Source organism: Oncorhynchus keta, chromosome 8, assembly GCF_023373465.1.
Source record: "Oncorhynchus keta strain PuntledgeMale-10-30-2019 chromosome 8, Oket_V2, whole genome shotgun sequence".
NCBI classification, from domain to species: Eukaryota; Metazoa; Chordata; class Actinopteri; order Salmoniformes; family Salmonidae; genus Oncorhynchus; species Oncorhynchus keta.
Genome location: NC_068428.1, coordinates 10,560,814 through 10,632,902, shown reverse-complemented (window position 1 = coordinate 10,632,902; position 72,089 = coordinate 10,560,814). Strand labels below are relative to the sequence as shown.

The 72,089-nt window shown below is 41.6% G+C and overlaps 1 protein-coding gene across 1 annotated transcript; it reads right to left on the bottom strand.

Moving 5' to 3' along the window:
* Positions 1-18,911: 18,911 nt before the first annotated feature.
* Positions 18,912-63,756, bottom strand: vtg3 (vitellogenin 3, phosvitinless). Its single transcript, XM_035774609.1, has 28 exons — positions 63,684-63,756; positions 63,573-63,593; positions 63,320-63,471; positions 62,838-63,089; positions 62,562-62,723; positions 62,254-62,402; positions 61,499-61,649; positions 61,194-61,351; positions 59,752-59,917; positions 59,235-59,366; positions 58,786-59,004; positions 58,164-58,381; positions 57,973-58,070; positions 57,726-57,850; positions 57,534-57,635; positions 57,294-57,413; positions 56,945-57,134; positions 56,753-56,840; positions 56,355-56,540; positions 56,118-56,253; positions 55,859-56,027; positions 55,411-55,520; positions 55,220-55,315; positions 54,779-54,991; positions 46,821-46,966; positions 28,167-28,305; positions 19,382-19,490; positions 18,912-19,148 (listed from the first exon to the last, which is right to left on the bottom strand). Exons 1-27 carry the CDS (start codon positions 63,721-63,723, stop codon positions 19,383-19,385), a joined length of 3,846 nt encoding a protein of 1,281 aa, XP_035630502.1. The 5' UTR covers positions 63,724-63,756; the 3' UTR covers positions 18,912-19,148; position 19,382.
* Positions 63,757-72,089: the final 8,333 nt, after the last annotated feature.

Here is a 72,089-nt window from a genome sequence, read left to right as displayed (position 1 = left end):
TTCTCTCTCTCGGAGGACCTGAGCCCTAGGACCGTGCCCCAGGACTACCTGACATGATGGCTCCTTGCTGTCCCCAGTCCACCTGACTGTGCTGCTGCTCCAGTTTCAACTGTTCTGCCTTATTATTATTCGACCATGCTGGTCATTTATGAACATTTGAACATCTTGGTCATGTTCTGTTATAATCTCTACCCGGCACAGCCAGAAGAGGACTGGCCACCCCACATAGCCCGGTTCCTCTCTAGGTTTCTTCCTAGGTTTTGGCCTTTCTAGGGAGTTTTTCCTAGCCACCGTGCTTTTACACCTGCATTGTTTGCTGTTTGGGGTTTTAGGCTGGGTTTCTGTACAGCACTTTGAGATATCAGCTGATGTACGAAGGGCTATATAAATAAATTTGATTTGATTTGATACAGTACCAGTCAAAAGTTTGGACTCTTACTCATTCCAGGGTTTTTCTTAATTGTTTGTATTTTCTACATTGTAGAATAATAGTTGAGATGCCAAAACTATGAAATAAGACATGGAATCATGTAGTAAACAAAAAGGTGTTAAAAATCAAAATATATATTTTTTGAGACTCCTCAAAGTAGCCATCCTATGCCTCGATGACAGCTTTGCACACTCTTGGCACTCTCTCAACCAGCTACATGAGGTAGTCACCTGGACTGCATTTCAATTAGTGTGTGCCTTCTTAAAGGTTCACTTGTGGAATTTCTATCCTTCTTAATGCATTTGAGCCAATCAGATCTGTTGTAACAAGGCAGGGGTGGTAAACAGAAAATAGATCTATTGGTTATTGCCTCTCTACCTACCTGATCTACTGCATGTTGGTTCCAACCTTAAAAGTAACAACAAAGAAAGTTAGCAGGTCTGTTAGGGAATGCCTTTGTTACACCATCTGGATAAGGGCATTTATTTGCTGCACCAGAACTAAATGGGAAGATGGAAAACTCCATTAAATTCATGTTATTATAGTCCTTTTTAATTTACAAAACTCATGATGTGACTATGAGACATGGCTGTAATCTAGGGGAATTTGTATTGAGCTGAGCCTGCTATCTAGCTAAATTTCATCTAGCTAGCAATTGCTGTGAAGTTACCGAAATTATTTGAAATAACAATTGAGGTAGCTACAGTATGTAATGTAACACAACACTTAACTACTACAAACCAATTTAAATTTCAATAAATAAAGGTTACATGAATAGGATTTTCGCTGTTCAGTGGCAGAAATTATTTGATTTGCTGGCTCATCACATAAACAGCAACACTAAAAAAGTACTTCCGGGTCCCCCACGTAATAGTAGAAAAGTGTCAATAAACATGATATATGAAAAATTATTGTCTGAACTTTAACAGTGATGCATACAGTATGTGTTCATATTTAAGTGACATTTGCATTAAATGTGGGTTTTAAAACATGTTCCATGGTCAAATAACTGCCCCCAATGTGAATAACTGGATATGGAATACATATTGTCGTAGAGCAATAACTATTCTGGCTGCAACAGTAAAAGTATTGTATACTCAGTAGGGCCTGAAGAATGTATATATGATTTCATTTCATGGGTGTGCATCTACATTAATGTGCATGCAACCATGATTATATATAATCCTGAATGAATTGTGAATAATGATGAGTGAGAAAGTTAGAGAGCATAAATATCATACCCCCCCCCAAAAAAAAAATACTAACGTCCCCTGTTATTGTCATGGTGAGAGGTTGGCATGTCTTGGGACACAAAACAAACCACCAAATGCATCCAACTAAATTGCAGAGTCACCCACTTGATGTAGTCATTGCGTGCTATGAATAGGGGACCAAATACTTAACTTTTTACTACTTTGACACACATATACGTAAATTTGTTCCAATGCTTTTGGTCCCTTAAAATGTGTCGACTCTGTTAAAAAAGTCAAATCAAATCAAAGTGTATTTGTCACGTGTGCTGAATACAACAGGTTCACCTTACAGTGAAATGCTTACTTACAGGCTCTAACCAATTGTGCAAAAAATGTATTAGGTGAACAATAGGTAAGTAAAGAAATAAAAATATAGTGAAAAACTTTAGCGAGGCTATATACAGTAGTGAGGCTACACACAGACACCGGTTAGTCAGGCTGATTTGAGCTCGTATGTACATGTAGATATGGTTAAAGTGACTATGCATATATGGTGAACAGATCGTAGCAGTAGTGTAAAGAGGGGTTGGCGGGTGGTGGGTGGAGGGACACAATGCAGATAGCCCGGTTAGCCAATGTGTGGGAGCACTGATTGGTTGGCCCAATTGAGGTAGTATGTACATATGTACCTGAATGTATAGTTGGGGTGCATATATGATAAACAGAGAGTAACAGCAGCATAAAAGGGAGTAGCAGCAGCGTAAAAGAGGGTTGGGGGGAGAACACAATACAAATAGTCCGGGTAGCCATTTGAGTACCTGTTCAGGAGTCTTATTGATTGGGGGTAAAAACTGTTGAAGCCTTTGTGTCCTAGACTTGGCACTCTAGTACAGCTTGCCATGCGGTAGTAGAGAGAACAGTCTATGACTGGGGTGGCTGGAGTCTTTGACAATTTTTAGGGCCTTCCTCTGACACCGCCTGGTGCAGAGGTCCTGGATGGCAGGCATCTTAGCCCCAGTGATATACTGGGCCGTACGCACTACCGTCTGTAGTGCCTTGAGGTCGGAGGCCGAGCAATTGCCGTACCAGGTAGTGATGCAACACGTCAGGATGCTCTCGATGTTGCAGCTGTAGAACCTTTTGAGGATCTGAGGACGCATGCCAAATCTTTTTATTTTCCTGAGGGGGTTTAGGCTTTGTCGTGCCCTCTTTACGATTGTCTGGGTGTTTTTGGACTATTCTCAACCTGGTCCACTATGGCTCTATTGATGAGTTGAGACGTACTCAGTCCTCCTTTAACTGTAGTCCACAATCATCTCCTTAGTCTTGGTTGAAGGATAAGTTGTTATTCTGGCAACACCCGGCTTGGTCTCTGACCTCCTCACTATAAGCTGTCTCGTAGTTGTTGGTAATCAGGTCTACCACGGTTGTTGTCTGCAAACGTGATGGTGTTGGAGTCGTGCCTGGCCATGCAGTCGTGGGTGAACATGGAGTACAGGAGGGGACTGAGCACGCACCCCTGGGGGGCTCCAGTGTTGAGGATCAGCGTGGAAGATGTGTTGCTACCTACCCTCACCACTTGGCGGCGGCCCGTCAGGAACCAAGATAAAGTTGCAGAGGGAGGTGTTTAGTCCCAGGATCCTTAGCTTAGTGATGAGCTTTGAGGGTACTATGGTGTGGAACGCTGAGCTGTAGTAAATGAATAGTTCTCTCACGTAAGTGTTCCTTTTGTCCAGGTGGGAAAGGGCAGCGTGGAGTAGAGATTGCAATAGAGATTGCGTCATCTGTGGATCTGTTTGGGCGGTATGCAAATTGGAGTGGGTCTAGGGTTTCTGGGATAATGGTGTTGATGTGAGCATTTATCAGCATTTCAAAGCACTTCATTGCTATGGATCTGGAGTCATTTAGGCAGGTTGCCTTTGTGTTCTTGGGCACAGGAATTATGGTGGTCTGTTTGAAACATTTTGGTATTACAAACTTAATCAGGGTCATGTTAAAAATGTCAGTGAAGACACCTGCCAGTTGGTCAGCACATGCCCGGAGCACACGTCCGTCTGACCCCGCAACCTTTTGTATGTTGACCTGTTTAAAGGTCTTACTCTGCCCTTTAGCTCAGCGCGAATGTTGCCTGTAATCCATGGTTTCTGGTTGGAGTATGTACAGTGCCTTGCGAAAGTATTCGGCCCCCTTGAACTTTGCGACCTTTTGCCACATTTCAGGCTTCAAACATAAAGATATAAAACTGTATTTTTTGTGAAGAATCAACAACAAGTGGGACACAATCATGAAGTGGAAGGACATTTATTGGATATTTCAAACTTTTTTAAAACAAATCAAAAACTGAAAAATTGGGCGTGCAAAATTATTCAGCCCCCTTAAGTTAATACTTTGTAGCGCCACCTTTTGCTGCGATTACAGCTGTAAGTCGCTTGGGGTATGTCTCTATCAGTTTTGCACATCGAGAGACTGAATTTTTTTCCCATTCCTCCTTGCAAAACAGCTCGAGCTCAGTGAGGTTGGATGGTTGGACCTGCCTGGTGTGTTCCTTGTTCTTCATGATGCTCTCTGCGCTTTTAACGGACCTCTGAGACTATCACAGTGCAGGTGCATTTATACGGAGACTTGATTACACACAGATGGATTGTTTTTATCATCATTAGTCATTTAGGTCAACATTGGATCATTCAGAGATCCTCACTGAACTTCTGGAGAGAGTTTGCTGCACTGAAAGTAAAGGGGCTGAATAATTTTGCACGCCCAATTTTTCAGTTTTTGATTTGTTAAAAAAGTTTGAAATATCCAATGTGTGACTGATGTGGTGTATTTCTCAATGTCATCGGAAGAATCCCGGAAGATGTTCCAGTCTGTGATCGCAAAATAGTCTTGTAGTTTAGCATCTGCTTCATCTGACGACTTTTTCATAGACCCAGTCACTGGTGCTTCTTCCTTTAATTTTTGCTTGTAAGCAGGAATCAGGAGGATAGAGTTGTGGTCAGATTTACCAAATAGAGGGTGAGGTGAGAGCTTTGTATGCGTCTCTGTATATGGAGTACAGGTGATCTAGAATTTGTTTCCCTCTGGTTGCACATTTAACATGTTGATAGAAATTTGGTAGAACTGATTTAAGTTTCCCTGCATTAAAGTCTCTGGCCACTAGGAGCGCCGCCTCTGGGTGAGTGGTTTCCTGTTTGCTTATTTCCTTATACAGCTGACTGAGTGCAGTCTTAATGCCAGCATCTGTCTGTGGTGGTAAATAAACATCAATGAGAAGTATAGCTGAAAACTCTCTAGGCAAGTAGTGTGGCCTGCAGTTTATCACAATACTCTACTTCAGGCAAGCAAAATCTAGAGACTTCCTCAGATTTCGTGCACCAGCTGTTTACAAATATCCACAGACCCCCCTTCATCTTATTGGAGTATGCTGTTCTATCTTGCCGGTGTAGCGTTTATCCCGCTAGCTGAATATCCATGTCATCAGTCAGCCACGATTCCGTGAAACATAGGATATTACAGTATTTAATGTCCCGTTGGTAGGATATTCGTGATCATACTTCGTCTAATTTATTGTCCAATGATTGCACGCTGGCGAGTAATATTGACAGTAACGGCAGCTTTCCCACTCGCCTTTTGCGGGTCCTCACGTGGCATCCGGCTCCGTGTCCCCTGTACCTGCGTTTCTTCCACTTGCAAATAACGGGGATGTTGGCCTTGTCGGGTGTTTGGAGAATGTCCTCTGCGTCTTGGTTGTTGAGGAAAAAAATCTTTATCTATTCCGAGGTTGAGTGATCGCTTTCCTGATATCCAAAAAACCCACATAATAGCACAATTGGTTGGGCTCCCGAAAAACTGCTGCCATTTCCTCCGGCGCCATTTTAAAACAAAAGTGCTGTCATTTCTAAATGGTTCATATATATCATACGGTTCATATTTTTTTATTTTATTTTTTATTTCACCTTTATTTAACCAGGTAGGCAAGTTGAGAACAAGTTCTCATTCACAATTGCGACCTGGCCAAGATAAAGCAAAGCAGTTCGACACATACAAAGACACAGAGTTACACATGGAGTAAAACAAACATACCGTCAATAATATATATCATATGGATGAAAATACCCTCAAATTAAAGCTGACAGTCTGCACTTTAACCTTAGCCATTGTGTATCACTACTTGAGTACAGAGGCAAAAAATAGATACAACATTGTCACTGTCCAAATACTTTTGGGGCTCGCTGTATATCATAAGGACTAATTTCATCCTAACACAGTGGTCTGAAACGCCTAGTTTACATACCACATCAAGCATCCAGGTCAGATCATGCTGGCTTGCCATGTGATGTGTAAATCTTATTGGATTCCAGCCATAGTCAGGATATCCAACAATTGCCACTTTTAATCACCCGCAACCTGCATTCAGAATGACTGCCAGGGTAGGGAGGATTGTTGAGAATACCTAAATCATAACTACTGGAACAGCCATCTCAGTTACAGGTGCAATAAGTCTAACTACTAAAAGATTAGATTAGTTTAGAAAAATGTTATGTATGTTTGTGTAGGATAAAATGAATTAACCAATCAAAGTATGTACATGCAAAACACAGGTATTGAAACAAACAATTCTGAAAATCAAGCTGCAAGAGCATATGCTGGGAAATATGATAATGATCGTCGTGGATTTGAATTGTTTTGAACAAACATAATTTTACACAACAAGCCTGTTCAAATTCAGATGACTTCGAGTTTGTTGAGTAAACACTTTTTAACCTCTTGAGTGTAGGGGGCAGTATTTTGATGTTTGGATGAAAAAACATACTCAAATGAAACTGCCTATTTCTCAGGCCCAGAATCTAGAATATGCATATAATTGTCAGATTAGGATAGAAAACAGTCTAAGGTTTCCGAAACCGTCAAAATAGTGTCTGTGAGTATAACAGAACTGATATTACAGGCAAAAAACCTGTGGAAAATACAACAAGGAAGTGCTGTTTTTCCTGAAAGCTCTCCGTTCCATTGCATACCTTCCCTCCATTTAAAGGGATATCAACCAGATTCCTTTTCCTGTGGCTTCCACATGGTGTGAACAGTCTTTAGACATAGTTTCAGGCTTTTATTTTGAAAAATGAGCAAGAAAGATAACATTGCGTCATTGGATGGCTGGGTGCCAGCAGCGTTTTGCAGTGGACCAGACATTTTCTCTCTCTCTCCTGTTGAAGAAGATACAGTCCGGTTGAAATATTATCGATTATATATTGTAAAAACAACCTGAGGATTGATTATAAAAACGTTTGACATGTTCCTTCGAACTTTACGGATACTATTTGGAATTTTCGTCTGCCCCATCATGACCGCTCGAGCCTGTGGATTTCTGAACATAACGCGTCAACCAAATGGAGGAATTTTGGATATAAAAATAATCTTGATGGAACAAAAGGAACATTTATTGTGTAACTGGGAGTCTCGTGAGTGCAAACATCCAAAGATCAAAGGTAAGTGATTCATTTTATTGCTTTTTTTTATTCCTTTCGTGACCAATCTACTTTGCTGCTAGTTGTTTGTAATGCTTTGTCTGCTGAGAGAGAAGTCCTTACATAAACGCTTGGTATGCTTTCGCCGAAAAGCTTTTTTGAAATCTGACATGCCAGGTGGATTATCAACAAGCTAAGCTGTGTTTTGCTATACTTGTCACGAACATCGTAGCGAGGAGACCAAAAGCACAGCGTGATGTGAATCCATTATTTTAATGTTAGACGAAAATAACACGAAGTACACGAAACAAACAAAACAGAATATCAAATTGACCGTGACTGCTATAAACACTGAGCGCAAACATGCAACATCACATCGACAATAACCCACGAAATAACCAAAGAAGATGGCTGCCTAAATATGGTTCCAATCAGAGACAACGATAAACAGCTGCCTCTAATTGAGAACCAATCTAGGCAACCACAGACATACATAAACACCTAGATGGCAAACAACCCCATAAACCTACAAAACCCATAGACAGTAGAAAAACACATACATCACCCATGTCACACCCTGACCTAACCCAAATATATAAAGAAAACGAAGAATACTCAGGTCAGGGCGTGACAATGCTGCACTTGTGATTTCATGAAAATTAAATATTTTTTTGTCATTTAATTTGAATTTGGCACTCTGCAATTCAGCGGATGTTGACAAAAATTATCCCGCTAACGGAATGGGTGCATCTTAACACATACAATAATTTGAGTTTATTTTTGAAGTCCAATCAACTCACAGAATAATATTAATTTAAGTAATTGGTAAAGTTGTCTTTTTTTCAGTGCACTTGAAAACACTCATTATTTACTGACTGCCTCGGACCACTCATAGAACAGCTAAGTGTGCCGTTAGTCTTTTTTGCCACTTTAATCCACAGAAGATATGCACTAAACATAGAATCAAGATGTTTATCTGTATCTCAGTGACTGCCAATAACTTCAGAGCAAAGTTGAGGACTTATACAAAGTTGCTAGTTTTTGCATTGTTACTAACAGATTCAAATGAATATCGAGATCTCTGCATTAAAAGATAAATACAGTTTAGGCTACATAGGCGTTTGTATTTCAATTGCATAATATAGCTAAATCAACTTAGATATATTATGATAATGTCTTAGGCTTTTTGCCTCAATAGGTCTATTTCATGATGTGTAACAACATGTGCGCAATGATGTGACAAATCTGTAATTTAATGCATTATTATAGGGTAAGGATAAGAGTAAGCTGTCTCAGTATTTTCTGGGTGCTGATCCCTTGTCAGTATTGTAGAATAATTCTAATGGTAAGATTTGAATGGAGAAAGCTGCTCTGAGAGCAGCGGTACCTTTCCTTCGATTCTATCAGTATCGACACATGCTCAGAAGACTCACTTAGTGATCATTCTGTCTACGTGGTGTTTTGGGAAACACGATACCTTTTCAGCTGTTATAGAAATGATGCATCGTTAAAACACTTGGCAGCTTAATTCCATTGCTATCAAGAAACCGGTCCCTGGCCAGTGCACTCCCTTTATATTATGTGCGCTAACCTTATAGCTTCTGTTAATAACCTTTGAGTTGCTCACCCTGTTCTGTTATGTAGACCTCAGTTATACCTTGTTCTATGTAGAGGCTTTAGTCTATTTAATGCACTTTATGGTTTGAATTCTCTTTGTCAACAACTTCAATTTGGGAAAACAGAACCCCTAGTATTTGCACCCTACTCAGTTATCTCTCGTTTCCTGCTTTGTCTGTCTGTCCCTTACATTGAATCAGCACTCGGGAATACAACTGTGCTAGATTAATTTGATCAGACACAGTGAATTGTTTAAAAATAGTTCATTTAATAATAATTTTACACTTATCTGATTCCCCAATCTACAAGTGTATGTTAAATATCCTGAAAGAAACCCAATAGACAAATGAATAATGCAAATGTGTCTATGGTGTGTTTGTGGGGTGTAAGAGCAAACAAGACCAAAGGCTAACATTTAGGAACTTGGATAACATTTACTTATTACCAAATCCTGACATAGTCACTATCAGTCTCTCAAACAGAACATGTCAACAAGGCCTTGGCTTGAACACATAATTCTTTCATAGACTGACATGACATATCTTGCAGAGGGTCATGATGAACGCTCAGCATATTTAAATGAAAAGCAGCATGGTTATTCTCCTGCTAAAGTTTTGTTAACCCCTAAAAGACTACAGAATTCTGACAGGGCTTTGTTGGAGCAGGTTGAGAGCTTCAAATTCCTTGGGGTCCACATCAACAACAAACTAGATTGGTCCAAACACACCAAGACAGTCGTGAAGAGGACACGACAAAGCCTATTCCCCCTCAGGAAACTAAAAAGAGTGTTGGAGGCTATTTTGTAAATGACATCACCGAAGACGAGGATCAGTAGGATGGTCAGTTTTACGAGGGTATGTTTGGCAGCATGAGTAAAGGATGCTTTGTTGCGAAATAGGAAGCCAATTTTAGATTTAATTTTGGATTGGAGATGCTTAATGTGAGTCTGGAAGGAGAATAAACAGTCTAGCCAGACACCTAGGTATTTGTAGTTGTCCACATGTTTTATTTATTTTTCATTTCACTTTTATTTAACCAGGTAAGCTAGTTGAGAACAAGTTCTCATTTGCAACTGCAACCTGGCCAAGATAAAGCATAGCATTTCGACACATACAACAACAGAGTTACACATGGAATGAACAAAACATACAGTCAATAATACAGTAGAAAAAAAGAAAACATATATACAGTGAGTGCAAATAAGGTCAAATAAGGGAGTTAAGGCAATAAATAGGCCATGGTGGCGAAGTAATATGGCAATTAAACACTGGAATGGTAGATGTGCAAAAGATGGATGTGCAAGTAGAGATAATGTGGTGCAAAAGGAGCAAAATAAATAAATACAGTATGGGAATGAGGTAGATAGATGAGCTGTATACAGATGGACTATGAACAGGTGCAGTGATCTGTGAGCTGCTCTGACAGCTGGTTCTTAAAGCTAGTGAGGGAGATGCGAATCTACAGCTTCAGTGATTTTTGCAGTTTGTTCCAGTCAGTGGAAGCAGAGAACTGGAAGGAAAGGCGACCAAAGGAGGAATTGGCTTTGGGGGCGACCAGTGAGATATACCTGCTGGTGCGTGTGCTACGAGTGGGTGCTGCTATGGTGACCAGCGAGCTGAGATAGGGCGGGGCTTTACCTAGCAGAGACTTGTAGATCACCTGTAGCCTGTGGGTTTGGTGACGAGTTTGAAGCGAGGGCCAGCCAACAAGAGCGTACAGGTCGCAGTGGTGGTTATTCTACACATATTCTAAGTCAGAACCGTCCAGGGCAGTGATGCTGGACGGTCGGGCAGGTACGGGCAGTGATCGGTTGAAAATAATGCATTTAAGAGCTGTTGGAGGCCGCGCGCGTCATTCAATAATCCACCGTTTTCCTCCTTCAAAATGCATACAAAATGAATCCCAAACGTTACAAATAAACGTATCCAATCAAGTCAAACAACTCCTATGACATGGAGATAGAGCTTGGCCGGGGCTAATGAGACACTTCCTTATGGGCAGAACCTTTTATTTTAAGAACTGACATTTTCAGGTATCCATTTTCAGACAATGCAGAGTTGCCTTGACCAACTGTTGATTTTGAACACGAGTTTATCAAAGCACTTCATGTTCCGAACAGATGTTTTTAAATTAGTGAGCGCGGCGTCTCCACTTTCAATTCAGAAGTGTGCGACTTGTTCACTTTTCCTGTTGCTAGAAGCCTTTGATTGTTGACAGCATGGCTCAAGGATTTTTTTGACCATATTACATTTTATACATTTTCAATCCATGAGTGTGTAGGCCAATATCAAATCGTCCCCTAAACCCTACACCAGGGGTGGGCAATTCCAGTCATCGAGGGCCTGATTTTCCCCAGCCCCAGCTAACCTGACTCCAATAAACATCTAATCATGATCTTCTGTTTAGAATGCAATTTGATTAATCAGTCATGTTTGCTAGGGATAGAGAAAAAGTGTAACACCAATTAGGCCCTCGAGGACTGGAGTTGCCCACCCTTCCCTACAACCTATGAAGATCTGCGAGGTTTTGATTGGTATAAGCAATGTTGAGCTATTACCAGATTGATTAGACCTGTCAAATCATCTCAGATCTCCACAAGTGCATAGGGCATAGGGTTTAGGGAAAGATTTGGGATTGGACCACAGTGTACCTGTGTGTGTGTGTGTGTGTGTGTGTGTGTGTGTGTGTGTGTGTGTGTGTGTGTGTGTGTGTGTGTGTGTGTGTGTGTGTGTGTGTGTGTGTGTGTGTGTGTGTGTGTGTGTGTGTGTGTGTGAGAGAGATTGTAAAATGCTGACTTTGAGACAGTTTTGGACATGCTTTCATGTGTTAAATGTTGCACTGGTTTTGTTTCATGCATTTATCAAAGCACATGTTCAGAACACATTTTTGTATAATTAAGAGAGCTCTGCTTCTCCAACCTTAACTCCCAGAAGTGTGCAGTTGTTCACTCCCTCTGTTGCTAGAAGCCTTTGATTGTTGTACCATTTTATGTATTTTCAATCCATGGGTGTGTGTGTATGTCTGCGTGTGAGATTGTGAAATTAATTGGGGTTGGGGTGCTGCGGAAAGGTTCTGTTTGACGCTCAAACAGCAGTAATAAAGGCCATATGCACTAATTTTGTGGGGGAAAAAATCTTTAAAAATCTACATTTTTTATTAATTGTAGCACCCTCAACATCTATTCTTCCCAAACTATGTTTTTGCTGATTCTTTATTCCTAAATTCAGATACCATACCTAAAGAGTAGTGCATACGGCCCAGAACATCGCTGGGGCTAAGCTGCCTGCCATCCATGACCTCTACACCAGGCGGTGTCAGATGAAGGCCCTAAAAATTGTCAAAGATCCCAGCCACGTCAGTCATAGACTGTTCTCTCTACTACCGCATGGCAAGCGGTACTGGAGTGCCAAGTCTAGGACAAAAAGGCTTCAACAGTTTTTACCCCCAAGCAATAAGACTCCTGAACAGGTACTCAAATGGCAACTCAAATGGCTATTTGTATTGTGTGCTCCCCCCAACCCTCTTTTACGCTGCTGCTACTCCCTTTTATGCTGCTGTTACTCTCTGTTTATCATATATGCACAGTCACTTTAACTATATATTCAGGTACATACTATCTTAATTGGCCCGACCAACCAGTGCTCCCGCACATTGGCTAACCAGGCTATCTGCATTGTGTCCCGCCACCCACCACCCGCCAATCCCCGCTTTTACACTACTGCTACTCTCTGTTCATCATATATGCATAGTCACTTTAACCATATCTACATGTACATACTACCTCAATCAGCCCGACTAACCAGTGTCTGTATGTAGCCGCGCTACTTTTATAGCCTCGCTACTGTTATTTTTCACTGTATTTTTACTATTTTTATTTCTTTACATACCTATTGTTCACCTAATACCTTGTTTTGCACTATTGGTTAGAGCCTGTAAGTAAGCATTTCACTGTAAGGTCGACACCCGCTGTATTCGGCGCACGTGACAAATAAACTTTGATTTGAGCAGGCCACACAACTGATGGAATGTTAGCATGCTCTAAATTTGTTTGAACCATCCCTTTAACACTGTCTTCTGGTGGAGTGTTGGGTGCTTAATGGGGTCTCTTGGTCACATTGGGAGGATAATTTATATGGTGTAGAAAATCATGTTTGTCATCACTTGAAGATGGACCATTGGCAATGCTTGACATGTCATGCAACAATTTGCAGTGAGCAGTGAGCAAAATAACCATAACATGTCAAATAGACAGGAAGGTACAGGTCTGGGCGGGACTAATTTATTCATCCCTCTCCTGCCATCAGCTTTTCATACCGCACACTCCCACACCCTGACGTTCTGTCAAACTCCCCCCTACTACTGCAAGAACTGGTCCTGAACCGAACTGCAGTCCTGCAATGTTATTTTAGACTGTATGCGAAGCAGCTCAATTGTCAGCCATGGTCCCAGCAATGTTGCACCATATAGGCAATATAAAAAATGACCTACGAAATAGGTTAATTTACCGGAGTTTCTCACATTCAAGTGGCACATTATATCACCTAAACTATAGCATGATCATATTTAGGAAGTAAATTTCCTTGGAAAGATAACTGCCCCGTGCTTCTCCGCCCATGCATAGGCTAAAGTCTGCTCTATTTAATTGAGACCAAACACACACCTGATCTTGCACATATGTATGGCTACTGAACATGAAGCTGCAAGAAAGATGAGTGGACACTTGCACTTTCTCTTATATATAGCTGACCTTTGAGTACAACGGTTTTCAGGCTGGAACAAATAAATGGGTAATCAATATTTTTTGAAAATGAAAAGGTGCAACACTCGCCTTCTTTTCAAAAGCTAGGTTTCCATCCAATTGGCGACAAATTTTCATGAGAATATTTGAAAATCTTCATAAATAAAATATGTGCATTTCCCCACTATCAAATTAACTTGTTACGGATAAAAGTCTGTGCATGATGACATTTATTTTGTGGTTAAATTTCCATGTATCAAATAAAAACTGTTTTGTGTTAAATAGCGAATGTCCCCATTCTGGTATTGGCACTTGCGCTCTAGCCAATAGTTTGCAGATATAGTGCCGGTATAGCCTATATGAGTAGATTATTATGGACAAAATAGCAAGGTATTTCGATATTTATTGAAAATGACGTTGCACGTTGCACTTTCACCACCCTGTTGAATTTCATCATAATTGATTTAATCAGTAGCCTAATAAACTGAATATCTTCCAGAGTCATTATGGGAGGACCACACAACATGTCATCGTGCGACTCCACGTTTACTTCGAAGGGATGTTTATTATATCAATATTTGCGGATTAAAGTGTTTCCACTGCCATTTCTGTTGTAATACATTTTACCGCCACAAACAAATCCCTCCTGCCCAACTAGGAAGAGACGAAGGCTACAGAACTTGAAGCAGCGAATTCTGAGAGTCTGTGAATAATGCGACAAAGATGTGTTTTTAATACAATAGGTAGGCCTAGGCTGACGCATACAAAGCAGAAAGACAAACATTTAAATAATCTCAGGGACAACAAAACATTTTCATCCTAAAGCTGTCTGACCACCCGTTCACATGAAAAAATAAAACTGCACTGCAATGTTCTTATAACACAATAATGGCTGGATAATTTTTTTAATATAATCTTATAAACATTTTGGATATCCTTGGTTGGTTGTTTTTAACATACTTCCATGTACTCAACAAAGTACATCATACCTAATAAAAAAATGTTCGCATGAACATAGACTGTTGCATGGAATGTACGTCACCATTATCAGCCAATGAGACAATTCTAATGGACGTTCTTCAGCTAGCTAACGTTAGCTAACTATAACCCTGCTTTTAAAGCTAAGGTGCTGAAAAGCTAAAGTCGGAGAAAACACTACCAAATCAAGTTTAATCAACTGCCCAAGGACCAGGTAAAATGAACTTCATGGTTTCAGGCTGTACGCCAGGTTGATGATGGAAATCTGTGGGCTCCAGTTACTCAATACATTTGTGTTTAAGAACAAATTCTTATTTTAAATGATGGGCTAGGAACAGTGGGTTAACTGCCTTGTTCAGGGGCAGAATGACCGATTTCTACCTTGTCAGCTCTGGGGTTTGATCTTGCAACCATCCAGTTACTAGTCCAACAATCTAACCATTAGGATACTTGCCTCCCCAGATGATAAGCTACAGGACTGTTTTGCTAGCACAGACTGGAATATGTTCCGGGACTCATCCGATGGCATTGAGGAGTATACCACATCAGTTACCGACTTCATCAATAAGTGCATCGATGACGTAGTTCCCACAGTGACCATACTTACATACCCCAACCAGAAGCCATGGATTACAGGAAGCATCCGCACTGAACTGAGCTAAAGGGTAGAGCTGCCGCTTTCAAGGAGCTGGACTCTAACCCGGACGCTTATAAGAAATCCTGTTGTGCCCTCAGATGAACCATCAAACGGGCAAAGCGTAAATACAGGACGAAGAATGAATCGTACTTCGCAGCCAGTACTGCAGCTGCAATGAATGAGTAGTTGAATCGTACGACACCGGCTCGTCAGACGCTCATCGGATGTGTCAGGGCTTGCAAACTATTACAGACTACAAAGGGAAGCCCAGCCGCGAGCTGGTCAGTGACAAAAGCCTACCAAACGAGCCAAATGACTTCTATGCGTGCTTTGAGGCAAGCAACACTGAAACATGCATGATGGCACCAGCTGTTCCGGATGACTGTGTGATCACACTCGTCTATGGCATTGTGAGCAAGACCTTTGAACAGGTCAACATTTGCAAGGCTGCAGGGCCAGACGAATTACCAGGACGTGTACTGCGAGCATGCGCTTACCAACTGGCAAGTGTCTTTTTCAACTGACATTTTCAACCTCTTCCTGTCCGAGTCTGTAATTCCGACATGTTTTAACTTCTTAACGCTACCCATCCCTTAAGCAGGATATTTGTCATCAGCAACCGCTGAATAGCATAGTGCCTCAGTCAAATAATATTACAAAAAATATTCATATTCATGAAATCACAAGTGCAATTTTGCAAAACACAGTTTAGCCTTTTGTTAATCCACCTGTCGTCTCAGATTTCGAAATTATGCTATAGAGCGAAAGCAATCCAAGCGTTTGTGTAAGTTTATCGATCGCATGACAAAACATTAAGTACACTTAGCATCAGGTAGCTTGGTCACGAAAATCAGAAAAGCAATCAAATGAATCGTTTACCTTTGATGATCTTTGGATGTGTTCACTCACGAGACTCCCAGTTACACAACAAATGTTCCTTTTGTTACATAAAGATTATTTTTAGATCCAAAATACCTCTGTTTGTTTGGCGCATTATGTTCAGAAATCCACAGGAAAGAGCAGTCATGACAACGCAGACAATTTCCAAATAATACAGGTAATGTCCACGTTTTTTATAATCAATCCTCAGGTTGTTTTTAAAATATATAATCGATAATATATCAACCGCAAATGTCTTTCACAGTAGGAGATGGAAAAGCAATACCTATCCAAACTCTGTTGCGCGAGCAAAACTCATGTGACCACTTGACGCGATGTTATCGTTCTGGCTCATTTTTTAAAATAAAAGCCTGAAACTATTACTGAAGACTGACACCTTGAGGAAGCGATAGGAAAAATAATCTTGTTGATATCCCTTTAAATGGAGCAATGCGAGGCTATGGAACATGGAGTTTTCAAAACAGAAGCCACTTCCTGGTTTGATTTTTCTCTGGGATTCGCCTGCAATATCAGCTCTGTTATACTCACAGACAATATTTTGACAGTTTTGGAAACTTTAGAGTGTTTTCTATCCTAATTATATGCATATTCTAGCATCTGGTCCTGAGAAATAGGCCGTTTACTTTGGGACCGTTATTTTTCCAAACTTAAAAATCGTGTCCCCTAGCTTCTGGGGCGGCAGAGTAGCCTAGTGGTTAGAGCGTTGGACTAGTAACCAGAAGGTTGCAAGTTCAAACCCCCCGAGCTGACAAGGTACAAATCTGTTAAGGTTAAGCAGACCACCACAGTGCCTGTGCCCAAGAACACTAAGGTAACCTGCCTAAATGAAAACTGACCCGCAGCACTCCCATCTTTAGCCATGAAGTGCTTTGAAAGGCTGGTAATGGATCACATCAATACCATTATCCCAGAAATCCTAGACCCACTCCAATTTGCACACCGCTCAAACAGATCCACAGATGATGAAATGTCTATTGCACTGCCCTTTCTCATCTGGACAAAAGAAACATCTATGTGAGAATGCTATTCATTGACTAAAGCTCAGCGTTCAATACCATAGTGCCCTCAAAGCTCATCAATAAGCTAAGGACCCTGGGACTAAACAGCTTCTACCCCCAAGCCATAAGACTTCTGAGCTACCGAGATTATTTGCATTGCCACTCTCTCCCCATCTTCACACCTCTGTTGTTATCATAGTCACTTTAATAACTCTACCTACATGTACACATTACTTCAACTAACCGGTGCCCCGCACATTGACATTGAACCGGTTGCCCCCTGTATATATTCTCACTATTGTTATTTTTCTGCTGCTCTTTAATTACTTGTTACTTTAATTTCTTATTGTCATCCATATTTTTTTAACTGCATTGTTGGTTAGGGACTCGTAAGTAGGCATTTCACTGTCAGGTCTACACCTGTGTTATTCGGCACACGTGACTAATGAAATTTGATTTGATTTGAAAATTGCCAAAGATTCCAGCCACCCTAGTCATATAATGTTCTCTCTGCTACAGCATGGCAACCGGTACCAAAGCAGCAAGTCTAGGTCCAAAAGGCTTCTGAACAGCTTCTACCCTCAAGCCATAAAACTGCTTAACAGCTAATCAAATGGATACCCGGACTAATCATGTAGTAACCAAATAAAGTGTTAAACAAATATAAATGTATTTTATATTTGAAATTCTTCAAAGTATCAACACTCTGCCTTGATGATAGCTTTGCACAGTTCTGGCATTCTCTCAACCAAATTAATCATGAATTAGTCACCTGGAAGGCATGTCAAATAACAGGTGTGCCTTGTTAATTTGTGGAATTTCTTTCCTTCTTAATGCGTTTGTCAGTCAGTTGTGTTGTGACAAGATAGGGGTAGTATGGGGTAGTATACAGAATATAGCCTTATTTGGTAAAATACCAAGTTGATATTATGGCAAGAACAGCTCAAATAAGCAAAGAGAAATGACAGTACTATTTTAAGACATGAAGGTCAGTCAATTCGGAAAATGTCATTAACTTTGAAAGTTTCAAGTGCAGTCGCAAAAACCATCATGTGCTATGATGAAACTGGTTCTCATGAGGACTGCCACAGGAAAGGAAGACCCAGAGTTGCCTCTGCTGCAGAGGATAAGTTCATTAGAGCTACCAGCCTCAGAAATGGCAGCCCAAATAAATGATTCACAGAGTTCAAGTAACAGACACATCTCAAAATCAACTATTCAGAGGAGACTCAGGTCTTCATGGTTGAATTGCTTCAAAGAAACCCCTACTAAAGGAAACCAATAAAAATAAGAGACATTACAACGGTGGAAATCTGTTCTATGGTCTGACGTGTCCAAATTAGAGATTTTTGATTCGAACCGCCGTGTCTTTGTGAAATGCAGCGTAGGTGAACGGATGTTCTCCGCATGTGTGGTTCCCACCTTGAGGCATGGAGGAGGAAGTGTAATGGTGTGGGGGTGCTTTGTTGGTGACACTGTCTGTGATTTATTTAGAATTTAGGGCACACTTAACCAGCACGGCTACAAGAGCATTCTCCGGCGATACGCCATCCCATCTGGTTTCTGCCTGAGATGGTTTGGGATGAGTTGGCCCGCAGAGTGAAGGAAAAGCAGCCAACAATTGTTCAGCATATGTGGGAACTTCAACTTCAAGACTTTTGGAAAAGCACTCCAGGTGAAGCTAGTTGGGAGAATGCCAAGAGTGTGCAAAGCTGTCATCAAGGCAAAGGGTGGCTACTTTGAAGAATCTAAAATCTAAAATATATTTAGATTTATTTAACACTTCTTTGGTTACTACACGATTCCATTTAATTTCATAAAATTGAATCAAATATTCTAGTTATATTTTGGGATCTCATTTTGATTAAAATTCACAATATCTGTGAATAATATAATATAATGTTTACATATTCATGAAACCGACATTCTTTCAAATAATGAATGTTCAAAGAATTTGAATGATGCAGATTACCATTTTATTTCACATCAATAGGCAAAAAGGTCGACTTTTGAAAATATTGATTTCAGATATGATATCCAAATTAAAGTTTAACACAAAAACACTTATTGTACAAATAAGACTTATGGTCTGCCTTCTACAGATCTTCACTTTTTAGAAATGTATGCCATTTGCCTCATTGCTGATGAAAAGATTCACTGCATGGTCATGGATTTCTGTTCCTTTAGTTGTCCTTCTGCAGTACACAATGGCAATGGTAAGACTAGTAAAACAATCAACATGATTCATAACCTTTATGCTAAAAAACAAAGGCCCCTGATGTTTTGAGCACAACACCAATGAAGTAAGACGGGGGAATAATGGGGCGTCAAGAACAATCCATATCAAGTATATAAATGTCACTTGTACATTTATAAATTGAGCTCAGTACACATTTTTTTCAACCGAAAAACAATTATTGTAATTTACCTTATAGCTCTTTATGCATCTCCAATGTTGAGTTTCCCATGAACTGTTGACCGTCCTCAAAATCGGTCACTTGGATTGGAATAGCGATCGCCTGATGATATACTGTCAACTGATGTAATGACAAAAACATACAGTTAGAAAAGCACCAAAAACAGCTAGAAACACTTTATAATATAGGCCATGAGCATGCATAAAGAATATTAATAAATAGTAAGCATGTATTTTGTATTACAATTAGGGCAGCACAATATTGGCAACAAATCGAATTGCAATTTTACTTGGGATTATATACAGAACAAAAATATTAACACAACAATTCCAAAGACTTTACTGAGTTACAGGTTAAATGAGGAAATCAGTCAATTGAAATAGATTAGCGTCTAATGAATCTATTGGTTTCGCATGACTGGGAATACAGATATGCATCTGTTGATCACAGATACCTTAAAAACAATGGGCCTCACAATGGGCCTCTGGATCTCGTCACGGTATTTGTGTGCATTCAAATTGCTATTGACAAAAATTAATTGTGTTCATTGTCTGTAGTTTATGCCTGCCCTTACCATAATCCCACTGCCACCATGGGGCACTCTGTTCACAAAGGAAATTTGGCAGACATCAGCAAACCGCTCACCCACACGATGTCATAGACATTATCTGCGGTTGTGAGGCCGGTTGGATGTACTGCCAAATTCTCTAAAACAGCGTTGGAGGCGGTATATGGTAGAGAATTTAACATTAAATTCTCTAGCAACAGCTCTGGGGACATTCCTGCAGTCAGCATGCCAATTGCACGCTCCATAAACTACGGACAACAAACACAATTGGATTTTATCGATAGCAATTTTAATCCACCAAAATACCGTGACTAGATCCTGAGGCCCATTGTGAGGGCAATTTTTTAAGGTATCTGTGACCAAAACTTTAAATATCTGTGGCATTTTGTTGTGTGATATAACTTCACATTTTAGAGTGGCCTTTATTTGTACCCAGCACAATGTTAATATGTGAAATGATCATGCTGTTTAATTAGCTTCTTGACATGCCACACTTGTCAGGTGGATTTATTATTATGGCAAAGGAGAAATGCTCACTAACAGGGATGTAAACAAATTTGAGAGAAATGGGCTTTTTGTGCTTATAGAACATTCTCGGATCTTTTATTTTACTTTACATGTTGCGTTGATATTTTTGTTCAGTGTAGATCAAAACACTTCAGTAAACTTTTGGAATCATAGAAATGGATGATCATTGTAATGATCATGGTGAAGCCCAAAAATTGCCCTCCCTGGAAGCCTGTGTTTCAGACATAAGGAAGTGGGTGGCGACAAATCTTCTACTTTGAAACTCGGACAAAACAGAGATGCTAATTCTAGGTCCCAAGAAACAAAAGAGATCTTCTGTTGAATCTGACAATTAATCTTGATGGTTCTACAGTTCTCTCAAATAAAACTGTGAAGGACCTCAGCGTTACTCTGGACCCTAATGTCTCTTTTGACTAACATATCAAGACTGTTTCAAGGACAGATTTTTCCATCTATGTAACATTGCAAAAATTAAAATATTTTTGTCCAAAAATTATGCTGAAACATGTATCCAAGGTTTTGTCAATTCTAGGTTAGACTACTGCAATGCTCTACTTTCCAGCTACCCGGATAAAGAACTAAATTAACTTCAGGTTAGGGCTGATTTCAAGGTTTTACTGCTAACCCACAAGCATTACATGGGCTTGCTCCTACCTATCTTTCTGATTTTGGTCCTGCCGTACATACCTACATGTACGCTACAGTCACAAGACGCAGACCTCCTTACTGTCCCTAGAATTTATAAACAAACAGCTGGAGGCAGGGATATCTACTGTAGAGATCCTTTGCTGTCTCTGCCTGGCCGGTTCCCCTCTCTCCACTGGGATTCTCTGCCTCAAACCCTGTTACAGGGGCTGAGTCACTGGCTTACTGGTGCTCTTCCATGCCATCCCAAGGAGGGATGCGTCACTTGAGTGGGTTGAGTCACTGACGTGATCTTCCTGTATGGGTTGCCATCCCCCCTTGGGGTCGGGCTGTGGGGGAGATCTTTGTGGGCTATACTCGGCCTTGTCTCAGGATAGTAAGTTGGTGGTTGAATATATCCCTCTAGTGGTGTGGGGGCTGTGCTTTGGCAAAGTGGGTGGGGTTCTGTCTGCTGTTTGGTCCTGTCCGGGGGTATCGTTGGACAGGGCCACAGTGTCTCCCAACCCCTCCTGTCTCAGCCTCCAGTATTTGTGCTGCAATAGTTTGTGTCGGGGGCTAGGGTCAGTCTGTTATATCTGGAGTATTTATCCTGTCTTATCCAGTGTCCTGTGTGAATTTAAGTATACTCTCTCTCTTTTTCGCTTTCTTTCTCTCTCTCCCTCACTCTCGTAGGACCTGCGCCCTAGGACCATGCCTCAGGACTACCTGGTTTGATGACTCCTTGCTGTCCCCAGTCCACCTGGTCGTGCTGCTGCTCCAGTTTTAACTGTTCTGTCTAATGCTATGGAACCCTGACCTTTTCACCGGACGTGCTACCTTGTCCTAGACCTGCTGTTTTCAACTCTCTAAAGACAGCAGTAAAGATACTCTGAATGATCGGCTATGAAAAGCCAACTGACATTTACTCCTGAGGTGCTGACCTGTTGCACCCTCTACAACCACTGTTATTATTATTATTTGACCCTGCTGGTCATCTTTGAACATCTTGGCCATGTTCTGCTATAATCTCCACCCCGGCACAGCCAGAAGAGGACTGGTCACCCTTCATAGCCTCGTTCCTTTCTAAGTTTCTTCCTAGGTTCCGGCCTTTCTAGGGAGTTTTTCCAAGGCACCGTGATGCTCCACCTGCATTGCTTGCTGTTTGGGGTTTTAGGCTTGGTTTCAGTACAGCAATTTGTGACAAACTGATGTAAGAAGGGCTTTTTTAATAAATTTGATTAAATGATCATTCTACTTGCATTGTTGCAATACAGCGAGCACTTTGAATTCCGTTTTCTTTAGCATGACAGCCGAAGTAAGAGAGGAGATGGTTGGGACAGAGTAGGAACAAATTTAAATGGTACATTCACCAATTATTGTAGAATATAGCCTTTTTCTCTCTGGTTAAAAACATGCTGTTGAACTAACAATGCTGATATACTCCACCGCTGGTACTGACCTGTATATAGCACAATTGATATGGTAGGAGAAAATCCAAAGAAAAACCAACCGGAACATTTCTTTTTGATAGCCCATGCTTTTACAATGGAAATCCATGGGGCATATGCAATTCCAGCTCCCAGATTGCAATTCCTATGGCTTCCACTAGATGTCAACAGTCTTTGTTCAAGGTTTCAGGCTTGTTTCTTCCCAAACGAGGACACATTTTGAGTTTTGGTACTGGGAGTCAGAGTTGGTTAATAACCTCTCTAGGATAGGGGACGCTAGCGTCCCACTTGGCCAAAAGCTAGGGAAAAAGCAGCGCGGCTAATTCAAATAAAATGATATAAAAAATCAAACTTTCATTAAATCATACATGTAAGATACTAAATTAAAGCTACACTCGTTGTGAATGCAGGCAACATGTCAGATTTTTAAAAGGCTGTTCGGCGAAAGCATAAGAAGCTATTATCTGATGATAGCACAACAGTGAACAAAGAGAGTAGCATATTTCAACCCTGCAGGCGCTACACAAAACGCAGAAATAAAATATAAATCATGCCTTACCTTTGACGAGCTTCTTTTGTTGGCACTCCAATATGTCCCATAAACATCACAATTGGTCCTTTTGTTCGATTAATTCCGTCCATATATATCCAAAATGTCAGTTTATTTAGCGCGTTTGATCCAGAAAAAAAACAGCTTCCAATTTGCACAACGTCACTACAAAGTATCTCAAAAGTTGCCTGTAAACTTTGCCAAAACATTTCAAACTACTTTTGTAATACAACCTTAGGTATTTTTAAACGTTAATAATCGATCAAATTGAAGACGGGTCTATCTGTGTTCAATACAGGAACACAACAAACCAACGCTACTTTTCAAGTCTTTCGCAACTCTCAACAGTGTTACCCATTTCCTAGACGGCCGTACTTCTTCATTGCACAAATCAATAACCTCATCCAAATTCCAAAGACTGGTGGCATCCAATGGAAGCGGTAGGAACTGCAAACAAGTGCCTAAGAAATATATTTTCCCAAATGAGAATTCACTGAACAGACAGAGACCTCAATTTTTTTTATTCTGAATGGTTAGTCCTTTTGGTTTTGCCTGCTACATAAGTTCTGTTATACTCACAGACATGATTCAAACTGTTTTAGAAACTTCAGAGTGTTTTCTATCCAAATCTACTATATAATATGCATATCTTATATTCTTGGCATGAGTAGCAGGAAGTTGAAATTGGGCACGCTATTTATCCAAAAGTGAAAATGCTGCTCCCTGATTTTATGAAGCATGTGCTGGTTGAAAAATATTTTGATGTGGTGCGCCGTCCTCAAACAATCGCATGGCATGCTTTTGCTGTAAAGCCTATTGTAAATCAGACAAAAAATAACTTAAAAAATAATTTAAGCTTTTAACCTCTTGCTTCTACCTGGCACGCAGGCGTCCCATCTAGAGCTCTGGAAATGCAAATGCGCTACGCTAAATGCTAATAGTATTAGTTAAAACTCAAACGTTCATTAAAATACACATGCAGGGTATTGAATTAAAGCTACACTGTTGTGAATCCAGGCAACAAGTCAGATTTTTAAAATGCTTTTCGGCGAAAGCATGAGAAGCTATTATCTGATAGCATGTAACACCACAAAAGACCCGCAGGGGACGTAAACAAAATAATTAGCATATTCGGCGCTACACAAACCGCACAATAAAATATAAAACATTCATTACCTTTGACCATCTTCTTTGTTGGCACTCCTAGATGTCCCATAATCACTATTGGGTCTTTTTTTCGATTAAATCGGTCCATATATAGCCTAGATATCGTTCTATGTAGACTGTGTGATAAATGAAAAAAAAAAAAAAAAAATTGCGTTTGACGTAACGTCATTTTTTTTAATTCAAAAAGTCGACGATAAACTTTCACAAAACACTTCGAAATACTTTTGTAATGCAACTTTAGGTATTAGTAAATGTTAATAAGCGATCAAATTAATCACAAGACGAAGTGTTTTCTATAGGGATCCATCTTGAAATACTGTCCGTCTATTTCTCAACCAAAATATCCGGTCGAGACCGGAAGAAATGGGCTGTCTCTTGTTCGTTTGACCAAGAAACAAATCCTAGGCAAATGACAAGACTGTTGACATCGTGTAGAAGCTGTAGGTACTGCAACCTCAGCCATATTTAATGTCTTTCGCCCATAACAATGGGTTGAAGCGGCGGATGGATATATTTTTCCACTTTCAGTGATCAGATTTTCCTGCACTTTTCAATGAAACACACCTTATGTTAAAGCCACAGCCGTGATTTAACCAGTTTTATAAACGTCTGAGTGTTTTCTATCCACACATACTAATCATATGCATATACTATATTCCTGGTATAGTAGCAGGGCGCTGAAATGTTGCGCTATTTTTAACAGAATGTTCGAAAAAGTAGAGGGTAGACTGAAGAGGTTAACTGATGTATAACCCAAAATACTGCCCCCTAGCCCAAACAGGCTAAAGGCATGTGGAAGACTTCAAAAACATATGAAAGAAGGTACTCTGGTCAGATGAGACTCAAATGTAGCTTTTTGGCCATCAAGGAAAAATGCTATTTTTATTTATCCTTTATTTTACCAGGTAAGTTGACTGAGAACACGTTCTCATTTGCAGCAACAACCTGGGGAATAGTTACAGGGGAGAGGAGGGGGGATGAATGAGCCAATTGTAAACGGGGGTGTTACGGTTTTCTTCTGGTGAAAGAGAGGAGGACCAAAACGCAGCGTGGTTATCTTTATACATCTTTAATGAAAGATGAAAATAGAATAATATACAAAACAATAAACGTGAAAAAACCGAAACAGCCCTATCTGGTGCAACAAACACAAAGACAGGAAACAATCACCCACGAAATACCCAAAGAATATGGCTGCCTAAATATGGTTCCCAATCAGAGACAACGATAAACACCTGCCTCTGATTGAGAACCACTCTAGGCAACCATAGACTTTCCTAGACAACTCTACTAAACACAACCCCATAAATCGAATAAAACCCCTAGACAAGACAAGACACATAAATCACCCATGTCACACCCTGGCCTGACCAAAATAATAAAGAAAACACTAAGGCCAGGGCATGGGAATTATTAGGTGACTGTGATGGTTTGAGGGCCAGACACCTGGGCTAACACCCCTACTCTTACGATAAGTGCCATGGGATCTTCAATGACCTCAGAAAGTCAGGACACCCGTTTAACGTCTTATCCGAAAGACGGCACCTTACACAGGGTAGTGTCCCCAATCACTGCCCTGGGGGATTGGGATATTTGTTTTTAAACCAGAGGAAAGAGTGCCTCCTACTGGCCCTCCAACACCACTTCCAGCAGCTTCTGGTCTCCTATCCAGGGATTGACCAGGACCAACCCTGCTTAGCTTCAGAAGCAAGCCAGCAGTGGTATGCAGGGTGGTATGCTGCTGGCAAATGTCTGGTATTCTGCTGGCTATGTCTGGCGCACACCCAACATCTCTCATCACGCTCATCATGCTGTGGGGATGATTTTCATCGGCAGGGACAGGGAAACTAGTCAGAATTGAAGGAATGATGGATGGAGCTAAATTCAGGGAAATTCTTGAGGGAACCATGTTTCAGTCTTCAAGAGATTTGAAACTGCGAGGGAGGTTCACCTTCCAGCAATACAATGATCCTAAGCATACTGCTAAAGCAACACACAACAACATCCGACCCACCTCAAAAACATCCGGTGAAATTGCAGAGCTCCAAATTCAAAATACAGAACTAGTCATAAACATTCATTAAAAAACACAAGTGTAATACACCGGCTTAAAGATTAACTTCTTGTTAACCCAGCCGCTTTATCAGATTTCAAAAAGGCTTTAATGCGAAAAGATACCATGTGATTATCTGAGGACAGCGCCCAGCATACAAGCGCATACAAACATCTTACAACCAAGTAAAGGAATTACAAAAGTCAGAAATGGCAAAAAAATGAATCACTTACCTTTGAAGTTCTTCATATGGTTGCAGTCACAAGAGTCCCAGCGACACAAATGTTTTTTTTGTTCAATAAAGTCCATCTTTATGTCCCAAAAATTCAGTTTTGTTTCACGTTTTATTCAGTAATCCACTGGCTCAAAGGCGGTCAAAACATGCAGATAAATACATCCTAATAGTACCGGTAAAGTTTGTCGACACATGTCAAACGATGTTTATAATTCATCCTCAGGTTGTCAATTGTCTAAATAATCGATAATATTTCTACCGGACAATAGTGTATTCAATAGAAAGGAAAAACAACAAAGGGTGCTTACTCAGTCACCCGCACAAACCAACTCTGCATTCTACCTCAGTCCACTGACTCAGTTCACTAACCAGCTCTCATTCTTCTTAATTTAAAAAACAAGCCTGAAACAATGTCTGAAGACATTAGTGGAAGCAATAGGAACTGCAATCTGGGTCCTATCCCATTAGATAAAAAAATCCCACTTCCTGGATGGATTTACCTCAGGTTTTCGCCTGCCATATCAGTTATTTTATACGCACAGACATTACTTTAACAGTTTTGGAAACCTTAGACTGTTTTCTATCCAAATATACCAATTATATGCATATCATAGCTTCTGGGCCTGAGTTACAGTTAGTTTACTTTGGGCATGCTTCTCATCCAGATGTCGAAATACTGCCCCCAAGCCATAAAAATGAAATGTCTTGGAATGGCCATGTCAAAGCCCGACCTCAATCCAATTGAGAATCTGTGATATGACTTTATGACTGCTGTACACCAGTGCAACCCATCCAACTTGAAGGAGCTTGAGCAGTTTTGCCTAGAAGAATGGGCAAAAATCCCAGTGGCAAGATGTGCCAAGCTTATAGACATACCCCAAGAGACTTGCAGCTGTAAATGCTGCAAAAGGTGGCTCTACAAAGTATTGACTTGGGGGGGGGGATGAATAGTTATGCACGCTCAAGTTTTCTGTTTTTTTATCGTAATTGTCTCACAATAAAAAATATTTAGCATCTTCAAAGTGGTAGGCTTGTTGTGTAAATCAAATTATACAAATCCCTCCCAAGAATCCATTTTATTTCTAGGTTGTAAGGCAACAAAATAGGAAAAAGGCCAAGGGGGGTGAATAATTTCGCAAGCCACTGTAATAATATAAAAAAACATGTGGGTTTTATATTAAGAAGCAAAGTGGTAAGCTTGTTTGGAAAAATGTGTTGAGTGTGTGCTGTTTTTTAGTCCATGCATGCAAAGTGAATCTCGAGCACGAGGAACTATCTGCTCAAGTGGGGTTTGGTGTGTGTGGGATAGGGACTGGGAAGCGGCCAAAAGACAAACAATAAATCAAAATATAATTTTTTTTGTACAGAAGGGGTGTTTCAAAATATCGCAGCCTCTTACTATATGGATATTGAGCATGCAACAATTGTATTAATCGTGTAGCCCTTATTACAATGGATAACAATTACAATTACATTTAAATGGTTAACATTTATAACAATTCATAAAGCATTTATAAACATGTCTTTTTCTATAAGCCATTATAACGTTTTATAAAGTGAGTCTTAGAAATGAATACTATGGATAAAAAACAGATTTATAACCAATGTTAGTGTATTACCCACATCAGGGAGCTTGATCGTCGTAGCAATGCTGCCCGCTGTTGCTGCAACAACTAATGCAGAAACTTCATGTTTGGCATTTGTGGCATGTTTCTGGTAAAACCCCAAAAGGAATGCCATGCCTGGAATGTACTTCTCAATACTAAAGGAGAAAGAGATAATGTAGTTATTTTAGATATTTAACTGTTATTTAAGCAGGGGGAAATGTCTCTTATACAAGGGAGCCCTGCATTACAAAAGCAGCAAGGCGTTAGTGACACGATACATCAATCAAGGCGGGAGCACAGCAAACACGAAAATACAAAAACAAGAAGACATGCACAATACACATATTATGATAAATGGAATTGAAATTTCAATTTTCCTGTATTAAAATCACCAGCCACTAGGAGTCTGCTCTTACTGCCAGCATCGGTTTGGTCAGTATACAGCTACGAAGAATACAGATATAAACTTTATTGGAAAATAGTATGTTCTACAGCTTATCAGGAGGTATTCTAACACAGGCAAGCAGAATCTCGATACTTACTTAAAATTAGAGATTGCGCAACTGCTGTCCTTGACGCATAGGATATTACAGTTCTTCAGGTCCCGTTGATAGGATAGTCTGGAAAGGGGCTTGTCTAGTTCATTCTCCAGTAACTGTACATTTGCCAATAGAACACCTCCATAGTTTTATCAGGCTGCCCCCACGTCGGCCTTATATTACCATATGTTCTGCTTCCGAGTGTCGGGGATAATGGCCTGGTCCCAGGTGAGCAGTATGTCCTGTCATTGAAGTAGAATTCTTCATCCAAATTGAGGTTAGTGATCGCTGTTCTGATGTCCATAAGACATTTTTGGTCATAGAGAATGATGGGGGAAACATTATTAAAAAATGTTTTTAAGATCATCGCAGAATGGAGCCCATAAAACGGCCAGCACCATTTAGACTCCAACACCATCATTAAGTTTGATGATAACGCAACAATGGTAGGACTAATCATTAGCAACGATAAGACTCTAGGGAGGAGGTCAGAGACTTGGCAGTGTGGTGCCAGAACAACAACCTCTCCCTCAACTTCAGCAAGACAAAGAAGCTGATCGTGGACTACAGTAAACGAAGGGCCAAGCATGCTCCAATTCACATTGACGGGGCTGTAGTGAAGCATGTTGAGAGGTTCAAGTCCCTCTGTGTCCAAATTACTAAAGATATTTCATGGTCAACACACACCAAAACAGCCATGAAGAGGGTACAAGAACCTCTCCTCTCCCTCAGCATTCCGAAATGATTTGACCCTTAGATCCCCAAAAGGTTCTACAGCAGCACCATTAGGAGCATATTGACTGGCTGAATCACTGCTTGGAATGGCAACTGTTCGGCATCTGACCGCAAGACACTACAGAGGGAAGTGCGTATAGCCAGTACATCATTGAGGCCCTGCCATCCAGAACCTCTATACCAGCCGGTTTTATTTTTTTATTTCACCTTTATTTAACCAGGTAGGCTAGTTGAGAACAAGTTCTCATTTACAACTGCGACCTGGCCAAGATAAAGCACAGCAAATCGACACATACAACAACACAGAGTTACACATGGAATAAACAAAACATAGTCAATAATACAGTAGAACAAAATAAAACAAAAAGTATATATACAGTGAGTGCAAATAAGGTAAGATAAGTAGGCCATGGTGGCGAAGTAATTACAATATAGCAATTAAACACTGGAATGGTAGATGTGCAGAAGACGAATGTGCAAGTAGAGATACTGGGGTGCAAAGGAGCAAGATAAATAAATAAATACTGTATGGGGATGAGGTAGGTAGATAGATGGGCCATGTACAGGTGCAGTGATCTGTGAGCTGCTCTGACAGCTGGTGCTTAAAGCTAGTGAGGGAGATGTGAGTCTCCAGCTTTAGTGATTTTTGCAGTTCGTTCCAGTCATTGGCAGCAGAGAACTGGAAGGAAAGACGACCAAAGGAGGAATTGGCTTTGGGGGTGACCAGTGAGGTATACCTGCTGGAGCGCATGCTACGAGTGTGTGCTGCTATGGTGACCAGTGAGCTGAGATAAGGCAGGGCTTTAGCTAGCAGAGACTTGTAGATAACCTGTTGCCAGTGAGTCTGGCGACGCGTATGAAGCAAGGGCCAACCAACGAGAGCGCACAGGTCGTAATGGTTGGTAGTGTATGGGGCTTTGGTGACAAAATGGATGGCACTGTGATAGACTGCATCCAGTTTGTTGAGTAGAGTGTTGGAGGCTATTTTATAGATGACATCACTGATGTAAGTTTTACGAGGGTATGTTTGGCAGCATGAGTGAAGGATGCTTTGTTTGCGATATAGGAAGCCAATTCTAGATTGAATTTTGGATTGGAGATGCTTAATGTGAGTCTGGAAGGAGAGTTTACAGTCTAACCAGACACCAAGGTACTTGTAGTTGTCCACGTATTCTAAGTCAGAGCCGTCCAGAGTAGTGATGCTGGACAAGCGAGCAGGTGCGGGCAGTGATCAGTTCAATAGCACACATTTAGTTTTCCCTGCGTTTAAGAGCAGCTGGATGCCACGGAAGGAGAGTTGTATGACATTGAAGCTCGTCTGGAGGTTTGTTAACACAGTGTCCAAAGAGGGGCCAGAAGTATACAGAATGGTGTCGTCTGCGTAGAGGTGTACCAGAGAACCACCAGCAGCAAGAGCAACATCATTGATGTATACAGAGAAGAGAGTCGGCCCGAGGATTGAAATCTGTGGCACCCCCATAGAGACAGCCAGAGGTCCGGACAACAGGCCCTCCGATTTGACACGCTGGTAAACCAGGCGATGCAATCATTTGAGAAACCAAGGCTGGTGATTCTGCCGATAAGAATGTGGTGATTGACAGCTGCATACGGCTGCACAGTAATGTCTCTTATCGATGGTGGTTATGATGTTGTTTAGGACCTTTAGCGTGACTGAGGTGCACCCATGACCAGCTCTGAAACCAGATTGCATAGCGGAGAAGGTACGGTGGGATTCGATATTCTCGGTAATCTGTTTGTTAACTTGTTTTTTGAAGACCTTAGAAAGACAGGGTAGGATAGATATAGGTCTGTAGCAGTTTGGGTCTAGAGTGTCACACCATTTGAAGAGATGGATGACCGCGGTAGCTTTCCAATCTTTGGGAATCTCAGACGATACGAAAGAGAGGTTGAACAGGCTAGTAATAGGAGTTGCAACAATTTCGGCAGATAATTTTAGAAAGAGACGGTCCAGATTGTCTAGCCCGGCTGATTTGTAGGGGTCCAGATTTGGCAGCTCTTTCAGAACATCAGCTATCTGGATTTGGGTAAAGGAGAAATGGTGGGGGCTTTGGCAAGTTGCTGGGGAGGGTACCAGGCAATTGACCGGGGTAGGGGTAGCCAGGTGGAAAGCATGGCCAGCCGTAGAGAAATGCTTATTGAAATTCTCAATTATAGTGGATTTATCATCAGTGACAGTGTTTCCTAGCCTCAGAGCAGTGGGCAGCTGGGAGGAGGTGCTCTTATTCTCCATGGACTTTACAGTGTCCCAGATCTTTTAAAGAATAGCCAGGCATCATCTGCTGACGGGATGAGGTCAATGTCATTCCAGGATCCCTCGGCCAGGTCAATTAGAAAGACTTGCTCACAGAAGTGTTTTAAGGAGCGTTTGACAGTGATGAGTGGAGGCCGTTTGACCGCTGACCCCTTACGGATGCAGGCAGTGAGGCATCGATCGCTGAGATCTTGATTGAAAACAGCAGAGTTGTATTTGGAGGGTGAGTTAGTTAGGATGCCATCTATGAGGGTGCCCATGTTTACGGATTTGGAGTTGTACCTGGTAGGTTCATTGATAATTTTTGTGAGATTGAGGGCATCAAGCTTGGATTGTAGGATGGCCGGGGTGTTATTATGTCCCACTTTAGGTCATCTAGTAGCACGAGCTCAGAAGATAGATGGGGGGCAATCAATTCATATATGGTATCGAGGGCACAGCTGGGGGCAGAGGGAGATCTATAGCAAGCGGCAACAGTGAGAGACTTGTTTCTGGAAAAGTGCATTTTTAGAAGTAGAATCTCAAATTGTTTGCGTACAGACTTGGATAGTAATACAGAACTCTGCAGGCTGTCTTTGCAGTAGACTGCAACACCGTCCCCTTTGGCAGTTCTATCTTGATGGAAAATGCTATAGTTAGCAATGAATCCTAAACCAGGATTCAGACACGACTACAACATCCGGGTTGGCAGAGTGCTAAACAGTGAGTAAAACAAACTTAGCGAGTATGCTTCTAATGTTAACATGCATGAAACCAAGGCTACAGAAGTCAACAAATGAGAGCACCTGGGAAGTGGGAGTGGAGCTAGGCACTGCAGGACCTGGATTAACCTCTACATTACCAGAAGAATAGAGGAGAAGTAGGATAAGGGTACGGCTAAATGCTATACGAACTGGCCGTCTAGCACGTTCAGAACAGAGAGTAAAAGGAGCAGGTTTCTGGGCACGATAGCATAGATTAAAGGCATAGTGTACAGACAAAGGTAAGGTAGGATGTGAGTACATTGGAGGTAAACCTAGGCATTGAGTAATAGTGAGAGAGATATAGTCAACAACCTAGCCTTCAACGTAATCAAGACAAAGGAGATGATTTTGGACTACAGGAAAAGGAGGACCAAGCATGCCCCCATTCTCAGTGGAGCAGATTGAGAGCTTGACATTCCTTGGTGTCCACATCACAAACAAACTAGAATGACCCAAACACACCAAGACAGTCGTGAAGAGGGCACGACAAAGCCTATTCCCCCACAGGAAACTAAAAAGATCCTGACGGGTTGCATCCCTGCCTGGTACGGCAACTGCTCAGCCTCCGACCGCAAGACACTACGGAGGGTAGTGCATACGGCCCAGTACATCAAGCTGCCTGCCATCCAGGACCTCTATACCAGGCTGTGCCAGAGAAAGGCCCTAAAAATTATCAGACTCCAGCCACCCCAGTCATAGACTGTTTTCTCTGCTACCGCATGGCAAGCGGTACCAGAGCGCCAAGTCTAGGACCAAAATGTCCCCAAGCCATAAGAATCCTGAACAGCTAATCAAATCGCTAAGAAAAATAATAATGATGAGCAAGCTATCAGAGGCGTTGGCCCCCATTCCCCTGCTAATTAGTGAACCCTCACCCATGGAAAGAATGATTACTGAAATCAGCAGCGATATTATCCCACATTTTGCCAAAGAGCTGAGAATGTTAGATCGCAATGCAATAAGTGAAAAAAATGCAGAAATGCCTTGTAAGGTTCTCTCGAATTTAGCCCTGAGGTATGGCCACCAGCAGAGACTGACATCGGTCAAGTTTCGCAGTGCACAGCAGAAGCACGAGCAGGAAACGGTTGAGATGAAGGGACAGGTGGAAAGAACAAGGAAACTAATGCCAAAAGCAGAAAAGGAAAAGATACTGCTAGACGAGGAACTGCATTTGGGAACTGCAAAAGTAAAAGAAATGGCAAAAACTTATGATGACGAACAAGCACAAACTCTTGAACAAAATCATCTTCTACAGGAACAAAATTGTATTTTAAAGGAACAACTCGATTTAGCCAAAAATAAATATGACAAGCAAATCTATGTAAATTGTGCGAGTTCGCTACAAACAGGGGCGGGCAAATTGATAACATGTATGCTGTTTTGATGAACAACACTCAAAGCAATAATGTTCCAGTCCAAATGCTGCAGACCAAAGACGATCAGTTAATGAACACAATGACCAAGTCAGATGACAAAACAGCTACTTTCCTGCACCCAACCCACAGGGCACAAGGGTCAAAAGGCTTCAATGACGATCAAATTGTAGACCGATGCTCTCAAGAAGTTCTGCTAAGAGAAATACAGAAGCAGCAACATTTGAGAAAGACGAAAAACATGAGTCACCATGACTAGCGAGGACCAAAACTATTAAATTACCCCCGCTCTCACTCAGGGCCCGCTCGATCAAGAAACAAGCCCACAGGCTTTGACTACAAACTCAGATACAAATGTTGCTACGCACAATGTAAACAACATCGCAATAGCCAACTCCACTCAAACTCTGATAAGTCAATCTGTTTTCACCATGAAGAAAAATGATACATTATGCCATTGTTAACAATCACTCCACTTTGTGGGGAATATGACCACAAAACGCAACTCAAAGACTGCTTAACCCATGATGAGCTAATTGATTCGGGCTTGACAATGATCTCAAAAGTGCTGTGAACCCAGCTAAACATTGGTTAAGGACAGAACGATAAGACAAACTTTGAGGGTTAACTCAGACTACCTCGCCTCTCACAATCCGACTAACGCTAAAACTATACTTCCAAGATGTTTAGCTTATTCACCCTGTGTATGTTACCAGCCTCAACACTGAACACATGCTACTCAGAGCAGACTTGATGGATCGTTTGGTTTCTCTGATGGATTGGAAAAACAACCAATTGTGCTCACATGTAACCGTGCTGTCTCCACTGACCACACTGTCTTCTCCTAACGCTGGCTGCAACACAGTCATCCACAGGGAGTATCTGTTGACAGGACCCCTTGGGAAAAAGACATTTCGCAACCGCTTGGTGCAGAATCTGATAGACTATTGTTTCCAAGATTGTGAGCCAACATTCTATGTGAGTGAGCAACTTCGCTACTCCTTGGAGTCATGCGATACCATAGCTAAGATTAACTTATCTTGTCCTTCAGACACTTCCACAAGCGTATCAGGAAACAAAGCATCAACTTTCAGAGTGGACTCTGCTTCCGATGATGCTCTTTCTGCTAGGAGGGGGACTGAAACCCTTTACAATAAAACTAACGGTGTACAGTAGGTCCCACCACTGACCTGGTGACTCCAGCTGGTGAAACAATATTGCCGAAAGATATCCTTGTCTCAGTTCGCAGGTACTGGAATGGTTGCCACATGCAGATGTTGTGGTGAATGGCAGGCCACGACAGCCACTGGGCGTTTTGAAGCACAAACACTAGGAGACTTGGTTGAAACGTTATAGCCAATCTACTAAAAATGCAGCTGCTGACAACTCATACAAAGGGCACAATCTTTTTGTTTGTGCCACAGACACCAACACCAACTGCTGGTGGGGAGGTCCCGAGACACAAAGGGCGGAAATACTAGTCCAGACTCATGATATGCCTCGTCAAGGCCAGTGGGGGGTGGATCGAGGCTACGTGCAGCGCTGTACGAGGCTGCCCGATCAGGAAACAAATCAAGTTGTAAACTTCCCCACGAGGACAGAGAGGAGTGGACAAGCCCCTCGACGGGGATAACCTTAGGATACATCTGACATATCACAGAGGTGTCCCACACAGGTCATAAAAGAAGTCCAGTGGACTTTGCGCCTCCCCCAAATTTTTTTACAATAACCCTTCATTGCCATGCATAGTCTCAACTACAATGCAACTATTTAAATGCTCGAATCATGTGTAGGATAACATTATGGAATAAATTGGTAGCTTAGCTGGTCCCCTTGGATACAAGTATCAATGCCAGCAACGGTCAGTCCAGCCACAGTCAGTAAGAAGGTTTGAGACCTAACAATTCGAATTGCCCTTGATAACAGCAACAGAGCAGTTAGTAGTCACTCATTGGAAGGGAATCTCCAAAACACTCTTCTGATGGTTAACACACATGCTGGTAATACCTTATCATGTAGTTATCAACTTAGGATAGCGTCGTAAGAAAAACACCACTAAGTAGAATCACCGTAGGTACACTTCAACTATGACAGACAAAATGAGAAAAAAAATCATGAAAATCACATTGTAGGATTTTTAATGAATTTTTTGCAAATTATGGTGGGAAATAAGTATTTTGTCAATAACAAAAGTTTATCTCAATATTTTGTTATATACCCTTTGTTGGCAATGACAGAGGTCAAACGTTTTATGTAAGTCTTCACGAGGTTTTCACCCACTGTTGCTGGTATTTTGTCCCATTCCTCCATGCAGATCTCCTCAAGAGCAGTGATGTTTGGGGGCTGTTGCTGGGCAACAAGGACTTTCAACTCCCTCCAAAGATTTTCTATGGGGTTGAGATCTGGAGACTGGCTAGGCCACTCCAGGACCTTGAAAAGTTTCTTACGAAGCCACTCCTTCGTTGACCGGGCGGTGTGTTTGGGATCATTTTCATGCTGAAAGACCCAGCCACGTTTCATCTTCAATGCCTTGCTGATGGAAGGAGGTTTTCGCTCAAAATCTCACGATACATGGCCCCATTCATTCTTTCCTTTACACGGAACAGTCGTCCTGGTCCCGTTGCAGAAAAACAGCCCCAAAGCATGATGTTTACACCCCCATGCTTCACAGTAGGTATGGTGTTCTTTGGATGCAACTCAGCATTCTTTGTCCTCCAAACACGATGAGTTGAGGTCCCCACGTGCGGTTCTGGTATTTTTGCTCACCGTTCTTGTGATCATTTTGACCCCACGGGTGAGATCTTGCGTGGAGCCCCAGATCGAGGGAGATGATCAGTGGTCTTGTATGTCTTCCATTTCCTAATAATTGCTCCCACAGTTGATGTCTTCAAACCAAGCTGCTAACCTATTGCAGATTCAGAGGACAGAAGAGCCTCTTAAAGAAGAAGTTACAGGTCTGTGAGAGCCAGAAATCTTGCTTGTTTGTAGGTGACCAAATACTTATTTCCCACCATAATTTGCAAATAAATTCATTAAAAATCCTACAATGTGATTTTCTGGATTTTTTTTCTCATTTCATTTTGTCTGTCATAGTTGAAGTGTACCTATGATGAAAATTACAGTCTTCTCTCATCTTTTTAAGTGGGAGAACTTGCACAATTGGTGGCTGACTAAATACTTTTTTGCCCCACTGTAGGTCAGATCAGCTTTTCAATAAATAACTTCAACCAAACCCCCTCTCACCCACAGAGGGGTGGAGGAGGGAACTGGCAGGGGTTAACACCTCACACCCTGTTGTAAATCAACAGTTAGCATCTCTCTCCAATGTTCACCAGAGGAATGTGACTTTGTTTCACATACTTTTCCCGACTAAATATTTCTAACATTGAACATGGTCAGAGGCGATCTAAAGAACACTAATGACATTTTGGTTGTTATTTTGTGATGTAAAAAAACATATTATACAGGAAATACTATAACTTGGAAAGTGTCCATCCCATGCGTTGAGCATTAAACATGAAAAATTATGAAAGTGTTTTTGTTAATTAAGAGTGGGACATGAATTTAGGAGCCATAAGAGATAATAGTTGTACATAACTTTGTACAAGTGACAAGTCAAGCCCCTGAGTGAGGTCAGAGAGCGTGTCAGCCTGACGGAACCGCCCCTCTCGAACAAACTGCATAAATGATGGGTAACTAAATTAACATATCAGACCAGAGAGACGTAGAGCTGCAGCTCATGTGGTGGTTTGAACTCTGAATCTCAACATGAGGTAGAGATGATCATGTCACCTCTTGGACAATCACTGGTATGGCTGATTAGCTGTCCTAAGTAAAGTATCTGGAAAAGTGAACTTAAGTGGGACTATTCTACTACTCTTTTTAAACCATCGTAGTACGCTACTCTCATCACCCCACTGGGAACCGTTGACATGACCGGCTAGCATATCTTCAAAGAAGCATCTTCCAGAGCAAATGGAAGTACAATAAACTCTGTAGTTCTGTTCAGGACTACATGACAACTACAAAGAGGGCCAACCATATGAGACTTGTCGGAACCATTTTGGACAATCAGAGCCTTACAAGCATGCCACGAAAAGGCCCAATCCCCTTTCCAATGTGTCCCGGTTCCAACAGATATGTAATTTCACGTAAATAAATGAATGATTTCTTACTCCAAGTGCGCGGCGGTTTGTGTGCAAAGTAAAGGAGTACTATAATTGAGAGTAGTTTCTAAATGTAACAACGTGAAGTGTCTCTCTCTGTTTACTAGTTAGCCAGTAAATAATTAATTATTATTACATATTGTGTTGTGCTAAATCATAAGTTGTGCTAAATCATAAGTAAGGCTCGGGCGTAACCACCTTGCAGATGCACTGTTCAGAATGATGATATGATACGAGGTTATGATTTAATAAGTTGACTGTTTATGAATGTAATAGGTAATGACCTTTAGAGTTTAATTTGTGAGATGATAACTCTATAAAGAACCGCTCTCATGGTTCCCCAGATCCTAATGAGTTAATTGTTACATCATTCACTTAATCACTAACAATAAAACATATTTAGGTTGATTAGATAAATAACAGTCTTCAGATTAATGAAAGTAAAGTCACAACACAATTTACTAGCAAATCCTTAGTATTCAGCTAACCATCATGGTCATCAGCTATCCTTTAGCTCGAAAATCTATCGCCAGTTTTGTACGGCGCAGCGCGGCTCGGAACGGAACATAGCGGAAATTTTTCTCTCCACGTCCCTGGATTTCAACTGCTCTCTGGACATTCATACCTGGATCTCACAGCTAGCTAGCTGCTATCCGTGTGACTATCGGCTTTCGTCGATTCCGGAGCAAACATAAATTATTCCGGAGCTAGCCAGCTCCGTCAATCACTCCTGAGTTCCATCAATCACTCCTGGGCTGCAGTAACCTATCCGGACCCATTTTACTGCCTACGTGGAGCCCCACCGGGCCTTCACAACTGGACTGCCGACATTATCTACCCGAAGAAGTTATCCGGCTGGCTCCTCCGTCGCGACGTTACCTGCACGCCCATCTGCGGCCTGCTAACTGTTAGCTGTCTTACCGGCTGCTATCTGAATAGACAATCAGACAATTTATTTATTTTTATTATTATTATGTTTTCTTCTTGGGCCTCTATAACTATATCTGTTGTTTTTATTTTTGTTGTTGTGTGATTTGGATTAATCCCCTCTACCACACGGAACCCCATTAATCTACTGACGGAACGCAAGAGGTGGCTAATAACAGACCTCCATCCTATGCTAGCTTGCTACCGATGGCCTGGCTAGCTGTCGAAATCGCCGTGACCCCCAAACAACCTCTCCACTCACTGGACCCTTTTGATCACTCGACTAAGCATGCCTCTCCTTAATGTCAATGTGTCTTGTCCATTGCTGTTTTGGTTAGTGTTTATTGGCTTATTTCAGTGTAGAGCCTCTAGTCCTGCTCACTATACCTTATCCAACCTATTAGTACCACCACCCACACATGCAATGACATCTCCTGGTTTCAATGATGTTTCTAGAGACAATATCTCTCTCTTCATCACTCAATACCTAGGTTTACCTCCACTGTATTCACATCCTACCATACCTTTGTCTGTACATTATACCTGCCCCCAGAAACCTCCTTTTACTCTCTGTTCCAGACGTTCTAGACGACCAATTCTTATTGCTTTTAGCCGCACCCTTATTCTACTCCTCCTATGTTCCTCTGGCGATGTAGAGGTGAATCCAGGCCCTGCAGTGCCTAGCTCCACTCCTATTCCCCAGGCGCTCTCTTTTGACGACTTCTGTAACCGTAATAGCCTTGGTTTCATGCATGTTAACATTAGAAGCCTCCTCCCTATGTTTGTTCTATTCACTACTTTAGCACACTCTGCCAACTCGGATGTTCTAGCTGTGTCTGAATCCTGGCTTAAGAAGACCACCAAAAATTCTGAAATTTTAATTCCAAACTACAACATTTTCAGACAAGATAGAACTGCCAAAGGGGGCAGTGTTGCAATCTACTGCAAAGATAGCCTGCAGAGTTCTGTCCTACTATCCAGGTCTGTACCCAAACCATTTGAACTTCTACTTTTAAAAATCCACCTCTCTAAAAACAAGTCTCTCACCGTTGCCGCTTGCTATAGACCACCCTCTGCCCCCAGCTGTGCTCTGGACACCATATGTGAACTGATTGCCCCCCATCTATCTTCAGAGCTCGTGCTGCTAGGCGACCTAAACTGGAACATGCTTAACACCCCAGCCATCCTACAATCTAAACTTGATGCCCTCAATCTCACACAAATTATCAATGAACCTACCATGTACCTCTCCAAAGCCTTAAACACGGGCAGCCTCATAGATATCATCCTAACCAACTTCCCCTCTAAATACACCTCTGCTGTCTTCAACCAAGATCTCAGCGATCACTGCCTCATTGCCTGCATCCGTAATGGGTCAGCGTTCAAACGACCTCCACTCATCACTGTAAAACGCTCCCTGAAACACTTCAGCGAGCAGGCCTTTCTAATCGACCTGGCCGGGGTATCCTGGAAGGATATTGATCTCATCCCGTCAGTAGAGGATGCCTGGATATTTTTTTTAAATGCCTTCCTGACCATCTTAAATAAACATGCCCCATTCAAGAAATTTAGAACCAGGAACAGATATAGCCCTTGGTTCTCCCCAGACCTGACTGCCCTTAACCAACACAAAAACATCCTATGGCGTTCTGCATTAGCGTCGAACAGCCCCCGTGATATGCAGCTGTTCAGGCAAGCTAGAAACCATTATACACAGGCAGTTAGAAAAGCCAAGGCTAGCTTTTTCAAGCAAAAATTTGCTTCATGCAACACTAACTCAAAAAAGTTCTGGGACACTGTAAAGTCCATGGAGAATAAGAACACCTCCTCCCAGCTGCCCACTGCGCTGAAGATAGGAAACACTGTCACCACTGATAAATCCACCATAATTGAGAATTTCAATCAGCATTTTTCAACAGCACTGCACCCCCAACAGCAACTCGCCCAAGCCTTCCCCATTTCCCCTTCTCCCAAATCCGTTCAGCTGATGCTCTGAAATAGCTGCAAAATCTGGACCCCTACAAATCAGCCGGGCTAGACAATCTGGACACTTTCTTTCTAAAATTATCTGCCGAAATTGTTGCCACCCCTATTACTAGCCTGTTCAACTTCTCTTTCGTGTCGTCTGAGATTCCCAAAGATTGGAAAGCAGCTGCGGTCATCCCCCTCTTCAAAGGGGGGGACACTCTTGACCCAAACTGCTACAGACCTATATCTATCCTACCATGCCTTTCTAAGGTCTTCGAAAGCCAAGTCAACAAACATATTAGAATCTCACCATACCTTCTCTGCTATGCAATCTGGTTTCAGAGCTGGTCATGGGTGCACCTCAGCCACGCTCAAGGTCCTAAACGATATCTTAACCGCCATCGATAAGAAACATTACTGTGCAGCCGTATTCATTGATCTGGCCAAGGCTTTCGACTCTGTCAATCACCACATCCTCATCGGCAGACTCGACAGCCTTGGTTTCTCAAATGATTGCCTCGCCTGGTTCACCAACTACTTCTCTGATAGAGTTCAGTGTGTCAAATCGGAGGGTCTGCTCTCCGGACCTCTGGCAGTCTCTATGGGGGTGCCACAGGGTTCAATTCTTGGACCGACTCTCTTCTCTGTATACATCAATGAGGTCACTCTTGCTGCTGGTGAGTCTCTGATCCACCTCTACGCAGACGACACCATTCTGTATACTTCTGGCCCTTCTTTGGACACTGTTAACAACCCTCCAGGCAAGCTTCAATGCCATACAACTCTCCTTCCGTGGCCTCCAATTGCTCTTAAATACAAGTAAAACTAAATGCATGCTCTTCAACCGATCGCTACCTGCACCTACCCGCCTGTCCAACATCACTACTCTGGACGGCTCTGACTTAAAATACGTGGACAACTACAAATACTTAGGTGTCTGGTTAGACTGTAAACTCTCCTTCCAGACCCATATCAAACATCTCCAATCCAAAGTTAAATCTAGAATTGGCTTCCTATTTCCCAACAAAGCATCCTTCACTCATGCTGCCAAACATACCCTTGTAAAACTGACCATCCTACCAACCCTCGACTTTGGTGATGTCATTTACAAAATAGCCTCCAATACCCTACTCAACAAATTGGATGCAGTCTATCACAGTGCAATCCGTTTTGTCACCAAAGCCCCATATACTACCCACCATTGCGACCTGTACGCTCTCGTTGGCTGGCCCTCACTTCTTACTCTTCGCCAAACCCACTGGCTCCATGTCATCTACAAGACCCTGCTAGGTAAAGTCCCCCCTTATCTCAGCTCGCTGGTCACCATAGCATCTCCCACCTGTAGCACACGCTCCAGCAGGTATATCTCTCGTCACCCCCAAAACCAATTCTTTCTTTGGCAGTTCTCTGCTGCCAATGACTGGAACAACTACAAAAATCTCTGAAACTGGAAACACTTATCTCCCTCACTAGCTTTAAGCACCAACTGTCAGAGCAGCTCACAGATTACTGCACCTGTACATAGCCCACCTATAATTTAGCCCAAACAACTACCTCTTTCCCAACTGTATTTAATGTTGTTATTTATTTAGCTCCTTTGCACCCTATTATTTTTATTTCTACTTTGCACATTTTTCCATTGAAAAACTACCATTCCAGTGTTTTACTTGCTATATTGTATTTACTTTGCCACCATGGCCTTTTTTGCCTTTACCTCCCTTCTCACCTCATTTGCTCACATTGTATATAGACTTGTTTATACTGTATTATTGACTGTATGTTTGTTTTACTCCATGTGTAACTCTGTGTCGTTGTATCTGTCGAACTGCTTTGCTTTATCTTGGCCAGGTCGCAATTGTGAATGAGAACTTGTTCTCAACTTGCCTACCTGGTTAAATAAAGGTGAAATAAAATAACAAATAAAAAAATGCATATTTCTTATGGCATTTGGCCCAAAAAAAGCGACTTTTGACCTACTATGAAATCATATTGCAAATGGAGAAAACATATGCCTTATGCACAAGTAAAAAAAATGATGATAATAAAATATGACTAAAGTATGTTGATACAGTTCTTATACATGTGTAATTGACACAAAAATCGAAATCATTTTGAAAAACGGTCCAGAAAGCACTTTTAAGGGTGTGTGAAGTTTTTTCAAAATTTCTGCTATTTTTGACTTTTGAATTTTGACTTCCTATGAAATCATATTGCAAATGGAAAAAACATATGCCTTATGCACAAGTAAAAAATAATAATAATAATAATGATTAAAAATTGGACAAAAGTATATTCATACAGTTCTTACACATGTGTAATTGACAAAAAAAATGAAAGAATTTCGAAAAACGGTCCAGAAAGCACTTTAACCTCATAGTCCGCCCCATCCCGCATGCGGTCGCGTTACTACAGCCTCAAGCTCATTACCATAACGCAACGTTAGCGATTTCTAAAAATCGCAAATGAAATGAAATAAATATGCCTGCTCTCAAGCTTATCCTTTTCTTAACAATCCTGTCGTCTCAGATTTTCAAAATATGCTTTAGAACCAGAGAAAATCAATAATTTGTGTAAGAGTGGTGATAGCTAGCTTAGCATTTAGCGTTAGCATTTAGCACGCAACATATTCACAAAAACCAGCAATGGGATCAAATAAAATAATTTACCTTTGAAGAACTTCAGATGTTTCAATGAGGAGACTCTCAGTTACATAGCAGATGTCCAGTTTTTCCTGAAAGATTCTTGTGTAGGACACAACGTTCCGTTTTGTTACTATGCATTTGGCTACCGAAACTAACCGAAAATTCAGTCACCTACACGTCAAACTTTTTCCGAATTAACTCCATAATATCGACTGAAACATGGAAAACGTTGTTTGAATCAATCCTCAAGGTGTTTTGTCATATATCTCTTCATTGAAATGCCGTCCCTGGAAGCCTGCATTCTTCTCTGATTCGGATGGAAAAATACTGGTAGCTGACTTTTGCGCACCAATTTCCACGCAGACACCGTGCGGGACACTTGGCAATTGTAGTCTCTTATGGTCAATCTTCCAATGATATGCCTACAAATACGTCACAATGCTGCAGACACCTTGGGGAAACAAGAGAAAGTGTCCGTTCATTCCTGTCGCATTCACAGCCATATAAGGCGATCATGGAAAACGTAGCCTCAGAAATCCTGTTAATTTCCTGGTCGGTCAAACATCTTGGTTTTGCCTGAAGCATTTGTTCTAGGACACTCACAGTGAAAATCTTTGCAGTTCTGGAAACGTAAGAGTGTCTTCTTTCCAAAACTATCAATTCCAAGCATAGTCGAGCATCTTTTCGTGACAAAATATTGCGCTTAAACCGGGCACGTCTTTTTATCCAAAAATGAAATACTGCCCCTATAGGACTAAAAGGTTAAGGGGTTGCTGGGTTTTTGATTTTGTTTCTCTCACTTTTTCAAAATGTTGCTTTTGGATGTTGACTTGTGTTTCATTTGCAATGTGAAAAACCATGTTGGAGCGCGCTCGCCACCTGTTGGATTTTTAAAGTGTTACATCTGGCATTATGGCATTTGCAAATCAACTTTGAACGAAACAACGCCGAATTGAGTGGTATTGGACACTGTGTATATGGTTTGTCCAGTGCCAATGACTTCCCATTCATTTTGTTCCATTTCAGGGGGTGTTCCCTTACATATACAGTGCATTTTGAAAGTATTCATAAACCTTGCATTTTTCCACAATTTGTTACATTACAGCTTTATTCTAAAATTGATTAAATTGTTTTTTTTTTTACCTCATCTACAGATAATACCCCATAATGACAAAGGAAAAAATATATTTTTTGTGAAAATGTAGTAAAAACAGAAATATCACATTTACATACTAAGTATTCAGACCAATCCTTTATTCAGTACTTTGTTGAAGCACCTTTGGCAGCGATTACAGATTTGAGTCTTCTTGGCTAAGTTCTGTCAGATTGGATGGGGAGCGTTGCTGCACAGGTATTTTAACCTCTTGCTCCTACCTGACACGCAGGAGTCCCATCTAGACATCTGGAAATGCAAATGCGCTACGCTAAATGCTAATAGTACTAGTTAAAACTCAAACGTTCATTAAAATACACATGCAGGGTATTGAATTAATGCTACACTCGTTGTGAATCCAGGCAACAAGTCAGATTTTTAAAATGCTTTTCGGCGAAAGCATGAGAAGCTATTATCTGATAGCATGTAACACCCCAAAAGACCCGCAGGGGACGTAAACAAAATAATTAGCATAGTCGGCGCTACGCAAACCGCACAAATAAAATATAAAACATTCATTACCTTTGACCATCATCTTTGTTGGCACTCCTAGATGTCCCATAATCACTATTGGGTATTTTTTTTTCGATTAAATCGGTCCATATATAGCCTAGATATCGATCTATGAAGACTGTGTGATAAACGGAAAAAAATATTTTATAAAATAAAATAACATTTTTTTAAATTAAAAAAGTCGCCGATAAACTTTCACAAAACACTTCGAAATACTTTTGTAATGCATTGATATATTTTCCAATTTTCAGTGATCAGATTTTCCTGCGCTTTTCGATGAAACGCACATTCTGTTATAGTCACAGCCGTGATTTAACCAGTTTTATAAACGTCTGAGTGTTTTCTATCCACACATACTAATCATATGCATATACTATATTCCTGGCATGAGCAGCAGGGCGCTGAAATGTTGTGAGATTTTTAACAGAATGTTCGAAAAAGTAGGGGTTAGGAGTAACAGGTTAAGGACTCTCCAGAGATGATTGATCGGGTTCAAGTCCGGGCTCTGGCTGGGCCACTCAAGGACATTGAGAGACTTGTCCCAAAGCCACTCCTGCGTTGTCTTGGCTGTATGCTTTGGGTCGTTGTCCTGTTGGAAGGTGAACCTTTACTCTGAACCTTTCAGGGTCCAGTCTGAGGTCCTGTGCACTCTGGAGCAGGTTTTCATCAAGGATCACTCTATACTTTGCTCCGTTCATCTTTGCCTGGATCCTGACTAGTCTCCCAGTCACTGTTGCTGAAAAACATCCATACAGCATGATGCTGCCACCACCTTGCTTCTGGAAGGTTAGCCCATCTCCACAGAGGAACTTTAGAGCTTTGTCAGTGTGACCATCACATTCTTGGTCACCTTCCAGACCAAGGCCAAAATGCAAAGCTGTCATCAAGGCAAAGTGTTTCTATTTGAAGAATCTCAAATATAAAATGTATTTTGATTTGTTTAACAATTTGTATTCTACAATGTAGAAAATAGTACAAATAACGAAAAACCCTTGAATGAGTAGGTGTGTCCAAACCTTTGACTGTTACTGTTTATATAAATAATATATCATAGTTGGTACTGTTTGAATGAGTAATTTGGTGACATTTTGTACAATTTAAATACTCTAGAGTTTTATGTTGTGAGTGTTAATTGTTTTTTGATAGTGAGTGTCTTTACACGATGGGAGACAAAATTGGTGTTATTCCTATTGACATGAATGTGGTGTCATATTTAAACTAAGTTGACTTGTAATTGTAATTTGTTTTTTGTTCTTGAGCTATGTCTGTTTATTTGAAATTTGTGAGAAAACGTGCTTAATCTTGAAAATTCTCAGTAATCTACAGCAGCATTCTAGAATTCTATTGGGGTCCAAAGGGTTAAATCAGTAGAGTCTCTCTAGAAAACAAATTTTTTCCAAATTAAGTACATGTTTCAGGTCAACAGGTGCTTTTTGTATGACATTACATGCAGTCTGTGGATCGGCTATAGCTGGTTAACAGAGGAGTCAGTACATCACAGTGTCATCAGCATAAAATAAACAATAGCATTTATATACAATGTGAATAGTCACACGACCTGCTAATACATTACTCTGATTGCAGTAGGATTGGGAAACTGAATATAATTTTCAGTGTACTGAATGTGTGCTTGTCTCACCTTTTTCCAACCTCTATCATGTATCCTGGAACAGTCTTCCAGTGAATCTTGGCCTTCAGAGTGGGTCTGGACCCAGGCAGATGTGCAGTGGCAGTTTTCATTGACATCTCATATGACTGACACTCAGCTCCCCATTTTAGGTGCATCTAACATGAAAAGGAAAACACTTATGAAGCCATCACATTGAATAACATGTCACGTTTCTCCAATCCCTATTGAGAGATATATCTACACTATTTAGAAAAAAAGGTTTGAAAAGGGTTCTGCCCCTCTCCTGATACGAGAACACTTTTTGGATCCAGGTAGAACTGTTTTGGGTTCCATGTAGAACCTTCTGGGGAAATATTTCTACATGGAAACCAAAAGAGTTCTACCTGGAACCAAAAAAATGGTTCTTCAAAGGGTTCTCATATGGGGACAGCCGAAGAACCGTTTTAGGTTCTAGTTAGTACCTTCTTTTCTTAGTGTACTGCCTATTACCTTCAGGGTTGGGGGGGTAAACAGATTACATGTAATCAGTAACATGTCAGGGATTACATAAATTGGTAACTGTGATCTGTTACGTTACCAGAAAAATGTTGTAATCAGATTACAGACATTTTTAAAAAACTAGATTACTTCGAGGATTACTTTTAAATTCAGAAATGATGTTTGCAAAAACATAATTGGCACCTCTCTGTTTTTTTTAAATGACATTCAAATCAGCATTGAAAAAATGCTCAAATGTAAGTTTGTTCCACCTGAGTGTCTGACCACAAGCCAGAGACCACTATGATGACATACCAAATGTGTTGGATGTGGGAATGGATCGCAGGAAAAGAGCAGGAATAGGCTTATATAGTCTACAGTCCAAGATATGTCTCCAATGGTGTAACTACTGCCGGCATACAAAGATTATCCAACTTGAACAAACGATGGGAGGTAAGCATAACAACAGTGTTGTAGTCTATGACGAAACGGATATCAATTATTATTGATATCTACATAGCGCATTGATGTGAATCACACTGCTGCTCTCTCATTTAGTTATTTGCGCCTTATGGATTGTGGTTGTTGTGGATGGCTGTTCACAAATCTAAATACACATTTGAACCAAAAATAAGTTGAATTCAAGAAATTTAAGTTGCACAACAATCACTGTTTTTGAACCAGTGGACAGCCAGTGAAATATGCACTCTTGCAACAGCTGCATAGTGCGGATCCCAGCCTATATAATAGAAGTGGGCATTTTATTGCTCAATCTAATTCATGCTGATAAGAAAAGAAAATACAAAGGCCTAATGGACACACGCTCAAATTTGCACACTTTTGATAGACTTAAAGGGGCACCATGTATTTGCTACATCCATTTTTGGACTAATAAATCCATTGATTCTTGACGAATAAAACTTGTAAATGCCTCGAGCTTAGTTAAACTATCACACTCCATAAGAAACCCAAATATAAGCTTGTTTTCTCCATTGTAAATGTAAACAAACAAGGTATATATACAGTGGGGATATAACTCCCTCCCACTGTATATATTTTTATTTCACCTTTTTTTAACCAGGTAGGCTAGTTGAGAACAAGTTCTCATTTACAACTGCGACCTGGCCAAGATAAAGCAAAGCAGTGCGACACAAACAACAACACAGCGTTACACATGAAATAAAACATGCAGTCAATAACACAATAGAAAAAAAAGTATATAAACAGTGTGTGCAAATGAGGTAAGATAAGGGAGGTACAGCAATAAATAGGCCATAGCTTTGAAATAATTACAATTTAGCAATTAAACACTGGAGTGATAGATGTGCGGAAGATGAATGAACATGTAGTTCCTTCTGTGGTCCTTCTGTGGCTCAGTTGGTAGAGCATGGCGCTTGTAACGCCAGGGTAGTGGGTTCGATTCCCGGGACCACCCATACGTAGAATGTATGCACACATGACTGTAAGTCGCTTTGGATAAAAGCGTCAGCTAAATGGCATATATTATATTATTATATTATATTATTATTATATATATTATATATTATTATATTATTATTATTATTATATTCATGTAGAGATACTGGGGTGCAAAGGAGCAAAAAAAAAAACAGTATGGGGATGAGGGGAGTTGGATGGGCTATTTACAGATGGGCTATGTACAGGTGCAGTGATCTGTGAGCTGCTCTGACAGCTGGTGCTTAAAGCTAGCTGGGTGCTGCTATGGTTACCAGTGAGCTGAAATATGATGGGGTTTAACCTAGCAAAGACTTATAGATGACCTGGAGCCAGTGGGTTTGGCGATGAATATGAAGCGAGGGCCAGCCAACGAGAGCATAGAGGTTGCAGTGCTGGGTAGTGTATGGGGCTTTGGTGACAAAACGGATGGCACTGTGATAGACTGCATCCAATTTGCTGAGTAGAGTGTTGGAGGCTATTTTGTAAATGACATCGCCGAAGTCAAGGATCGGTAGGATAGTCAGTTTTACGAGGGTATGTTTGGCAGCATGAGTGAAGGTGTCTTTGTTTTGCGAAATAGGAAGCCGATTCTAGATTTAATTTTGGATTGGAGATGCTTAATGTGAGTCTGGAAGGAGAGTTTACACGAACCAGACACGTAGGCATTTGTAGATTTCCACATATGCTAACTCAGAACCGACCAGAGTAGTGATGCTGGACGGGCGGGCAGGTGCTGGTAGCGATCGGTTGAAAAGCATGCATTTAGTTTTAACTGCATATAAGAGCAGTTGGAGGCCACGGAAGGAATGTTGTATGGCATTGAAGCTCATCTGGAGATTAGTTCATTTATTCGGGCTAGGGGGCAGTATTCGGAGGTTTGGAAGAATGAGGTGCCCAAAGTAAACCGCATCTTACTCAGGCCCAGATGCTATGATATGCATGTAATTGGTAGCATTGGATAGAAAACACTCCACATGTCTGTGAGTATAACAGAACTGATATGGCAGGCAAAAACCCGAGTACAATCTATCCAGAAATTATTTTTCAGCTCACCACTGATTACAATGACTGGGAATGGGAATAATAATGGAAAACCTCCCAGCTTGCAGTTCCTAGTGCTTCCACTAGATGTCAACAGTCTTTAGAAAAATTAGCTAGAATTTGTAGTTTTTCTCAGTGGCTCCCATTTTGGCTGTCGTGTATGTTCCAGTGAGGGCATGCACTTCGTTATTTATCTCCGGTAATGTTATTCTCTGTCTTAAGTTTCTCGTTTATTTACATAATAGGGTACCTGAGGATTGATTAGGAACATTGTTTGATATTTTTGGAAGAAGTCAATAGGTAACGTTTGGGATTAATTTGTATGCATTTTTAACCTCTAGTAACTCCCCATCACGGGTGCGGGAACGTAATCATCGACTGACACTAATTAGCATAACGCAACAAACATAAATATTCCAGGAAAATATTCCTATTCATGAAAATCACAAGTGAAATATATTGTTATATTGTTAATCACCCTGTCATCTCAGATTTTCAAAATATGCTTTTCAGCCAAAGCTAGACAAGCATTTGTGTAAGTTTATCGATAGCCTAGCATAGCATTTTGTCCAGCTAGCAGCAGGTAACTTGGTCACGGAAATCAGAAAAGCAATCAAATTAAATCGTTTACCTTTGATGAGCTTCAGATGTTTTCACTCACGAGACTCCCAGTTAGATAGCCAATGTTCCTTTTTCCCCAAAATATTTTTGTAGGCGAAATCGCTCCGTTTGTTCTTCACGTTTGGCTGAGAAATCGCCCGGAAATTGCAGTCACGAAAACTCCAAAAAATATTCCAAATTAGCTCCATAATATTGACAGAAACAAGGCAAAGGTTGTTTATAATCAATCCTCAAGGTATTTTTCAAATATCTATTCGATAATATATCCAGCGGGACAATTGGTTTTTCAGTAGGACCGATTGGAATAACGGCTACCTCTGTATTTTACGCGAGAATCACTCTGGGAGCCATCAGGTGACCAGTTGCGCAATGTTTCCGCTTACGGGTATTCTTCAACACAAATGCGTAAAACTACGTCACAATGCTGTAGACACCTTGGGGAATACGGAGAAAAAGTAATCTGGTTGATAGCCCATTCAATACTCAATAGGGACGCATTGGAACACAGAGCTTTCAAAAGATGAGTCACTTCCGGATTTGACTCTTCTCAGGCTTTCGCCTGCAATATCAGTTCTGTTATACTCACAGACAATATTTTTACAGTTTTGGAAACTTTAGAGTGTTTTATATCCTAAGCTGTCAATTATATGCATATTCTAGCATCTTGTCCTGACAAAATATCCAGTTTACTATGGGAATGTTATTTTTCCAAAAATGAAAATACTGCCCCCTAGTCACAAAAGGTTAATGAGCGAAACCAGTGGATTACGGAGTTAAGCGCGCCAATGGAACAGACTTTTTTGGGATATAAAGAAGGAATTTATCGAACAAAAGGACCATTTGTTATGCAGCTGGGACCCTTGTGATTGCAACCAGATGAAGATCTTCAAAGGTAAATTATTAATTTTATCCTTATTTCTGACTTTCTTGACTACTCTGCTCAGTTGGAAAATGAATGCTTTTGCGTGCGGGGCACTGTCCTCAGATAATCGCATGGTGCCGTAAAGCCTTTTTGAAATCTGACAAAGCGGCTGGATTAACAAGAAGTTAAGCTTTTAACTGATGAATAACATTTGTATTTTCATGAATGTTTAATATTAGAATTTTTGTAATTTGAAGTCTGCACTCTAGAATTTCACAGGATGTTGGCCAGGTGGGACGGTAGCGTCCCAATGATCCACAAGAAGTTAACACAGTGTCCAAAGAAGGGCCAGAAGTACACAGAATGGTATCGTCTCTGTAGAGGTGGGATCATAGAATCACCAGCAGCAAGAGATACATTATTGATGTATACAGAGAAAAGAGTCAGCCCGAGAATGGAACCCTGTGGCACCCCCATAGAGAATGCCAGAGGTCCGGCCTCTGAGAAGTAGTTGGTGAACCAGGCAAGGCAGTCATTTGAGAAACCAAGATGCCGATAAGGATGTGGTGATTGACAGAGTAGAAAGCCTTTGCCAGGTCGATGAAGACAATTGCACAGTACTGTCTTTTATCGATGGGGATTGTGATATCGTTTAGGACCTGGAGCGTGGCTGAGGTGCACCCATGACCAGCTCGAAAGTAAGATTACATAGCGGAGAATGTATGGTTGGATTCGAAATGGTCGGTGATCTATTTGTTACCTTGGCTTTCGAAGACCTTAGAAAGGCAGGGTAGGATAGATATTGGTTGGTAGCAGTTTGGGTCTAGAGTGGGTCTAGAGTGTCTCCCGCTTTCTTATCTTTGGGGATCTCAGACGATACGAAAGAGAGGTTGAACAGGCTAGTAATAGGGGTTGCAATGTTTTTGGCTGATAATTTTAGAAAGAGAGGGTCCAGATTGTCTAGCCCTGCTGATTTGTAAGAGTCATCAGAACATCAGCTATCTGGATTTGGGTGAAGGAGAAATGGGGTAGGCTTGGGCAAGTTGCTGTGGGGTGTGCAGGGCAGTTGACAAGGGTAGGGGTAGCCAGGTGGAAAGCATGGCCAGCCGTAGAAAAATGCTTCTTGAAATGTTCAATTATCGTGGATTTAACGGTGGTGACAGTGTTTCCTAGACTCAGTGCAGTGGGCAGCTGGGAGGAGGTGCTCTTATTCTCCAAGGACTTTACAATGTCCCAGAACTTTTTGGAGTTTGTGCTGCAGGATGCAAATTTCTGTTTGAAAAAGCTATTCTTTGCTTTCCTAACTGCCTGTTTATATTGGCTCCTGACCTCCCTCAAAAGTTGCGGGGGCTATTCGATGCTAATGCAGTATGCCACAGGATGTTTTTGTTCTGGTCAAAGGCAATCAGGTCTGGAGTGAACCACGGGCTATATCTGTTCCTGGTTTATTTTTTTTTGAATGAAGCGTACTTATTTAAGATTGTGAGGAAAGCACTTTTAAAGAATAACCAGGCTTCGTCTACTGACAGAATGAGGTCAATATCCTTCTAGGATACCCGGGCCAGGTCTATTAGAAAGGCGTGCTCGCTAAAGTGTTTCAGGTAGAGTTTGACAGTGATGAGGGGTGGTTGTTTGCATGCAGACACATTGGTTGAAGACAGCAGAGGTGAATTTGGAGGGTTGGTTGGCTAGGATGATATCTATGAAGGTGCCTGTGTTTACGGATTTGGGGTTGTACCTGGTAGGTTCATTGAGAATTTGTGTGAAATTGAGAGCATCATGCTTAGATTGTATGATGGCCGGGGTGTTAAGCATGTCCCAGTTTAGGTCACCTAACAGCACAAGCTCTGAAGATAGATGGAGGGCAATCAATTCACATATGGTGACCAGGGCACAGTTCGGGGCAGAAGGTGGTCTATAGAAAGCGGCAACGGTGAGAGACTTGTTTCTGGAAAGGTGGATTTTGACCTGGATAGTAAGACAGAGCTCTGCAGGCTATCTCTGCAGTAGATTGCAACCCCCTTTGGCAGTTCTATCTTGTCGGAAAATGTTCTAGTTAGGGATGAAAATTTCAAGGTTTTTGGTGGACTTCCTAAGCCAGAATTCAGACACGACTAGGACATCCGGGTTGGCAGAGTGTGCTACAGCAGTGAATAAAACAATCTTAGGGTGGAGGCTTCTAATGTTAACATCCATGAAACCAAGACTTTTTACGGTTACAGAAGTCAACAAATGAGATCGCCTGGGGAAAGGTAGTGGAGATAGGCACTGGATTAACCTCTACATCACCAGAGGAGCAGAGGAGGAGTAGGATAAGGGTACGGCTGAAGGCTATAAGAACTGATCGCCTAGTACATTTGGAACAGAGAGTAAAAGGAGCAGGTTTCTGGGTGTGGTAGAATAGATTCAATGCATAATTTACAGACAAAGGTATGGTAGGATGTGAGTACAGTGGAGTTAAACCTAGGCATTGAGGGATGATGAGAGAGGTATTGTCTCTAGAGACATCAATTTAACCAGGTGTGGTCACCGCATGTGTGGAAGGTGGGACAAGAAGGTTAGCTGAGGCATATTGAGCAGGGCTGGAGGCTCTACAGTGAAATAAGACAATGGAGTCTTATATCCCCCTCTCTAACTTTAAGCATCGGCTGTCAGAGCAGCTTACCGATCACTGTACCTGTACACAGCCAATCTGTAAATAGCACACCCAACTACCTCATCCCCATATCGTTATTTATCCTCTTGTTCTTTTGCACCCCAGTATCTCTACTTGCACATCATCATCTGCACATCGATCACTCCAGTGTAAATGCTAAATTGTAATTATTTCACCGCTATGGCCTATTTATTACCTTTATCTTCCTACTCTTCTACATTTGCACACACTGTACATATATTTTTCTATTGTGTTACTGACTGTACGTTTGTTTATATGTAACTCTGTGTTGTTGTTTTTGTCGCACTGCTTTGCTTTATCTTGGCCAGGTTGCATTTGCAAATGAGAACTTGTTCTCAACTGGCTTACCTGGTTAAATAAATGTGAAATAAAGAAATATGAACAATTTGGCTAATCTATACTTCCATATTTCCAAGTCGTATACTTGAAGATCATGGAGTATATAATTTATTGGACTGACTGGAATTGTGATAGACTTTAGTTTTCCATGTAAAGATATAATTTAATCGTATTATTATATGTAGTAGAAAGCGATGGGTTTGAAGAAGCCTACATAACCAACCCATTAAATAAAATTGAACATCCATATATGGCCAGCTATGTAAACTTTAACATTGATTAGTCCTGCAATAGATGTTGTTCAATTGGTAACATACATTTTTGTCTTCTTCTAATGCCTCTCAAAAACCTCTCATCTCAAAAATCTCAAAAATGTAATCAGATTACGTTACCGAGTTTGGCTAATCCAAAAGTTAAATTACTGATTACAATTTTGGACTGTTAACTATTAACAGACTACATTTAGAAGGTAACCTACCCAACCCTGATTACCTTTAGCTTCTCCTGCCGGACCTTATCCACATTTGCATCCGTGCACAACTTCCAGTTGGCCTCCTCCCCAATCTGAGACACGATCAACTGGGTGTTGTCCATCTGGGCAGCAGGGGTGTAGAAAGCAGCTGCTTCGTAACCCTCTGGCTTTGTGTTGCCACTCATGGCCAGAACCTTGATGGTGAACACTGGTTCAGAATTGGCATTCCAAGCCTGAGGAGGAGAACAAGAAGGCACAAAGGTCCTTATACTGCCATCACTGTTTTGTAAACACAACTAGGTTTCAGAGTGAAATACATAATACTTTCGTCATGTCTGAAATAATGCAGACAGTGATGACACTGTCTTTGAATATTGATTGATATGAATATACCCCCCTTAAAACGAAAACCACAACAAAAAGTTACAGTAGTCAGTGGTGCACTTCAGCCATAGCCCTACCTCAGAAGCAGAAGCTTCTTTGGCTTTGAAGCTTGCTTGATGAGACGTTCTGCTGCTTGAGGAACTAGAGGAGTGATGGAAACTCTTGGTTGCGTACTGCAAACACAAAAATAGAGTAGAAATGGTCACATACTGTATGAACTTAGCAATGCATGTGTGCAGATCATGACAGTACAACCATGACCAAGTACCTTGGAAAGCTTCTGCAGGGTGTCAAGCAGGTGGCGGACACTAACTGGGTACTCGGTTGGGCTGGCGTTCATCTCAATGTGAATCTTGTCAACAGGTTTGTTGGACTGGACTGATAATGAAAGAGAGGAATTTCGATTTTAATAGTCACACTTATGAAATCTAATGAGGCTTGTTTTTGTTTAATGGAATTCCATGTCCCATTCAAATGTTGGTGCTTTATTGTGATAGAATGAAAGGCGAAGATAGATTAGAGGAATGTATATAACAGGTCCAGTTAAGTAAGCAAGGACTGAACCCTGCCACAGAGCTGATGTACAGTCTGGGGTCGGCAGCACAAACGGTGGACCAGTTCCTGGCACATACAATAAGGCTCAATAAATGACGGTCCAAAACAATGTGCAAGAAAAAGCCTATTACGTCATACTTTATACTTGTATATGCTGTTACCTGGTTGAATTGTACATGCAAAGTTGGTGTATCCCAAGAAGTAGTAAAGGGGGTATTCATCAATGTAGTGTGATCTCATTGCCTCAAACTCAACACAGACAACTGCCCCATAGATGTTAGCCTCTGCACACACCTTTACTTGTGGATGGTAAATGTCCAATTTTACAATCTATTTGGCAAAACAGAAAGCATATTAGGAGTGCACACATATCTCTCTTACTTTGCGTGTAATAATCTTTGCCTTGGAGAGTGATTGTACCTTTTGTCCAGAGGTCAAATATCTTTGCTTAGGTGGCTCTATATCCTTATTAGCCTCAACAGAGTCAGGCATCATTGGGGTCATTTTAGCACGTGATGGCTCCTCAATATTCCTTGAGACCGCATATACGTCAAACCTATTGTAACAAAAAGGAAACTAGCATCTGTTAAGTTACTATCCATTTGCGACACTTAAAATATTGTTTTTGACAGGTCTAATGAAATGTGAGAAACATACTTGACTGAGAAAAGTTTAGTCTCCTTTTGGCAAGCAGGAAGGTCAATTTCAAATGTTTTTTGTTTGACGTTCATTTTCATGCTGAATTCCCATGGCATGGCAACTACTGTTTTACTCTTCAGTTCCGCACCACACTGGAAAATGTCAGTGTTTATCCCATGGAAGACAAATTGGTCCTTTGAGAAACTGCAGCAAAATTACATATAGAACACAATCAGTTATATTAGCATTGAACAATAATTGAGCCCTGAAAACACTCTGTAAAATGAAGCCATTGATATGGGAGGGTTCCCATTGCTCTAGCACTACTTCTCTTTCTCACTATCCTTTACAAGAAACATACAAATATGCAAGGAGTTTGACTGCCCCAGCTACCAAAACATCAATACATATATTACCCAGCAAATCCATCAGTCACTAGTGAAACATCTGAGGTTAACAGTTGTCCCAGGCGATCAGTCAGTGGTGGGCTGATTTCAGCCTTAGCTACATAAGAGAAAATGTTTTATTGATTGTGTATATATATATTTATTAAAATATTAAAAGTATTCTGCTTTGTAATTCAAATGCCCTTGGTATTCAATGTTTACCATTGACGGTAATGGTTGTTACTGTGTTATAATATTTGCTGATTTCCAGTGGGAGACCAAGGGAGGTGGCTTGGATGTAACGGGTCTCAAACATAAGGAAGGGCTTGGTCCAGTGCCATGACATCCCCTTCTGAAGATGTTCAATCATTCTCCAGACTGGGCTCTCTTTGCCTGCAGATGGACTGACGGTCTGCATGGAGATACCGTGGCAGAAGAGCACAGTGTGTAACAGCTTATTGAGACCACAGGAAATGTGTATCATGAGGTTTTGTTAATGCCCAGTGTGGATAGAGAGGGACATGATGTTATACTGAGTAACATGCAATACTTGATTGACTAGAAATCTCACCTTGATAACACTCTGAATTAAGTCATTGTTCAAATCCGCGAAGAAGAACTCTTGACCAAAGATTCGTGTATAGGCAGACAAAAAAGGCTTATCCCCGGGCAATTTCTTCCAATCTTGCAGCTGAAAGAAGATTATTCAATAGAACAAAGTTGAGTTTGAAGGGATGGTACAGTACATTTGAGGGTACTTTCTTAGTGCCCGCAACTGTGCAGTATGCGTTTTGAAAAGTCATGTACTCACCACTTTGAATATGGCCTCGAAGTCAGTGTAGCTGAGATGGCCGTTAAAAACTTGAATGTTCTGTCTAAACAGTTCCTTAATTCCGTCAGCACGGAAGCCAAGCTTTATGACACAAACAATAGTCAAATAATGTTTTACTTCAGCATGAAACAGAACAAGTACAAAACAATTAATATGAACATTACCGATTACCTCCACAAGTTGTAATATTTTTCCAATGAAATGGAATTTCCCTTTAGTCATTATTTCTGTTGGGATGTAGCTTGCAGCATTTTTCAGCATTAAGATCTCAGTGGCTGTACCAATCAAGAAGTCGTCTGGATATTCAAGAGATATGTGGTCAGTCAATGTTTTTGCGAAGAAAACAGTTTCCTCAGCCTTTCATATACTGTATGTTCTCAAAGTAAACCCATGCCGCTTACAGGTGTTTTGAACTTACCATTAAACCAATCTAGGTGCATAGCTTTGCTGTAGTGGTAACTGACACGACCAAATTTAGGGGCCAGGATTTTCACAGCGACATTGCAGGCTGTTGAGCTTTAACAAAGATAACAAATCAGCCACAGTTTAAATGCAAAATCAGAAGCATTGACACAACAAATGTCACTCTGCCCTGACAGAAACACTCACAGGAAGTGGTTGTCCGGAGTGCTTGATTTGGCAATGCTCCCAATGAGAGAGTAAGAAAAGCTAGCCACATGCATGTCAGCCTCTTCCAATAGGAATGCAGTCACTGTAGACACCAAAGCCAAAGGTGGCTTAGTTTCAAACAGAATCATACATGCCAGCATACGGATCTCAGTGGGAAGGTGCCTCTGCACAAACAGGCTCACTGTGATGTCCTGGACCTGAAAACACATACGTAAGACATACAGTAGCTAAAGTCATATTATCAAAGAGATTAGACTGGGACTAATACAAAATCTGACTGTATGTCAACTGGTCAACATTTCGTCTGATATAAATCAATTTAGTGAATCAATAGATACTCAGTTGCATATTTGTCAATGAGGTCTTTAATTAATTTTCATTTGGGGAATTGACTTGATATCCTAATGTGAGTGGGTCGAAATGTTATTGACACCAATTGAACTCTGACACCAGAACCACAATATCTATGACCGACTTCCTAAATATTATCACCTTTTTAATTTTTTGGTTTGTATTCTGGAATTCAGATTTCAGTTGTGAATGTGTACACAATGAAATAAACCAAACTACTGCTACTACTAGTACTGCTACTACTACTAACGCTGTGGGGGTCTCTGACTGCCAGGTGTCTCAGAGACTGCACGGCTGCACTTAGCACGCGGGCTGGGAGGGTCACAGGAGCGGCAGACACTCCGGGGAGGAAGCGCCTGATGGTCTTAATGCTGGAGGGGTGGCCTGCATTCCCAATGGCCTTCAGGGCTAGCACCATGTCCAATTCATTGTTTCTCCTCAGGCCATCGATCACCAGATCCAACAGGGGCTGTTTGAGACGGACGTGTCACATCTTGAATTCTGTAATCTGCAGTGATTTGCAGCTAATATCTATTCAGAAAGAGTCTGAACAACAGCAAAACTACACAAGATTAATGTAGCAGTAGTCATAACATTCACAATACCATCTTCTGCCATATAACCAGAATAAACTGGAACATAGATTATGCATTTGGTTTCTTTACCAGTAAGTAATGCAATGGTAATTGAGCCAATTACCTGAACAACTGCCACCGGGCAAGACGGACCATACTCATAGGTACAGTACCTGTAGACCAGTGATCCATAGGACAACACCACCGTGTTCCACAGCATTGGGTGGGACTTACTGAAGGGCATGGACAGAAACTCCTACAGAGGGACGATTGATTATAAATCACTCTGAACACATCACATCGACCACATGATTTTGTCATCTAGTGTTAAAAAAAAGTTAAATGGCCCATAAGCCCATGTAGGGACAATGTACTCTTTGTCTTTCTACTGTATAACAATAATAACTCATGTAATGTAGTGAACATTATGCCAAAATCCAGTCTGTGTATCAGTACGGTGGGATTCCAGTTCCATGTTTTACAGTAGCCAGACAGTGGGAGTGATATGCCATGTGTACTATGTAATACCAGCATACTTCTGAGTAAAGTTCAACTAAAGTATACGAACGCCCCAACCACAGTTCTTATAAACATATGCAATTTAAATAACTGTATGTTACACCTCCAACCAAGACAATCACCTTGGCCATCTCCATCAAGTCAGTCTCTGCTGCTAAATGGTTAAATGCGATCAGAAGTGTTTGTCCAGCCTCGTTGGCTGATACATCACCGGCTTTGAATCTGTTCTTCAGGAATTTGAGGACTCTTGCATCTGCAACTTCAACAATCGTGTCCAAAAGCCACCGTCTGACAAGAGAGAAGGATGACAATAAAAAAACTTTGTAGCAAACATAGGCAATCCTTTGATATTTTTTAATTTTTATTTAACCAGGCAAGTAAGTTAAGAACATATTCTTATTTTCAGCCTGGGAACAGTGGGTTAACTGCCTGTTCAGTGGCAGAATAACAGATTTGTACCTTGTCAGCTCGGGGGTTTGAACTCAGAACCTTCCAGTTACTAGTCCAACGCTCTAACCACTAGGCTACGCTGCCGCCCCAATATTACACTTAACATAGAAATGTTTACCATGGAAACCATAGAATGTTTAAATTAATATAAAAATATGCCTATATATACCCACTACCGTTCAAAAGTTTGAGGCCACTTAGAAATGTCCTAGTTTGAAAAACAAGTTTTTTTTGTCCATTAAAATAACATAAAATTGATCAGAAATACAGTGTAGACATTGATAATGTTGTAAATGACTATTGTAGCTGGGAATTGTACATTTTTAATGGAATATCTACATAGGCATACAGAGGCCCATTATCATTTTAGAAGGCTAGTTGATCATTAGAGAACCCGTTTGCTATTATGTTAGCATAGCTAAAAACTGTTGTTCCGATTGAAGAAGCAATTAAACTGGTCTTATTTAGACTAGTTGAGTATCTGGAGCATCAGCATTTGTGGGTTTGATTACAGGCTCAAAATGCCCAGAAACAATGACCTTCTTCTGAAACTTGTCAGGCTATTGCATGCGAGAAATTGCCAAGAAATTGAAGATCTCATACAACGCTGTGTACCTCCCCCTTCACAGAACAAAGCAAACTGTCTCTAACTAGAACAGAAAGAGCAGTGGGAGACCCCGGTGCACAACTGAGCGGGAGGACAAGTATATTACGGTGTCTAGTTTGAGAAACAGAGACCTCACAAGTCCTCGACTGGCAGCGTCATTAAATAGTACCCACAAAACACCAGTCTCAACGTCAACAGTGAAGAGGCAGAGTTGCAAAGAAAAAGCCATATCTCAGACTGGCCAATAAAAATAAAAGATTAAGATAGGCAAAGAACAAAGACACTGGACAGAGGAACTCTGCCTAGAAGGCCAGCATCCCAGAGTTCCAGCTACAATAGTCATTTCCAACATTAACAATGTCTACACTGTAATTCTGATCAATTTGATGTGATTTTAATGGACAAAAAACAAGGACATTTCTAGGTGACCCCAAACTTTTGAACGATAGTGTACATACAGTAAAACATATACATTTGATTATAAATTAAATAAACATGAATATGCACCTGTGTTCATCATTCCCTGAGAGCTGTTTCCACAGAACCTCGTGGTTTTCTAGCGATGTCACACGCAGGAGTTGGAAAAGAACAACAACATCCTCACTTGTTGCACTGTCCGTCTGGTAGATGTTCGCTTGGGCCAAACGTTTGATCATGTCTGCAATCTGTGAACAACAATGTGGTTGCATTTGTTTGTGGCATATCACACATTAGCAGTAAAGAATCATGAGCCATAAACATCTTCATGACAGGGTGAGGAAAAAAACATTTTTAGAGCAAGTTTTGAGTATTATTGATACCCTGTTCTTTACCTTGTGCACTGGATCATCCAACTTCTTCATCAAAATGGGGATTTGGGCCAACACTTTCACAAACTTGTAAACTAGATTCCCTCGGCTAATCATGGGACCAACAGCAGGGGTCACCACTGTGTCAGTTACACTGAGCAGCACAAGCTCTTTCCTAAAGGAGAGTCAACAAGAATAGCACCTAACACATACAAACTTTGGCATCCTGGTGAGTATGCCTCACTATAGCCCCAAGACTGAGAACCTCTCAGTGAACCTCTTCGCTGCACTTCATCTTAGGCTGCGTTTACAGGGAGCCAAATTCTTATCTTTTTTTCTTTTGACCAATTAGATCAGCTGTTTTGCCAATAATCGGGCAAGAAATCTGAATTGGGCTGCCTGTGTAATCGCAGCCCTATAACTCATGTCTGGACATCTCCTCCAGGACATTCCTTCACATAATTTAGTGTTAGGCTGTGTTTTCACTACGGAAGCCCAATTGTTATTGTTTGCTCAATTATTGGCAAAAGATCTTATTGGTCAAAAAAACAATTAGTGGATTTCATCAATTATCAGAGCTGGGCTGCCTGTGTAAATGCATCCTTAGTGTGTACATGGCAAATAAACCACATTCACCTATTATTCTGTATGTTGGTGTTTAGTCATTACGCCTCTAACCGTGGCATCTCTTTCAAGTCCTCCAACTACAAGGTGGTTCTCATTTTCAGACACCCAATTTTATATAGTGAAATGAAAGAAAACAATGAGATTTGTCATACTTGGCTTGCAGTTTGGAGTTCCCCCCTTTCACGTTGAATGGGGAGAAATGCTGGCGCTCCAATGCATGAGCCTTCTTGATCAGGCCTCCGTCAACTGTTGGTTTCACTGTGTAGACATATCTCACTGTTGAAATGACGGAGTCACCTCTCTAGATGACGTAAAAGAATACAAAAATGATTGAAAGTGAGTGACTGTTAAAGTATACTATTTACCTCGATGGTCTCTGTAGCATTGGCACTGTATACTCGTTTAAATAGAATTGTGCATGTTCACATATTGGTCTATGGATTGGATTGGAAAGACAAACCTCTTTGGAAAGTTTGTTGTCGACAGCAAGTGCCATTCCTCTGCAAATGGCTGCCTTTTTTTTGCAGTTATTAATGTCAACAATTTGGGTGACTGACAATTCTTGGGAGTTTTCATCCTCCTCATTTGCATACGTACTCTGGCACAATCCATGGATCCCGATCTGATAACAAATACATAGAATAAACCTCACATTAACAGTGCTCTCTGCAATTTCTTTACAGATGAAAATGCAATATAACGTAAGCATTGTTCATGTAAAACCTGTTTTAGTTACCTCCTCAAGCTCATACACTCTTTGGGTGGTCTTGACTGTGACTTGGAAGAACCCAAGTATGCCTCTCACAATATTGACGATGGTGTCAGATATTTCAGCAGAGGTGCGAATGTCACCAACCCGTCCCTTGGCGTACTCGAACATGAAGGGTTTGCTGAGCTCGGCAGCAATCCGTTTGGTAAGCTTTGGTGAGGCTTCAAATGCATTCTTCCCTGGGATGCCATTGAACTCCTCGAAGTTCAAGTTTGAAACCTTAAAAGAAGAAAATATAATTGGATCACCAGGTAGAATGAATTGCTTATTTACGGTTAAAAAACATTTTTCAAAGGAGTTTGTTTAAATTCCCAGGATATTGACACATTTTATGTTCATCAAAAGAAACGTAGATCCTTAAAATAACACATGCAGTATATTTCTCTTCTGAAAAATTAGGTAAAGGTCTATGAAGTACATTGCATTGGTAATTTTAATTGAATGCATACCCGGAGAAGGAATGTATGTGCAGACACACCAATGATCTTGACTTTGCACACAAGTCTCACACCAGACTCTGCAAGGTTTGGCATGCCACGCCCAATATTCACCATTCCCTCATATCTGTACTCATAGGTTTTCTTAGGGTTCAAGCCAGGCTCTACAATACATCATTGATATATAATTATTCATGAAAACATGCTCATTTGAATGTAGGGTTCGTTTTAAATGATACATCAAATCACTTGATAAAGAACTCACCATAACTGATATGGGCACATGCTGAAATGAAATAATGAAAAAATAATCAAAAATTGTCATAAGTAGCTAATTAAAAATAATTTCCATATATTTGTTTCTCTGCACACTTACCGGCCAAGGCCACAAGGTGACAAAGAAGGAACCCCCACATGGTGAAATCCAGGAGTGGGATCCTGCAGCTCAACGTTTCCTTTTATATGCAATGCTGTGTTCTCAATGACTAAACGAGTACATGACCCAGTGTCTGCACAGCACATCTTTGGCATCAATGAGGGGCATAAAGTAACAAGGGGGCAAAGGTATGTCAGACGAGTGTAACCAGTGACGTTGACAGTGGTCAGTATGACATGGTAAAGGAGGACATTTCAGGAAAAATAAACAGTGATCTAAAATGGACACTAATAATCAGTGCTTTGTGAAACTCACATATTGTATATTACAAAGAATTGTTTAAAATTCAACATATTTGACCTTATTTGAATGCACAAAGTGTGCTGCTTGCACAAATAATATATTCACAGGATGTACACAACATTAGGAACACCTGTGCTTTCCATGATATAGACTAACCAGGTGAAAGCTATGATCCCTTATTGATATTAATTCCACTTCAATCAGTGTAATGAAGGGGAGGAGACAGGTTAAAGAAGGCCTTTTAAGCCTTGATAAAATTGAGACATGGATTGTGCTTGTGTGCAATTCAGAGGGTGGATGGGTACGACAAAATATTTAAGTGCATTTGAACAGGGTATGCTCGTAGATGCCAGGTGCAGCGTTTTTTTCACGCTCAACAGTTTCCTCTTTGTATCAAGAATGGTCCACCATCCAATGGACATCCAGACAATTTCAGGCCAGTTGTCGAAAACGGGTCATTGATGAAAGAGGATAAAGGACGGACACAAATTTTGCAGAGCAACAGACGGGCTACAGTTACTCAACTGACAGTCAAAATCCTATCAAATCAAACTCTATTTGTCACATGCACCAAATACAACAAGTGTAGAACTTACAGGCTTACTCACAAGCCCTTAACCAACAGTGAAGTTCAAGAAGAGTTCAGAAAATATTTACCAAATAAACTAAAGTAAAAAATAAATAAAAAGTAACAAAATTAAATAACAATAATGAGGATATATACAAGGGGTACCGGTACCGAGTCAATGTGCGGGGGTACAGGTTAGTCGAGGTAATTTATACATGTAGGTGGGGGTGAAGTGACTATGCGTAGATAATAAACATTGAGTAGCAGTAGTATTTCTGTAAATTGATGTGGCTTTCTGCAAAATCAAAGGATGTTTTGGAACTTCTGAACGTAAGGTGCCAATGTAAACTCAGATTGTTGGATATAAATATGAACTTTACCGAACAAAACATACATATATTGTGTAACATGAAGTCTTATTTGTGTCATCTGATGAAGATCTCAAAGGTTAGTGATTCATTTTATCTATATTTCAGCTTTTTGTGAATCCTCTCTTTGGCTGGAAAAATGTCTGTGTTATTCTGTGAATAGGCACTCACCTAAGATAATAGTTTGGTTTGCTTTCGTCGTAAAGCCTTTTTGAAATCAAAAACTGTGGCTGGATTTACAACAAGTGAATCTTTAAAATGGGGTAAAATACATGTATGTTTGGGGAATTTTAATTATGGGATTTCGGTTGTTTTGAATTTGGCGCCCTGCAGTTTCACTGGCTGTTGAAGAGGTGGGACACTACCGTCTCACTTACCCTAGGGAGGTTAAAGGTCTTGCTCACATCGGCAACCGAGAGCGTTATCACACTCTCGGTGTAGTAAGATTCAATATTAAGATTGACACTTTGCTGTTTGTGCTCTCATATGCATGCTTCCAGTGTTCCAGCTTTCCTGAAAGTGGCATTTCTAGCCTTTCGCTCGATGCGGACTTTGCCTGTAATCCAAAAAGGCATTTCACAGGTAGGCTCGCGTCACTGGGCAGACTGAGGTGGTATACTCCTCGATGGTTTCCCTTTGTAGTCCGTAATAGACCATTTTTCAAGCCCTGTACTTCCTGCTCCGAATCAGGAGGATAGAATTATGGTCAGTGTCAGAGCCGGTGTAGTAAGATTCAATTTAACATGCTGGAAGACATGTGAGGTGAAAATTTTCGTAAAGTCCCCGGCCATTGACACATTTTTTGTTTGCTTGTTTGATGGTTCATCTGAGGGCATAGTGGGATTTCTTATATGCGTCCAGATTAGTGTCCAGCTCCTTGAAAGTGGCAGTTCTAGCATTTCGCTCGATGCGGATAATCTTGATCGTAGGTCATCGATTTTATTTTCCAATGATTGCTTATTGGCCAATAAAACGGATGGCAGCGGGAGTTTACTCGCTCTCCTACGAATTCTTAGAAGGCAGCCCGACTTCCGCCCTCTTTTTCTCAGTATTTTGTTCAAGTATGACAGGATGTGGGCCTGTTCCCGTGAAAGCAGTATATCCTTTGCGTCGAACTCGTTAAAGGAAAAAGCTTCTTCCAGTTCGAGGTGAGTAATTGCTGTTCTGATCCAGAAGTTCCTTTCGGTCATAAGAGACGGTAGCAGCAACATTATGTACAAAATAAGTTATAAACAACGCAAAAAAACCCTAACAAAATAGCACAGTTGGTTCGGAACATGTCAAATGTCAGCCATCCTCTCCGGCGTCATTTTGTGTACAACATTGGCTGCCAAAGACCATTAAAAGAATGCACAACTAGTCGCACATTGACACGAATAGGGTATGGCAGCATTCAACCTTACAGAGTTCCACTTCTTTCAGCAAAAAACAACAGTTACAATGGGCTAAGGAATGAAACCAGTGGACACGGGATAATTCGGAAAATATTGACTGGTCTGATAAATCCCAGTTCCTGCTGTTTCACGCTGATGGGAGGACTAGGGTATGGGGAAAACCCCATGAGTACATGCATCCATCATGCCTTGTGTCAACATTAAAGGCTGCAGTGACCTACTCAGTCACCAGATCTCAATCCAATTGAGCATCTGTGGGATGAGATGGAACAAGCTAACTTAGAGACCCACTACCAGCCAATTTGACACTGTGGGAAGCATCGGACTCAACATGGGCCAGTATCACTGTGGAACGCTTTCGACACCTTTTAGAGTCCATACTCGACAAATTGAGGCTGTTCTGATGGCACAAGGGGGTGCAACTCAATATTAGGAAGGTGTTCCTAATGTTATGTAGACACAGTGTATGTCTTAGGCATTTGGATTGATGTGGATTTGGCATTTAAAAACCATGGTTAAGAAGCTAAGATTTAATGTTGTATTTGTCTACAGTAACAGATATTGCCTCTCTCTAAGCAGTAGGAAGCAGATTATTCAGTCAACTTTTTTATATGTTCTTGATTATGGTGATATTATTTATCAAAGCGCAGCTGCTACTATTCTTAAACCTTTGGATGTCATCTATCATAGTGCACTTTGTTTTGTTAAAGATAACAGTTTTGATACCCACCACTGCATCCTGTATCAAAAGGTTGGCTGGATTTTGCTAAGGACCTGTAGATCTCTACATTACTCTCTTTTTGTTTACAAGGCCGTACTTCATAAACTTCCAACTTATCTAACTTTGCTGTTGAGGTATAGACACCTGAGTTGCCTAACCCATTCACAGGATTGGTTAACTCGCGAGGTTCCTAGGGTCTCCACCGAGCTAGGTAAATCTGCTTTTTATCACGACACCCAGATGCAGACACGGGAGTCAGATGGTTTGAGCTCTGGTATTTATTATAATCCAAGGGATAAACAAAAGGCAGGTCAGGGACAGGCAAGAGTTCATAACCAGGGCAGAGTTCAAAACGGTACAGGGTGGCTGGCACGCTCGAGGTCAGTGGCAGGCAGAGTGATCAGGCAGGCAAGGATGAAAACCAGGAGGACGAGAAAAAGAGAGACGGGAAAAAACAGGAGCTAAGAGAAAACCATTGGTTGACTTGGCAAACAAGACGAACTGGCACAGAGACTGAATCACAGGTATAAATACCCAGGGGATAATGGGGACGATGGGTGACACCTGGGGGAGGGTGGAGACAACCACAAGGACAAGTGAAACAGATCAGGGTGTGACACTTTTAGTTTTAATGCACCGTATTGCTCAAACAAAATTCAAAACGTATTTCCTCTTGATGTTCTTGTGCCGTTCGGGTCATTTCATGCATTGATTGGGGATTTATTTTTCGAGGAATGTATCCGTTTTTCTGGTTGATTGATGTTTTATTTGTGCTTCTGTCACGCCTTGGTCATTGTATTTTGTGTTTTCGTTATATTATTTGGTCAGGCCAGGGGTGACATGGGTTTATGTTATATTGTATTTTCGTATTGGGGTTTGTAGTATTTGGGATCGCGGCTGATTAGGGGTGTTGTACAGGCTTGGCTGCCTGAGGCGGTTCTCAATCAGAGTCAGGTGATTCTCGTTGTCTCTGATTGGGAACCGTATTTAGGTAGCCTGGTTTCGCTTTGTATTTCGTGGGTGATTGTTCCTGTCTCTGTGTAGTTTCACGTTCCGTTTGTTGTTTTGTATTTTGTATCGTTATTTCATGTATCGCGATCTCTTTATTAAAGACATGAGTAACCACTACGCTGCATTTCGGTCCGACTCTCTTTCCACAAACGAAGAACGCCGTTACAGAATCACCCACCACACACGGACCGAGCAGCGTGTTAACAGGCAGCAGCGAAGGGAGGACGTTATGGACAGCAGAGGCATGGAGTATACGACGTGGGAAGATATAAACAGGCAGCGACAGCTGGAGCAGCAAAAGGAGGATGAACTATTCGGAGAATGGACATGGGAAGACGTGTTGGATGGTAAAGGTTGTTACACTTGGGAGGAGATACTGGCCGGAAGAGATTGCCCCCCATGGGACCAGGTGGAGGCACTAAGGAGAGCAGAGGCAGCCGGAGATAGGAGCCGACAATACGAGGGAACACGGTTGGCAAGGAAGCCCGAAAAGCAGCCCAAAAAAATTATTGGGGGGGGGCTTAAAGGGAGAATGGCTATGCCAGGTAGGAGACCTGCGCAAACTCCCTGTGCTTACCGGTGGGCTAGAGAGACTGGGCAGGCACCGTGTTATGCTATGGAGCGCACAGTGTTTCCAGTGCGGGTGCATAGCCCGGTGCGGCACATACCAGCCCTTCGTATTGGCCGGGCAAGAGTGGGCATCGAGCCAGGTAAGGTTGGGCAGGCTCGGTGCTCAAGAGCTCCAGTGCGCCTGCACGGTCCGGTCTATCCAGAGCCAACTCTCCTTGTTTATCGTGAGGAGCCAAGGAGGAGACCAGAACCAGAGCCGGTTTTAGAGGTGAGCGAAGCAGAGACTGTGAAGGAGTTAATGGGGAAAGTGGAGGAGAGAGTAATGAGGGAGTTGCTAGTATGGTGCTATAGGTACGATATTCGTCCGACGGAGCGTGTCGGGGATTTAATGGCACCTGGGTCAGCGTTCCATACTCGTCCTGAGGTGCGTGTTAGTCGGCTGGTGAAAAATGTGCCAGCCTCACGCACCAGGCCTCCTGTGTACCTACCTAGCCTTGCACATCCTGTGCCAGTCCTGCTCTCAGGCTCTCCAGTACACCTTCACGGTCCAGTCCATCCTGTGCCACCTTCACACACCAGTCCTCCGGTAGCAGCTCCCCGCACCAGGCTTCCTGTGCGTGTCCTCGATCCTGTAGCACCAGTTCCAGCACCACGCACCAGGCTGTCAGTACGCCACGCCTGTTGAGCACAGTCCGAGCTTTCCTTCCCTCCTGCGCTGTCGGAGTCTCTCGCCTGTTCAGCACAGCCAGAGCCTTCCTTCCCTCCTGTGCTGTCGGAGTCTCCCGTCTGTTCAGCGCTATCAGAGCCTTCCTCCTCTACAGCGCTGCCGGAGCCTCCTGCCTGTTCGGAGCAGCCTGAGCTGCCAGTCTGCAGGGAGCTGTCAGTCTGCTAGGAGCTGTGAGTCTGCAAGGAGCTACCAGTCTGCAGGGTGCTGTCAGCCTGCATGGAGCAGTCAGAGCTGTCAGTCTGCATAAAGCAGCCAGAGCTGTCAGCCTGCATGGAGCAGTCAAAGCTGTCAGTCTGTTCGAAGCAGCCAGAGCTGTCAGTCTGCATGAAGCAGCCAGAGCTGTCAGTCTGCAAAGAGCTGTCAGTCTGCAAAGAGCTGCCAGTCTGCAAGGAGCTGTCAGCCTGCATGGAGCTGCCAGAGCTGTCAGTCTGCAAGGAGCTGTCAGTCTGCATAGAGCAGCTAGATCCGCTAGTCAACCAGATTCTTCCAGATCTGCCAGTCAACCAGTCTCTTCCAGATCTGCCAGTCAACCAGTCTCTTCCAGATCTGCCAGTCAACCAGTCTCTTCCAGATCTGCCAGTCAACCAGTCTCTTCCAGATCTGCCAGTCAACCAGTCTCTTCCAGATCTGCTAGTCAACCAGAATCTTCCAGATCCGCCAGCCAGCCAGGATCTACCGGAGCCTACTACCTGCCTGAGCTTCATCTCAGTACTGGGCTTCCTCTCAGTACTGGGCTTTCTCTCAGTACTGGGCTTCCCCTCAGTTCCGGGCTGCCCCTCAGTTCCGGGTTGCCCCTCAGTTCCGGGCTGCCCCTCAGTCCCGAGCTGCCCCTCAGTCCCGAGCTGCCCCTCAGTCCCGAGCTGCCCCTCAGTCCCGAGCTTCCCCTCAGTCCCGAGCTTCCCCTCAGTCCAGAGCTTCCCCTCAGTCCCGAGCTGTCCCTCAGTCCCGAGCTGTCCCTCAGTCCCGAGCTTCCCTCAGTCCCGAGCTGTCCCTCAGTCCCGAGCTGTCCCTCAGTCCCGAGCTGTCCCTCAGTCCCGAGCTTCCCCTCAGTCCCGAGCTTCCCCTCAGTCCCGAGCTGTCCCTCAGTCCCGAGCTGTCCCTCAGTCCCGAGCTGTCCCGAGCTGTCCCTCAGTCCCGAGATGCCCCTCAGTCACGAGCTGCTCCTCAGTTCTGTGGGGTTCTGGGTGAGGACTATTAGGCCATGGTCAGCGGCGAGGGTGGATTATCCCAGGACGCGAAGGGGAGGAACTAGGACATTAATGGAGTGGGGTCCACGTCCCAAGCCGGAACCGCCACCATGGACAGACGCCCACCGGGACCCTCCCTATGGTTTTGAGGTGCGTCCGGGAGTCCGCACCTTAGGGGGAGGTTCTGTCACGCCTTGGTCATTGTATTTTGTGTTTTCGTTATATTATTTGGTCAGGCCAGGGTGTGACAAGGGTTTATGTTATATTGTATTTTCGTATTGGGGTTTGTAGTATTTGGGATCGCGGCTGATTAGGGGTGTTGTATAGGCTTGGCTGCCTGAGGCGGTTCTCAATCAGAGTCAGGTGATTCTTGTTGTCTCTGATTGGGAACAGTATTTAGGTAGCCTGGTTTCGCTTTGTATTTCGTGGGTGATTGTTCCTGTCTCTGTGTAGTTTCACCAGATAGGCTGTAATTAGGTTTCACGTTCCGTTTGTTGTTTTGTATTTTGTATCGTTATTTCATGTATCGCAATCTCTTTATTAAAGACATGAGTAACCACTACGCTGCATTTCGGTCCGACTCTCTTTCCACAAACGAAGAACGCCGTTACAGCTTCCCATGACTGAGTTTAAAAAAATGTCATGCGTATTATTATATTTGGTAACACTGATTTTTTTCCTTCGCCTCCAACCCCTTTCGATGCGTGGAACAAATGTGGGTGTGGCTAGGTTTACATAAGGGTCCCCATGGGCTAGTTGTCCCGCTAGTGAAACTGGAGGGTGCACAATTGAAACAAATAATCATAAATAATATGGACTTTAAATATTAATGTATATGTATATCGGATGAAACCTTAAATTATTGTTAATATAACTGCAATGTATTCAATGCTTAGGTACTCTAAAGTGTTACATTTCTAACTCAAAACCGCATTTCTTCATCAATTTCTTTATGCTTTCGTTAATCTTCTTGATTAACGAATATAATGTGATATAATAAAGTTAGGTTTCTCCAGAAATAAAGAATTCTAACAACTGGCTTTATTTACAAATTAGTACGAATGTTTCACCCCATGTTCAAGAATTTACTTTTTCCCACTCACTCTAGGTTGAAAAGGAAATCTCCAAAATATTGTTACTTTTTAAACATAGTGATTATTATTATGAATGAATTTAGAATTATATAAAAGCCTGTTAGATATTTTCAGATATTCTCACAGTTCCTAACAGAAAATGCCCCTTAGAAATTAATATAGAGTCCTCCAATCCTCTAAATGTAATTATTGGCACAATATACTTTTTTATAACCCGGCTACTGTTGTGAAAATCCCTCAACTTGAAATGTATTCAATGTTTAATCTCCATTTGGGTATTGGTTAGACAAGAATTAGAAAATTAGAGTGCAGAAATGTTATGCTCTTAGTGTAACCTTGATTTAACTAGGCAAATCAGTTAAGAACAAATTCTTATTTACAAGAACAGCCTACTCCATCCTTGTAAATAGCCCAGTACTGTACTGCCGACCGTCATTTTCCATTCCAGCAAGTACAAGTCAAA

What these genes read in the sequence shown, in the direction of transcription:
- vtg3 (XM_035774609.1), bottom strand. Translation starts at nt 63,723, where the DNA reads ATGTGGGGGTTCCTTCTTTGTCACCTTGTGGCCTTGGCCG. An exon ending in TCACCTTGTGGCCTTGGCCG is followed by an intron (nt 63,594 to 63,683) that starts GTAAGTGTGCAG and finishes ATTTCATTTCAG; the next exon opens with CATGTGCCCATATCAGTTAT. An exon ending in GCACCTAGATTGGTTTAATG is followed by an intron (nt 57,851 to 57,972) that starts GTAAGTTCAAAA and finishes TTGAATATCCAG; the next exon opens with ACGACTTCTTGATTGGTACA.